This window comes from Panthera pardus, unplaced genomic scaffold (genome assembly GCF_024362965.1).
Source record: "Panthera pardus isolate Hobbes unplaced genomic scaffold, ASM2436296v1 HiC_scaffold_21, whole genome shotgun sequence".
NCBI classification, from domain to species: Eukaryota; Metazoa; Chordata; class Mammalia; order Carnivora; family Felidae; genus Panthera; species Panthera pardus.
In genome coordinates this window covers 25,679,206-25,749,176 of record NW_026526777.1, presented here as the reverse complement: position 1 = coordinate 25,749,176, position 69,971 = coordinate 25,679,206, and the positions used below count along the sequence as shown (strand labels likewise).

Genomic DNA, 69,971 nt, shown 5'->3' with positions numbered 1-69,971 from the left:
CCCCCATGCAACCTCTAAAAGACTCAGTAAAACACAAATGAAAATACAAAACGGAACGTTTAAACAAGATGGCTGATACTACTTCAAAGAAGCAGCAGCAGCGAGGTAGCAAATCAGTGTGTGAAATTTTGCCACATACAATCATTTCATTTTTTTTTTTTTAATGTTTCTTCACTTTTGAGAGACAGAGAATACGAGCAGGGGAGGGGCAGAGAGAGGGGGGCACAGAGAATCAAAAGCAGGTTCTGCACTGAGAGCAGTGAGCCCTATGCGGGGTTGAAACTCACATACTCTGAGATCATGACCTGAGCTGAAGTCAGACATTCAACGGGCTGGGCCACCCAGGCATTCCTCCACGCACAATAGTTTCTAACAAAGAGGATCAGATAAGAGAGTACTCGGGCTAGAGTTGTCCAGAAAGGGATTTGGGAATTAATAACTATCTTAAAGAAGTAACATTTGGAAAGGTGGAAGTCGTGAGGGAGAGCATTATGTTAGGTAAAGGCCATGGAGTTCATTCTTTAAAAAACTATTCATTAGTAGTTTATTTTATTTTTAAGTTTATTTATTATTTTGAGAGAGACAGAGACAGGGCAAATTGGGGAGGGGCAGAGAGGGGAAGAGAGAGAGAATCTCAAGCAGGCTCCATGCTGCCAGTACAGAGCCTGACTCGGGGCTTGAACCCACGAAACTGTGAGATCATGATCTAAGCCCAAACCAGGAGTCAGACGCTCAACCAACTGAGCCACCCAGGCGCCCCTGTCAGTACTTTATTTTTAAAAGAATGGGGCGCCTCAGTGGCTCAGTCGGTTAAACTTACGACTTCTGCTCAGGTCATGATCTCACACAGTGTGTGAGTTCGAGCCTTGCATCAGGCCCTGTTCTGACAGCTCAGAGCCTGGAGCCTGCTTCAGATTTTGTGTCTCCCTCTCTCTCTGCCCCTCCCCGACTCTCTCTCTCTCTCTCTCTCAAAAATAAACATTAAAATTTTTAAAAATAAGTAATATAAGCCTGTAGTATAAATTCAAATGCTACAAAGGTTATACAAGGGAAAACTAAGTCTTTCCTCTAGCCTGTCTCCTAGTCACTTAGTTCCTCTCCCAGGAGGTAGCCCTCTTGGAGGTGTAGGTATGTGTCTTTAAACTCAGATGGGGGCGCCTGGGTGGCTCAGTTGGTTGGGTGACCAACTTCATCTCAGGTCATGATCTCGCAGTTTGTGAGTTCGAGCCCCGCGTCGGGCTCTGCGCTGACAGCTCGGAGCCTGGAGCCTGCTTCGGATTCTGTGTCTCCCTCTCTCTCTGCCCCTCCCCTGCTCACATTCTGTGTCTCTCTGTCTCTCAATAATAAATAAACGTTAAAAAAAATTAAAAAAAAAAAAAAACCCAGATGATAGCACAGTATACTTACTCTATTCTGCCCTTCCAGGCCCTCCTGTACCAAAATATAAAGATCTGCCCCATTCTTTTTAACTGTATAAATATGCCACCATATGGATTGGTATGTTTTCTTTAACAAGTCCTCTATTGATAGGCCTTTAGGTTTTTGGCAGTCTTTTGGTATTACAAACAATACTGCCATCACAAAGCTTCTACATAATTTAACATACATAATTTCACAATTTGCATATGTGTATGTCTCATCTCTATTTTTGATCTGCTGAGGAAAGTGATCATTTTGTTTGTTTCCTGCTACTTAAAATCTTAAATATGAGGATAACATGAACTCTTCCTAAATCACAGTCAGCTACATGTGAAAGTACGTATTTTACTCAAACATCCAATTCTAAGGACAACTGGGAGAGAATGAAAGTTTAAATGGTGTCGAGAGAGGATTCAAGTTAGGATAGGAAAATGTTCCTTAAAACTGAGTTGGGGCGCCTGGGTGGCTTAGTCACTTAAGCATCCAACTGCTGCTCAGGTCATGATCTCATGGTTCATGGGTTCATGAGTTCATCAGTTCCTGGGTTTGAGCCTGCCCCTCCCTTGCTCACTCACACACCTCTCTCAAAAATAAAGATTTTAAAAAACAATTTTTAAAAAACTTTATTTATTTCTTAGAGAGCGACAGCGTGTGAGCAGGGGAGGAGCAGAGAGAGAGAGGGAGACGCAGAATCCGAAGCAGGCTCCAGGCTCCGAGCTGTCAGCACAGAGCCCGACGCGGGGCTCGAACTCAGGAACTGTGAGATGATGACCTGAGCCGAAGTCGGTCGCTCAACCGACTGAGCCACCCAGGCGCCCCGATAAACATTTTTTTTAAGTGATGAAAGTTAAACAGTTAATGAGGATGAACACATAGATCCGTTTTTGTTCTCTCCTAGAACACCACTAAAATGACAGGAATGGGGTTTTTTTTAATTTTTTTTTATTTTAATTTTTGTTATTTATTTTGACAGAGTGAGAGCAATCTGGGGAGGGTCAGAGAGGGAAAGAGGATCCCCAGCAGGCTCCACACTGTCAGCACAGAGCATGACACAGGACTCCAACCCACAAACTGTGAGAGCATGACCTGAGCTGAAACCAAGGGTCAAACCCTTAACTGACTGAGCCACCCAAGGTGCCCCAGTTATGGGATTTTTTTTTAAATTTTTTTTTAACGTTTATTCATTTTTGAGACAGAGAGAGACAGAGCATGAATGGGGGAAGGTCAGAGAGAGAAGGAGACACAGAATCTGAAACAGGCTCCAGGCTCTGAGCTGTCAGCACAGAGCCGAACGTGGGGCTCGAACTCACGGACCACGAGATCATGACCTGAGCTGAAGTCGGACGCCCAACCGACTGAGCCACCCAGGCTCCCCAGTGACGGGATTTTTAAAGCATGAACCCACAATAATGAGTGGAGTCAGTAGGACAAACAAAAACAAAAGTAGAAGCTGGAAAGCAGATGCACAAGCATTAACTAAGTTGCCAACCTGCAGAACCCGAATCCTAAATCCAAAATGGAACCAAACTGAGACCCCACCTGATTGATACTGCAGACTCCCTCAAGTCTCCACACTTGATCACTCACAGTAGGTCCCCGTGCCGCCCACTGTGGGGATATAGAAAAGCGGGCCGTCTACAGGGTGTACTCTGGGCATGGGTCAAAATAAGAATTTTTAAAGCTATTTAAGATCTCCAGGTTACTGCTCCCTTCTTCAACTGCTGCCCTCCTTCTTCTAAAAGGAGACTGAAGTATTTATTCTCCAGAGATGGTTGAATAGGAGTCTCCGTATAAATAAGGAGATTAAGTGGATTTATGGATATCGGATGCTAAGATTCCCAGCCCTCTTCTTCCATTCAATTCCTAGATCTCTGGCTACCGGACATTTACCTTCCAGAGAGGAAACGTGACTTGTGTTCTTCAAGGAATCTGACTATACCAAGAGGAAAAACCAAAAGATACTGACATCAGGACAGAGGTTTTTTTTTTAACTTTATTTACTTTGAGGGGTGGGGGAGAATCTCAAGCAGGCTCCACACTGTCAGCACAGCGCCTGATGCGGGGCTTGAACCCACAAACCGTGAGATCATGACCTGAGCCCAAACCAAGAGTTGGATGCTCAACCAACTGAACCATCCAGGCCCCCTGAGATTTTTTTTTTAATGTTTATTTATTTTTGAGTAACAGAGAGACAGAGCACAAGGAGGGGAGGGGAGGGGAAGAGAGAGAGGGAGGCACAAAATCCGAAGCAGGCTCCAGGCTCCAAGCTGTTAGCAAAGAGCCCGATGCAGGGCTCGAACTCACTAACCATGAGATCATGACCTGAGCCGAAGTCAGATGCTTAACCAACTGAGCCACCCAGGCGCCCCAAGATTTTTTCAATTGAAATTAACTGACATTGAAATTTATTAGTTACAGGTACACAACATAATGATTCAATATTTGTGTATATTGCAAAATGATCATCACTATAAGTCTGGTTAACATCCATCACCATACCTAGTTATGGAATTTTTTCTTGTGATGAGAAGTTTCAGGACTTACTCTCTTAGCAACTTTCAAATATGCAATACAGTACTTTTACCTCTAGTCAGCATGCTGTAGGTGACATCGCCATGACTTCTTTGTTTTACAATTGGAAGTTTATACCTTTTGACTCCCTTCACCTACATTGCCCCATCCCCCTGCCCTGCCTCTGGCCACCACCAATCTAGAACACAGATTTTTTTCTGGCTTATTCACTGCTCTATCTCCAGCACCTAGAACAGTGTCTGTCACTTAGTAGGTGTTCCTACTAAGTGATATTTGCTGAATGAATGCATGTTCACTCTAGATATTTTTAAATATTCGGGAAAGCACAAAGGAGAACATAAAACCACTCGTGTTTCTACTATCCAGTAAGAACAAGTTCCTCTTGGAACCAAGACAAGTTCCTCTCGGTTAGATGATTTGATTTCTAGAGAGATTCCAAAGTCTTTTTTTTTTTAAGTTTATGTATTTTTATATTATTTATTTATTTTGATTCTTTTTATTTCTTTTAAGTAGGCTCCATGCCCAATATGGGCTTAAATTCATGAGCCTGAGATCAAGAGCCGCATGCTCTCTCCTGACCGAGCCAGCCAGGTGCCCTGAGATTCCAGAGTCTAGATCCTTATGTTAATGTAGGTGGGAATCAGGCACTTTTGCAGAACACCAAAAGTAACATTTATTTCTGCAGCGTGAATGAGGAACGAGTTTACTAAGAGAAAGAATAACTGTTTTCTATTGTGCAACATAAAATCACAATCACAAATCCAAGAATTTTGGGGGTGCCCCCTGGCTCAGTCAGTAGAGCACGGGACTCTTGATCTTGGGGCTGTGAGTTCAAGCCTCGTGTTGGGTGTAGAGATTACTCACTGCTGCCAGCACCAAGCCCACTTCGGATGGATCCCCTGTTCCCCTCTCTCTCTCTGCCCCTCCCCCACGTGTGTGTGTGTGTGTGTGTGTGTGTGTGTGTGTGTGCGTGCGTGTGTGAGATGCTGGCAGTGCTGCAGAGCAGTGCTTCTCAAAGTTTAACAGGCACAAGAATCATGCAGGTATCTTGTTAAAATACATCTCTGATTCAGTAGGTCTGGGGCATGGCTTGGGGTGCCACCTTTATAACAAGTTCCCAGGGGATGCCAATGCTGCTGGTCCGGGGACCATACTTTGGGTAGCAAGGGTGTATAGAGACACAACAGGAGTGAGCAAAGTTTCATGGTTAAGGACATAGGTCTAAGAGTCAAAGAGACCTGCATTCAAATCCTAGCTCTACCCCTTCCCATTTGTATGCTTTGGAGACATTAACTTATTTTCTTTCGGTCTTCTTTCCTTATCTGAAAATGGTGAGCATTAAAAGAGCAATGCCAGGGGCACCTGGCTGGTTTAGTAGGTAGATCATGTGGCTCTCAGTCTCGGGGTTTTAAGTTCAAGTCCCACACTGGGTATAGAGATTACTTAAAAATATTTTTTTTAAAGGAGCAATGCCAATTGTAAATCTCAAAGCATGTAGGGTTAAAAAAAATTTCTAAGCAACATCTAACACAGGAGAAGAGCTCAATAAATGGCAACTGCTTTTATCAATTGTGTTATCATTATTACAAACCTAAATTCTTGTCCTGACTGGCTACTGTATAAACTTGGGCAAGAGATTGGCCCTTCTGAGTCTTGGTTTTCTCATCCATCAAATGGGATAATAATAGTGCCCACCTCAAAAGATTATGAAGATTAAAATGGGAAAAACTATTAAAAATGCTTAATACAGAGACCAGCACATAGAAGGCACTCAATAGAAATTCACTGAGGTTATGATTGCTGTAAGCCTTGGTTCTGACCCTGTCTCTGTGACTTTTGTTAAAAGAGAGAATCCTATGATTGTGTTCAACATCACTGTGTTGGTGGGAGGATGGAATGAGCCATGGTAAATGAAAGCGCTTTGGAAATGAACTCCTGTAAAAATTTAAGGAAAAACACGAGAGTCAGAATCTGACCTAAGTTCCAGCCCTGGATATGCTCATACATACTTTGTGATCTTAAGCAAATTACTTAACTGCTTGGAGCCTCAGTTATTTCATCTGTATAGCAGAGCTAATAATACCTATCTCACAGGGTCATGAAGATTAAATTAAATAATGTGTAAAGCACTTAGTACCTTGCCTGGCACATAAAAGTGCTTGATAAATGTTTTCTTTCCTATATACAGTAATTACGTTCAGTATTCTGTATTTTTCCAAGGAGGATAGCATTCCCAAAAATATTTTGGTCTTGTTTGTGAGATTCCTTCTGTGAAGATTTATTAACCTGAACATGAAAGGTCTATAAAACTGAACTGCTAAATGTATCCTATTTAATTATACATCAAATATCATTCCAATGCTGAATATTTCATCAGTGGCATCCCTGGCTGTTGGGAGGCAGAACATGGGGAGGAAAAACAATCAATTAAAAAGAATTTGGTATAACCCCGGGTAGAAATCATCTTTGTTTTACTGCCAAGTAGAGCAAAATTTCCAGAATTTTTTTAGAGTAACTGAAGTAACTGACCCAAAGCTTACTAGAAGCAGCCTCAGACATAGTTTTGCCACAATTCATTTCTCATCAGTAAGATTAGAAGATTGCTGTTGCTTTTTCAAGTCTAAATGGCTTTTCACCCTTTTTGCACCCCGTTGCCTGACATTTTCAGTGGAATCTATTTTTGGTTAGTTTCCTTACTTGGCCAGAATAAAACGTCGCCACAAGTTTTATTCTTGTGTCTCTCCGCTAATCTTGGATGAAGATGGATAGATGGAAATCCACATGAAATACCTTTTCTATGTCAACATTATCCTGATAGAGGTTTCCTAGAAGGTTTTCTGGGTTCTAGACATACTCCAACTGGCTTAGTAGGTATTTACATGTGCCAAACACAATGCCTCATACAAAGAGGGTCCTCAGTATATATTAGCCAAAAGAAAATATTTCTTTCATATCATCCTCCTGCTACCCCCTGGCTCATGAATCTAGCTCTGCAGGGAAAGTGGTTTAATGGAGGTGGGAAGTAGCATTCTGAAGCAAAGGTTGATGAAGGCATCTCGGTCACGAGAACCTTCTCCACCCCCAAATTGTAGAGACAGAGACCATTATCTATCAAGTGTCACATAAACCTCTAAGTGCTTGGAAAACAGGTCCTGGAACCTAGTTGAGCCACCTTTCTGTATGTCAGTGTTTAAGGTTCCTATCATTTTCCTAGAGCTGATTCCAGAGGAATCAGGACCCTTATCCAAATAGGACTTAGGAATCCACTTAGGCAAGTTTCCTGATGAGACGTACACACGCTTCCTACACAGGGCATATGCAGTTTTTTAAGGGCATGGGGGAAGAGGGTCGCCTGGGCGGCTCAGTCGGTTAAACGTCTGACTCTTGGTTTCAGTTCAGGTCATGATCTCACAGTTTGTGAGTTCAAGCCCCGAATCAGGCTCTGCACTGACAGCGTGGAGCCTGCTTGGGATTCTCTCTCTCTTTCTCTCTCTGCCCTTCTCCTGCTTGCTCGCTATCTCTCTCTCAAAATAAATAAATAAACTTTAAAAAAAAAAGGGTATGGAGGAAGAGAAGGGAAAAATTGTATTACATTTAAGACATAAAAATAAGTACATTTCTGATGAAATTTTCAATAGTCCACGATCCTAGCATAAAACTTACAATTCTTTCTTAGCACTCCCTTCCTATCTTTATCCGTGGTTTACCCAAATTTTATCCATATAGTTTATATCATCTTTAATTCTTATAATAAATCTGGAAGGATGGATTTTATTTATTTATTTATTTATTTATTTATTTATTTATTTATTTATTTATTTTTAAAGTTTTTGTTTATTTATTTTGAGAGAGAGAGAGAGTGCGTGCGCACATGAGCATGGGAGGGGCAAAGAGAGAGGGAATCCCAGGCAGGCTCCATGCTATCAGCATAGAGCCCAACTCAGGGCTGGAAACCACAAACTGTGAGGTCATGACCTGAGCCAAAATCATGAGCCGGATGTTTAACCGGCTAAGCCACTCAGGTGCCCTGAAAGACGGATACTTTAATCTTTATCTTTATATCTTTATATCTTTATAATCTTTAAATGTGGAAACTGAGACTCAGGTTAAGCAGTTTGTCTAAGTCCATATACCTAATAACACATGTTTGCCTGACTCCGGAGCTCTTATTCTAGCTCAAGACAATTTTTCATTCTAATGCTTTCATTTTAGGTTATTTCAAAAAGGCTTTTTGTGTTTCTATATACTTATCATACATATCTCTTTCAATAGCATCATAACATTCCATTACATTCTTACACCATTGTTATTCACCCACTTCCTAATCTTGGGCATGTAGGTCCTTTCAGGTTTTCCACTGCAATAAACAATGCTCCTTTATATATTTTCTGTTGTGTTGTTGCTTTGTTTTCTTCTTTTGAATTATTTTCCAGGAGGGTATTACTGGGTGAAAGGGTGCAGACATTTATATATTTTTAGCTATTTATATTACTGAATTGTACTAAGTCATTGCATCTTGAAAGAGAATATTATCTTCCTCCACCAGAACCCTGTGAGAGGCATAAGGCAAGCCCGGATGGATTCATCAATGAAAACAGCCCTTTGTCCCTCTGTCTGCTTGGGGATGCCCTGGGGCCATATGAAACTCCCTGAAAATGATCTATGACATAATCCAGAATAAGATCTCACATGGGGTAGTGTGATTCCCCCTCCCCAGGAAAGGCTTCCTTGATTAAGTTGTGTTTTTCTTTTTGCAGTCACAAGATCAGGTTTTTTCCAAGCAACTGACACTTCCCCCTTGATTCAGACTGTAGCTCTCCGTTCCTGTGCTGGGAAAAAGTGTGGGAGCTGTTAGAAAGAGAGCCTACACTTCAACTCTTGGTTTGCCATTCCAAACTAGCTGCAAAGGGTCAGGATATATTACACCAAGGAAAGGAAGTCCTGACAGAGCCAAAAACGATTTTACAAACAGTCAAGAGGAAGTGAACATGGGAAAAAGTCATACCAGAATAAGAAAGCCCTGTTTCAACGGGTGGGCAGTAATTTTGAGAGATATACTAATATCTCTGCGTCTTAGTCAACTTACTTGGCAAAGTACCATTTGAACTTACAGAAAGGTTTAAGCTGAAATTATATGGCACATGAAAGGCCCTCAAATGATAGCTGTTGCTGTTATTAATAAGTGTGGTGGCCATAGCATAGCCTAGGCAACAGTGCAGTGGGCATTGTGGGAGAGGGATAGTCACTGAAGGCAAGCGGAACCGGTTGGGCTAGCTCTAACTAGTCAGGTGACCTTGGCCAAGTTCTCATTCTCTTTGAGCCTCAGTTTCCCATCTGTGAAACGGAGGTTACGAACTCACCTACAAAGTTTGTCTTTAGCCTAAATGAGAGTTTTTGACAGGCAAATAGTAAGCGCTCAATAAACAGCAGATATTATGAATTCACAAATCTATCAAAAAATGTGATCAACTGCGCTCGCTTTGGCAGCACAGAGACTACAATTGAAACGATACAGGGAAGACTCACGCGGCCCCTGCGCAAGGATGACGCACAGATTCGTGAAGCGTTCCAGATTTTCCGATTTGAAATAGATCTACATGTTTATTGAATTAAAAATTATAATACATGTGACCCACCAAGTCTTGCCCTACATCAGTGGTTCTCAAACTTCAATGTGCGTAAGAATCACCCCAGAGCCTTGTTTCAAGTGCACGTTTCAAGCTCCACACCCCTGGAAATTTTGTCTCCGTCCATGTGGTGTAGGGCCTGGGGAGCTGCGTACATAACTAAATTCCGAGGTGTTTTCTGTCGCTGGTAATCCATGGACCATACTTTTTTTTTTTTTTTAAGATTTTTTTTTTTTAAATGTTTATTTATTTTAGAGAGAGAGAGAAACACGAGCAGGGGAGGGGCAGAACAGAGAGGATCTGATTGGCCTCTGTACTGACAGCTGAGACCAATGGGGGGCTGGAACCCTTAAACCGCGCGAGATCGCCAGATCATGACCTGAGCCGAAGTCCAACGCTCACCCAACTGAGCCACCCAGGCGCCCCAATGCACCATACTTTTTGGGAATCACTAGCCTATGGTCTCCGAGAATGAAAAGACAAAAATGTTTTTCCCATCACTACGATGCCATAAAAACTCTATAACATGCAGATGTAAAACTAAAGAGATCCAAATATTGAATGATTCTATTTTCAAGATGAGTTATATAGTTTTTACCTACTTCAAGATTTCCGAATGAATCATCATAAAGTAACATTGTATTCTTTAAAAAAATTTTTTTAATGTTTATTTTTGAGAGAGAACAGACAGAGCGCACGCAGGGGAGGGGCAGAGAGAGGAGACACAGAATCTAAAGCAGGCTCCAGGCTCTGAGCTGTCAGCATAGAGCCTGATGTGGGGCTTGAACCCACAAACTGTGAGATCATGACCTGAGCCGAAGTCGGACGCTTAACCGACTGAGCCACTCAGGTGCCCCTGTATTCTTTTAACACCCATGATATGGATAAATGTGTGTAAATACCTCTACCTCAGAGTTCTTTTCAATCCCTTGTAGAGACCTCTCTCTCCCCTTTGCTCAGGTACTTAATTAGTCATCTCCACCACCCCGGAATGCTGACAGACAGCACCATTTCAATCTTTTGTTGTTTCACGTTTTGTTTGTGCCTTTTATTTCCCCAACTGGACTTTAAGTCCAAAGGCCGAGGCCAGTGTCTTTTATTGTTCTCTATCTTCCATGAGCATCTTGTAAAGCCTTTGTACATGAAATGTGTTTCATAAATTTCTTTTTTTTTTTTTTTTTTTTATTTATTTTTGGGACAGAGAGAGACAGAGCATGAACGGGGAGGGGCAGAGAGAGAGGGAGACACAGAATCGGAAACAGGCTCCAGGCTCTGAGCCATCAGCCCAGAGCCTGACGCGGGGCTCGAACTCACGGACCGCGAGATCGTGACCTGGCTGAAGTCGGACGCTTAACCGACTGCGCCACCCAGGCGCCCCTCATAAATTTCTTTGAGTGAATGCAGATATATTTAACAGTGGACTGGTACTCACTGGTAAATTCTTTACCACAGGAGTGGCTCAGAAAATTAGGGCTGTGAAGGGTGAGCTATGACGCTTTTTTACGGTAAGAGTCGGACAGAGCAGGGGGCAGATTTCAGGCCTATGAAAGTGCGAGAATCTCCCTGAGCCTGTTTCCTTATCTGTACAGTGGGAATAACATTTACCTTGCAGAGCTGTTGTGGGGATTAAGACAGCGTTTGCAAGGTTCCTAGCAAAACGCCCAAACACCTGAGTTCTCTTTCAATGGTAACTCCTTGCTCTTATTATCATATCTAAAAGTACCACGTAGAATAATCGATGTAACTGCCATAGATATCTATCTTCAGGTGTAAAATAATAAACTGATTCTCTTTGACCAAAGCTGATATTTTCTCTTTTTCCCTTTTTTCTCTTCTATCATTTTTATCATTATTTTTTTTTTAAGGGCTGGCCTTTTCAGCTTTAAGTAACAGCTCGTGCAGAGGTTTGTATGGATTCCCTACAGAGATGGAAAGGGACACAAGGCAGCCATTTTACCAATCCCAGGCGTTCACCCAGAGCAGTACAATCAGGGTTTAAGTTTACACTTCACAAACCTCCTCTGTTCATAGTCATGATTATTGCGACTTTCCTCTCATTACTACAGAGCAACAAGCACCCAGAATGAAGAATATGCATCCTACCTGAAAATGAGATGTAGGAACTTCCACCTTTTTGTAACACAGATTAGGAGATTGACAAATCCAGGGAATGAGCTGAACATTGGGATCTCCCATGCAGGTTTTGGGGATGCTGTGAGAGACAGGGTCGCAGAGTGGCAATGTGTTTGGTTCTACTCTTTTAAAACAGCCAGTTAGGGACCAGAGACTCTATGCTATGGAGGAAAGAACATATACAATTTTGAATGAAAATAGTAATTACAGTTTTATCTCTAAAGGCAAAAAAAAAAAAAAAAAAAATGGAAACAACTAAGTATCCCAGAATAAGATAGATAGCAGTTAAGTAAACTACGATATAGTCACTTGATAGAATGGGAAGTAGTCACTTAAAATATTTGCTTAAGACATATTTCCATATGGAATAACACGGAGAATGTAACAATATGTAGATAATGATTCTGAGTACATTTTAAGAAAAAAAAAAACAATAAAATTTGGTATAGACTCAGAGCTCTCTCCAACTCACAAGAGATGCAGACAGAGCCTGCCCGGTCCGTCTGCCTCTTAGAACAGCCAATAAAAAGCCTGTATTTAGGTGGTGGGATTGTGACGTCTTCGGCGATCCAGCCAATCTCCCTGACGATTATTTGCATAGTTTACTTCTAACCCAACGGAACCCAATTTTTTTTCAAGGGAGCATTGAGTGGCAGTGGAAATCTCTAAAAGGAAGAGAGGAAAATTACATTAACAAAGGAATATTTATAATGATGTTGGTATCGAAATACAGTGATGAAAATTATTATATCTGGTCTCAGTAGAGAGTACTTTTACTTCCTAAGCTAAGCGCTCTTCTTATGTGTTAAAGCTTAAAACAGCTGACAAGTATTACCCATTTGATGTTTAAAATGTTTTTTAAAGAATTCCTATGGAGTAGGAAACAGAATTTTCTTGGATAATCTGCAAGCCCCTTGCTAATGGCAAAAAGAGTAGCCTTTTGGAAAAAGAAAAGAAAAACCTTACTCTATGCTTACCTGTTGATCTTGGCACCTTATCCTCTATAGTTAAAGCTTCATCAGTTTATCAAGATAATTGAGCTGGCTGTTGACATGGGAGCAGGGTTCCATAACCCTGATCTTTATCCTTCTTGTTTATATATTTACTGGTTTAGCCTATACGATACTACCAGGAGACCCCCCCCCCCTCATTAGCCTAACTGGGATTTCCTTTCACAAAAAGCATTAAGCTTAGTGAGATAATTCTTTTTTTCATGCGGCAGACTGGGGGCTTAGATAAATCTGTTAATTATTTTTGTTTTATTCAGGTTTACTGAGAACATCTATGTATTGAATGTTTTCACGTGCATTATCTATTTTTAATCCTTAGGATAACCAGGTGGGAATAGATCTTATTAGCGCCTGTTTATAGATGACAAAACCAAGGGTGAGAGAGGTTAAGTGAGTTGGTTGCCCAAGAATACACAGGGAGTAACAGAACTGGAATTCTCACATGGACAGTCTAACACCAAGACCCGCGTTCTTCCTGAGACACCATGTTATCTATTATTTGTAATTAAGCAGCGGTGTCAAAGAAAAATGGAAAATCTACTCTTGCATACCAAACATAATTTCCTACATCGCAAATCTGCACATTTTTGTCTTCTCTTGAACATCAAGACATCCTATGTGCCTATATTTTTCCAAAGAAGCCTAGAGCACAAGAATGATCCATCCTTTCAAAAGAATCTCAATCCAACTCCTTTCAAGTTCTGTTTATCTTAGGTACTCAAGAATTTACTCTGGCTACTGAAAATTCGCCATCGGCTTCAAACTGGCAGTTGTATGCAACACAGGTCTCTACACAGACCTCCCACCCACATTTCTTTGGCAGTAGTGTATTTGTTCTATGAGTATGAACACAGAGAAAGTTGGACTGGGTGAGAAACATTTGAACTCCCAAGGTTAGAACCATTGGAGTGGAATGTGTAACGCTTTGGAAACTGGATGACCTCTCTGATGATAGCCATGGCCCTCACTCTGCGCCAGGCAATGTCTAAATGCTTTACATTGACTACCCAACACCCTATAAGATAAGTACTGTCATTATCCTCACTTCCAAATCAGGAAACTGGGGCATAAAGGGGCTAGATAACTGGCCCCCAGTCACATGTGAGCGGAGAGCAGAGCCAGGATTTGCCTTCAACCAGTCTGGCCACAGAGTCTAAGCTCTTAACCACCATGCTACATTGCTTCTCCCAAATGGAACGTATGGCATTAGCTGATTTCATTAAACACAGGGCTCCTTTTTATTGACCTGCATTACACCTCGCTAAATATGGCCACAAATAGGAAATTTGACCATCGTGCTATGTGTGTCTGATAATTAAAAAAAAAAAAAAAAATCAAAGTTAAGGCCAACTTCGACCTAGGAGAGAAATGAGACACGATTCAATTGGTAGGGGTCCCTGCATTTCTCTAGGGCTAGCCAGGAGTCTGGTAGAGGGCAGTAGACTATTCTGCCTGACATTCGGCACCAGGGGAATCTGCTCCCACTGGTTCTGTCTGGTCCTGCCTCGTTCTTCACTGGCATTCTGTCTTTCCCTCACCATTGAAAATACTAACAGCAGAGTACCAGTAAAGCTTTGTTTTTCTGCGTTGTGCCTGATACCGTGTAGTGGATGTAGAGGGTGGTTCTGCATTCCCAGCCCATCCTAAATTCCTATCTTCTAAAAACGGAGCTGCCTAGTTTAGAAAGTAGCTGCCTGACTGAAGTAAATTCTTAACAACTTGGGCTCTTCCAGGATACACATGAAAATGAGTGGTTGGAATGGGAAAAAGGACAGAACAGAGTCAGGAAACTCATAGCCTGGTAGGACTGAAGTGAGGCTAGCATGGCGTGATAGGTGTAAAAGCGATTGGAAAACTGTAAAACACTTTAGGGATCATCACTGTGACTCACAGACTCAGTGACCCCTTCGCCACAATCTAAACCAATGAATGGGTCTCAGATGTTCGCTTGCGTTAGAATTACCTGGAGGGCTTATTAAAACCGACTTCTGGACTCACTATTTTTGATTCCGTAGGTCTTGCTGGGTTTCCAAGAATTTGCATTTCTGTCGAGTTTCCAGGTGCTGCTGGTGCTGCTGGTCCCAGGACCATCCCCTAACAACCATTGGTCTAGGCTGCTGGATGGGCAAAAAGCATCATATCCATAGTAAGCACACAGTAGACACTCGGATGGAGTTGTTATCACTCGGCTCCGTATCTTGGTAGCCCCAATATTTACTGTCTTCTGCCTCCAGATTAGTAGCGCACTTTGGCTGAGATTTATGGGAAAAAGCGATTGCGTTCTTTTTCTTCTCTTCCATATGTATCAACCTCCTGCCATTAACACGCCTTCTTATTTAAAAGCCTTTCCACAGTTTGCAAGGGCTCACACATATTATTGCGTTAAACAATGAAATACGTTCTAATTTCTGAGCATAAAGCTAAAACTCATATGAGATAGTCACTTCAAGTGGGAGAAGGGATGATGGGGCAGAAGATCACCCCCTCCCCTTCTGCATTTGCTGCTGGTAACATAGGCGTAAGGTTTGTGTTTCTGACCATGTGAGCTAGAGGGGATCACTGTCTTCCTCACCTACGAGATGTGTACACGTAATGTGCAAAGCTACAGCAAAATGCACTGATGATAAACATCCCTATCTCGCCCCCTCCCTGGCAAATAAAACGAGTGGGTGGGGGGAATCCCGGCAGAGTCTTTTCGGGGAGGGTCCCTCGGGCTCCGCTACAACCGCGTCTGGGTGGCGCGCCGCCCCGCCTCTACCCCGCAGCCCGCTCTCTGCAATGCCAAAGCGCAGCAGCACAGCCCTCCAGACCTCTCCTGGGGGACCGCGCGGTGCAACCAACCCTAAAGACGTGGCCGCGCGACGCCCCCTCGGCCCTCCGGGCTTCCCATTGGCCCGTTGCCGCTGTCACTCCCTCCTTGCCTCGCCTTCCCCCTCGCGGGCGGAGGCAGCGGGCGGGGTAGGTTGCGCGCTCGCCGCTGGCTCGGGCCGCGGCCGCGGCTTTGCAGCAAGCGGCGCGGCGGGCGGGGAGCGGGGCGCGCGGGCGGGGAGGGGGCCGGGCGCGCTGCGGGCTCCGCGGCGGGCCCGTGCGGGGCGGGGGCCGGCGGCAGGGCCGGGGGCCGCAGCCCGAGCCGAGGGCGGCAGCCAAAGACCTGCCCCGCCGGCTGCCCGGTGCCCTGCCTCGCCCAGCAGCCCGGCCCGCCGGGAGGGATGCGCGGTGCCGCCCGGCTCCCCTCCGCCCAGCCGGCGCCCGGGAGCAGAAAGTTTGGGGGGCCGGGGGCTGCCTTCCTCCTCCCGCTCCAATGACTGCCCAAGGACTCCTGCTGCCCAGCCTCGACTGTGACCTGCCTCCGCTCCCCAGGTCGTAATGAACTATTCCAGGCTGTAACCAAGGCTCCCTGTCCTCGCCCCTCCCTCATCCTGATTTATCTTTCAATTCAAGAAATTGTGACCCGCCGACCCCTCCCTCGTTACTAATTCAGACCCCGGGCCTCGTTTTCTGAGTGCAAGAAGGGGTGCGGTCTCCCCCAAGACGGCGCGTTTGGAAGGACAGATTCCCCTTGCCGACCCACATACACCATGAAGAGGTGCAAATCGGACGAGCTGCAGCAACAGCAGGGCGAGGAGGATGGAGCTGGGCTGGAAGATGCCGCTTGCCACCTGCCGGGCGCGGACCTCCGGCCCGGGGAGGCCACGGGTGCTAACTCTGCAGGCGGGCCAACTTCAGATGCGGGCGCTGCCGCGGCGCCGAACCCGGGGCCCCGAAGCAAGCCTCCTGATTTAAAGGTGAGCGCAGACCTTCCCCTGGCGAGCTCAGCCGGCGACTTAGCTCCCCCGCCCCACGCTGAAGTGCTTTCACAGGAGGAAAGTGATGGGGAAGCCAGGCAAAGGTCAGAGAGGATGTTCAGCCAGAACCCCGGGCTGGACGTCAGGTACCATTTGTGCCTCCTTCTTTCAGCCCCATTTCAGGCCTCTGTGTTTGTTCCTCATTATTCAGCAGACGTTCTAGTGACTCACCCACCCGAGATTGAATAATGTGTGTGAAGTACTGTTCGCAGACAAAGGGCTGGAGAATTCCAAGATGCTAACTAAAAAGTTGACATCACTTTCCCTCCTGTAAGATGGCAGGGGAAGAAAATTGCAGCGTGGGAGGCCAAGTAGAGGACCATTCGTTTCCTTTGCTGAATTAGTTTCCTCCTTTTGGGACCTTCCTGGATGAAGCTCAGTTTGCCCATCTGTGAAAGGGGAGTGTGGATTTCTTGCCGTTAGGTGGAGCCAGAGGTTAAGCTAGTGCTTGGAGATCCCTGCCTGCCTGCTGAACCAACCCCCAGGGTGGAGAACTGACAGGTGGCCAAGCGGTGCTTGGGCTGGCTCGGGGCACACATGCTGAGCCGGCAGTTAGAACCAGAATCCGAAACAGCCGATCACATGCAGCTGGGAGCCCTTTATTTTCCGGCCTGCGGTTGCCGACACAATTATCGAGCTATGTTGAATATGTCTCTATATTAATTAAAACAGAAGCGGGGATAAATAATGCGCCTTTGCTGGAGCTGCCACAGGGACTGCAGGCTCAGGATTTGCAAGCCGGCTCACCACGGGGCTGAGCGAGATGTCAGCCCAAGGAAGGAACTTAGATGCCTTGGAGATTGATGCCTCCGGAGAGATAGTCTCCAGAGGGGGTGCAAGGTCTGGGCTAGGGGAGCAAAAGGACTCCATTATGTTAAATAAAGCCCGTATCCTATGGCAGCAGCCACTAAGGAGCTTACCAGAATAAGCCAATGACATTCCTCGCTTGGCCTGAGCAGCTCAGAGTCAGGAAGTCAGAGCGCAGGTGAGTGTGCTCTTACCTGGGTGTGTTACCTGTCTGTGTGCCTCGGGGAGGGGTAGAAAGGGAGACAGCTAGCTCCTTGTGTGCACTTAAAAAAAAATTGTGGCAGTTATGGGAATGTGACCTCTTGCTCTGCAGGTGCCCTGTTCCGAGGTTTGGGGCAAGCCTTCTGTCTAAAGATGAGCTCCATTGGGTAGGCTGTGCACAGGAGGTTTGTTCTCTCGTCAGGCCCGAGGCATCCTTGGCGCCTGTCCCAGCTGTCACCTCTGAGCCCACCCTGTGTGGTCAGGAGGTGTGGTTCCTATTTTAAGTGAGATAATGAACAGAAATGGGTGCCCTTAATGTTGATGTGGGAAGGAGGTGAGCCTTCTGCTGCACACTTCAGCCTCATTCTGGGCCCATCCAGAGGAGTCTGGCCAGCAAAACCTGATTCTCTAACCAGATGGGACCCTTGCCCTGAGTTTATGAGAAGCAGCCTTGGAAACTCCCCCACTCTCCAGTGCAGGCCAGCAGTGGGAACTGCCAGCCCCATTCATATCCCCCACTTGCCTACGTGGGGGAAGGTGGGTGGGCTGGTTGTGGTGTGGGGGCTGCGGTGTCTTTGTCTCTGTCGATAACGCTGCCTTAAGAAAGCTCGTTCATCTCCACCCTCCTCTATCATCTCTCTTCTTTGTCTTTTTTATTTTTATTAGTGTGTGTGTGTGTGTGTGTGTGTGTGTGTGTGTGTGTGTGTGTGAGTGACGCCCTCGTTCTGGTCAGGCAGATGCAGCAACAACTCTACACCTGATATTAACCCCTGAACTTCCCTGAAGCAGAATTGAGATCAGATGTGAGAAAAGGAGCCTCACCGCCCCCTCCCCAAAACATATCACTGAGGTAGATTACAGCCATGTGGACCCAGGCTGGCAGCAAGGAGGAGAAAACATAGCTGCTGCTTGCTCAGTAGGAGGATGGGGAGACGAGCAGAGCCCTTTCCTGTTTATCTCTGTCTGCTTTATCAAAACATGTTTACGAGGTAGGGACTTCAGAACCAGATAAGGACTGGGCCATCGAAATTTGATTTGCTGTGTGCTCTCAGGCAAATCACTCAACTTTTCTGAGCCTTTTTCTCGGAAAAGGGAATAGGAAGACTGAAGTGTCCAAACTTGGTCTCCAATGCTGGAAAAAGTTGTTTACCAATGGTGGCACAGTTTTCCCAATGATGGAAAAATTCCATGACTGGCTCCAACACTGGCTAGAAGCAGACTTGTTTGGATTTGATGGTGATACCAGAAAGGGGCAAGTTTAACTTTTTTTGTAACACCTGTGTCTGGCCTAGAGCGACCAGTGGTTCTGGCTTGCTTTTGTTTTCATTTTAAACTTTGGAGATGGAGACTTTTGGTCCCTTAGTCCCACTTCTGGTTTCTTGTGACAGCTTCAGGCATTGTGATAGATTAAATGCATCAGAAGAAATCATCTTGAGAAAGGGGCAAAAAAAAAAAAAAAAGGAGGCTCTTTGTCTGAAGGACCTCCATGGAGGTTGGGGGGGGGTGGATTTTAGTCTTTGCCAAATAGATCTGAATGGTGCCCTAACTAGTGGCACCTACAGGTCTCAGGGGCTCCTTTGGCCTCCCTTCAGTGTTGTGCAGCATATGACTCTGTGCTGTAAGTTTCTGCTGCAGGGGCCTGGGACCTGTAATTACGGGGTTGAGGGCCAATGAAAAGAAGGAAAAATAGTGAAACAGCAATCGTAAAGGAGCAATTATGTAATTGTTACTGAAAAATCACCTGCAAATGGACATTGCCCCCCAGGAGGTTCATGCGGGTACTTTGGGGGCCTTCTTAGCTCCTCAGCACACTTGACGTGGCTTCCCTACAACAGGAGCCCAACAATCCAGAGTCCCGTGGCCCCCTCCCTCCACTCGTGGCTTGGATTCTTATTTAAGCACTTCAGTTCATGTCTCGAGTCATTTGTCATCATCATCAAGTCCTTTGCCACTACCAGATTCCCTGCTAGTCGGGAGGACAGGCCAGGATGGCCGGCAACAGAGAGAGTTAGCTGACCAAAAAGTACACTGGAATTCTCCGGGGAGGAAACCCAGCTCCAGTGAGAAAAGGGAGTGGGGAGGAGCTCAGAGGAAACTGCAGAAAGGGACACGGGGCACACATTCCTGTTAAAACTACAGTGGGTGGTAGCTGTTGCTGAGGCCTGGGATGAGTGGCGAAGCATAAGAGTCAGCTGGTTCTGTCCTGGGTTCCAGAAGCCTCAAGGCAAGGAGGAAATCACCAGCCTCACCACCTCTCCCTCCCCTTGTACAGCCAGAGCAATTGAGCCTTTCCTGAAAGGGAGACTGAAAGTGCGAGGCCAGAGGCCTTCCCTTGACGTTCTCTTCCCCTCACAAAAGCCCCTGTGGATAATTTCCCCAGGGATTTCTGGGCACTGTTAATACTTTTCCCAGAAGAAAAAAGGGGGTATGCTGGAATCCCATTATTACAGTCCTGGCTCGAAGTGCTTTTGACTTTAGATTCATTTGGGTTCCAGCTGATGGTCTCCCATTCACCCCATGCACTAGCCTCCCTGCCTGTTCAGAGTAAGATTTCTCGAAAAAGCGATTAGAAGCCACATAGCTGGCCGAAAGTCCCAGCCGAATCCTGTGTGGTTCCCCTTGCGGCCTCCCCACCTTTATTGGCGCTCACAGGTACTTGAGCCTCTCCCAAATGGCCCGGGTTCCTTCAACCCTCCCATAGAGAGTCCACTGGAGAAGGGATCATGGGTCAACAGATACCGAACCCCTTCAGTGGGAAAGGCGCTGTTCTAAAGTGTGAAATAAGACGTGTCTGGAAAAGTGTCTGAAAACTCATACGTATCGTTTACAACAGCAAAACAGACACCCCCTTTACCTACATCTGAGTCGAGAAAGAGAACGTTGACATTCCCAAGAAGCCCCTGCTTGTTTTTCTGTTCTTTTTTTTGTTTGACGTTTTGGTTTTTTTTTTTGCTTTTTTAAGTAAGCATTACATCCAACGTGGGGCTTGAACTCACGGCCCCAAGATCAAGAGTCGTGTACTCTACTGACTAAGCCAGCCAGCAGGCACCCCTTGTTTGTTTCCCCCACCCCCCTTTTTTTTTTAAGGCCATGGCTCTTGATCAGATTTCTGGGTTTCAGTTTCTCTACTGCATCAGTGGAGGAGAAGACAAGTTACTTCACAGGAAGGAACGTGTGTGCTCTGGGATTCTAGTGTAGGGTTCTGACGGTAGAGTATGGCTCTACATGCCTTCTCCTACTTCTGCTTTAGGAGTGATATGTTCAGGCATGAAGATTCCTTCAGTCTCACGCAGGGGCTGAACCCCTGGGATAGATTTCATCAGGGAAGTAGGATTGCAGTAGATGTAAGATCAAGGGAGGGGGAAATTAGGGGAAATTAGTTCTTTGGCAACAGGTAAGCCCCCAGCCAAACAGGATGAAATAATTGCAGGAAAATTACCCATCAAAGCACACATAAGTGTAAGAGTGCTTTGAGCATCATGCAGTGGAGTCAGAAACATATGGGGTCGATCGGAAGAGGTGGGCTTAGAGCAAGATATTAAAGAAAGGGTAGGGGGCACCTGGGTAGGCTCAGTGGGTTAAGCATCCGACTCTTGATTTCAGCTCAGGTTGTGATCCGAGGGTCGTGGGATCGAGCCACGTGTCGAGCTCCACACTGAGCGTGGAGCCCGCTTCCGATTCTTTCTCTCCCTCTGCCCCTCTCCCTCGCTTGTGCGTGCTTTCTCTCTCTCTAAAATAAAAATAAAAGATAAAAAAAATAATAAAGAGAGGGTAGAATGTTAATTACTAAAGAAGAGGAAAGGGGTTGGGGCACCTGAGTGGCTCGGTCGGTTAAGCATCTGACTTTGGCTCAGGTCATGACCTCACAGTCCGTGAGTTCGAGCCCCGCGTCGGGCTCTGTGCTGACCGCTCGGAGCCTGGAGCCTGCTTCCGATTCTGTGTCTCCCTCTTTCTCTGCCCCTCCCCTGCTCATGCTCTGTCTCTCTCTGTCTTAAGACTAAATAAAAACATAAAAAAAAAAAAAAAAGGAGAGGGGCTTTTTTTGGGGGAAAGTGGGGCCAGTGTCCTTTTTGACTAGAATACAATTGTTCTCCCAGCCCTATAAATAGTCAGGGATAGTGCAGGAGTATGAAAAATGCTGAGGTTCCCTGGTTTTCACCCCACCTGCACCTAAGGTACAGAGGGTGGAGGGTCCTGAGGCCCAGGACGGCCCCATCCCCACCCCTCTTTGCCTCCAGTAATATTTAGAGCAGCCCTGTATGTGGGCTCCGGAGGAATTGGTGACCGACGGGAAAGCACGTGGCAAAGGGAGCTCTCCGTTCTCCTGCCACGTATCGGGTTCTAGATAAATTCCCAGCTGCCCTCGTGGCTCTAGTGGGAACTGTCCCGCAGGCTCAGTGTTTGCTGAATGTACTTCTTTTTTTTTGTGGATCTAATTGTCCTTCGTTGCCAGTCATGCTAACAAGACTGTCTCCCTCAACAAGGAATTGAAACATCTCCTAAGACCTGGATTTTAGGTGGAAGTTTTAAGAAAAAGTGTGAGTGTTGGGAGCTGGGGGAAAAGCTCAGCTGGCTTCTCAGTGGTAGTTTTGGAGGCCAACTCAAAATTCTTCCCTGTTTTCGTCTCTCTTCTAAGAGATGGCCCCTGCCTTAGAAATCCTCAGAGACCAGGAGGGTGCATTCTTAGAACGCGGCCAGGACTGGACAAGGTCCACCGTTATCAGCCAAACACGTAAGCCTCTCTCCACGTTACGAAGTTAGAACGAAGCTGTTGAGGGAGAGCAGGTATGTTTTGTGATTGTGTGAGAATAATAGGTTACTTTTCAAATTGAATGGCTAAAGGCTTCCTTATTCCAGCCACGTTAACTGCGTCATGTCCACCCTGGAAAACAACACTGGCTGTGAGCACCTGAGCCCTGACCCCATGTGTGAAGACGGTAAACACGTTCAGGCTCCCGGGTCCCTGTTCATCTCCTTCCAGGCCAGTTCAGCCTTGGCCGTTACTGGGATGAGGTACCCTGAGATAAGACTTTGAACTGTAGCAGGAGGGATCTGGGTTAGACACAAGCTGCCTGGCTGAGCATTTTATGTCTTTGGAAAAGGTCATTGTCTAGGGATTAAGTCCTCTTTTAAGATGGTTTTGTAGGCTTGGATAGTTTCCACTCCGAAAATAAAGAATTACGCAGCAATTGTCAGGTAAAATTAGGGACGCAAAGATATAGATGATAGAACTCTTGCCCTCCGTTGAGGAGTCTGTCCATAAGCAGGTAAAAAGTTGGATAACAGTTTGAGAAAGCACTAGAAGCCGTGTCACCAGGCACACGATTAATTGCAAGGTGAGCGGTGCAGATAATGAGCTCTCTGGAATTCAGAGCAGGGCAGTGAGACCTGGTGGGGGATGGCTCGATGGAGGGGGCAGGCAGTGAAGGGTGGGTAGGAGGAGAGGAGGCGGAGAGAGGGCGCACCACACGGGCAACTTTTAAATCTTCCGGGCTGGTATATGTCGAGTCAGTTCTGCCTAAAGACCCAGGGGAGGCGGTCGCCTTCCCAGACTTGCATTGGCACCAGGCAGAATTCTCTAAGCAATAAAGGAAGGAGGAATTAAAATAAAATCGAGAATGGGGAAGTCATTTGCCCCTGTGTTGAGATCTGCCTTTTTTTAAGTGTCAGCTGTGATGCTGGGGGAGAAAAAAATGATTCCAAAAATCTTTCATCACTGTGTTTCTCACAGAAACCCCAGACAGGCCTGAACGCTGGCAACTACTCACTTCTCTCCGTCATTATCCTCGTCGGTGCCAGACCTGGGGCAAGGCTCCCTCTCCCAGCCCCAGGCCCCCCACCCAAGGCTTCTTAAGGGCAATTGGAGACTTCCTCAATCCACTTTGTATCCTGAGAGTAGGACTCTGTGGGTTTTCACAGCGATTAGCTCTCTAATGCTGGCCCTGTTTCCATAGAGACCCTATAAATAGAGAAACGTTGGCGACCTAGGCTTGCTAAGGCTCATGGTGACCCAGTCACCCCCCTGCACCCGAGGCTGTGGTGGGGCGGAGGGAGTTCTGAACCCAGGTGGGAGGAAGGGATGTGCATTCAGCTGCCAGGTTGGGATAATTTGCTATCGGTTATCATGACTTGTTAAGATCCAGCTTTTCTGGGAGTTAAGAACACAGGGACCTGTAGGAATCAGAGGCTGCTTTTGGCTATTTTTAAAAAGTGTTTATTTATTTTGAGAGGGAGAGAGGGAGCGCGCACGTGGGGCAGGGGAAGGGCAGAGAGAGAGAGAGGGGGCAGAGAGAATCCCAAGCAGGCCCCGCACTGTCAACACCGAGCCCAACTCGGGGCTCGAATCCATGAACTGTGAGATCGTGACCTGAGCCGAAAATCAAGAGTCCAGCGCTTAACTGACTGAGCCCCACAGGCGCCCCGCTTTGGGCTGTTTTTAACCAGATGGTGCCAAAGACGCTGTACCCTAAAGCATTTTACTTCTGATCTCATGCAGCTGTGTTTGCAGATTTTGGAGCAAACTTCCCCTTTGGGGGACCCACACCCAGGGAGGAAAACAGATGAAGCCTGTTGAGACACCACAAACTTCTCAGGAAGGATCTTACAAAAAATCATCCAGCTCATGCTTTCTTCCTGAGAGGATGACAGCACCCTAAGGAGAGGGGGTCCTTTCTGCCCTTAAAAATAGTTCCAGGGGGAGGAGACAGCAAGTGTCCTCTCCTCCCCCTCCCCAGGTGTCAGCCCCCGGCCTGGAAGCTCTCCTTTCTGGCTAACTGCTGGCCTCCGGGCTGTTCTGGGACAGTTCTCGCTCATTCTACTAGGTCCGGAGAGCTCTGTTTATGCCTCACCCCTGACTCTGAAACATCTCGGCTCTCTCCTCCTAATCCGTGGCTTCGTTTGGCCACCACAATGGTTCCTGGCAGCTGGGGAAAAGCAAAAGTCAATGTGGAAAAGCAAGTGACATTTAGGAGCTGGAACCTGTTAGTCAGAACAGGTGGCGCTTTCTGCTGCGTTGGTGGCCAAGTTCTCTCAAGCTAGTCACCATGGTTTTCCTCATTTCCAAAACTTGTGGCTGGTTATGTGTATGTGCTGAGCTGTGTTTTTTGTTTTTTGTTTTTTTTTTTAAATACTTACCACGTTATGTCAAAACTTCTCAACCACCTCCTCTTGGACGCCTATATGCAGAAGCACCCCAGCTCACGGGTCACCCAGCTCTCTTGTCTTGCACTTTGTTAGTGAGCAACACCCCCGTCTCATTATTCTTTGGCTGCTTTTTTGTTCTTTCCCCTCACGCCTACCATAGACTTTAGCAGACTCCTCGGTACTACGAAAGCAAAGGTCCTGTGGTCAGCCAGTCACCATCCTGGGCTTTCCTTCACCTTCAGAACAGATGGGGAAGAGGGGAAATGAAGGCCCACTGTGGTTAAAGCCCTTACCCAAGTCCTACAATGTGGCATGGGCACATCGGCCATTACGGTTCAGGGGACCCGACTCCCCCTGGCCCAGGCCTTTTTAGGTTTGTTGTAATCCTGCCTCTGATACTGTTCTGGGATGCATGTAAATACCACATCTGCTTTAGTCTTAGAATCAGTGTGTGAGCCAGCGAGGGTAAATTAGACTAGAAGTTGGGGGACTTGCCCATGTAACTTGGATGAACCACTTAACTGTGCTGTGCCTCAGTTTTTTTAATCTGCAAAATGGAGACAATTGATCTATACCTGTCCCGTTCTCCCTCCTAAGGTTAGGATGACAGCATAGATTGGAGAGCACTTTAAAAAATGCTGCATGATTTTAAAATAAATTGACCAAGGATCTTAGGATTCAAGGCAATATAGCAGACAGTGTGGCCGCTGTCCACAGCACCTCTGCCTGTTTCCCAGGGCTCAGAGCTCTGGGACCCGGTGAAGTCTTTTGAAGGGAACTCTTTTTACCTGAGCAGATACAGAAGATGGGCCTCTGAGTTGGAGAAGCTGGGTCAGGAGTGGTAGGGAGAGGACAGAGAGACCTGGAATGGGAAGCTGGGAGGACAGTTTGTAATATGTAATGACTGTTTGACAGGAGCAGCTCGGCAAATGCCAGAGCCAGCTGGCCCCATCCATGATGCCTGGAGGGAGGTCTGGTATAGCTTGGGCCTCAGGAGGAAGGAGTGTCCTGGCCGTCCCTGGTCTGGAGGCCACAGGATCTGGCCCCTTCCAAGTTGATGGCAGAGTGCGCTCCCCTGTCCGTCTGCCCTGGACATGTTGGCTCTGCCCGGAGCAGATTCAGGGGGGCCTCCTGGCCCTGCCTCAGGCTGGCCCTGCGGGGACAGTAACTCCCGTGGGAGAGCCTCACACTGTGTAACCTAATGTCTCCGGGGCTGCCCCAGAATTAAATTCTTGAGAAGCAATGGTGGTAGCCTTCATTTCCTCATCTACAAGTGGGGATGTTGCTACTGTTGCTTTTATTAGTGTCCGGGAAAATCAAGTGAGATCATGTAGAAGAAAAAAAAAACCCCTTGAAAACTGTAAACCGTGAGCCCTTAGTGACTTGTGCCGAGGTAACATATCTGGTCTGTAAAATGGGTGATGGAAGGTTGCCTGGCTGCCTACTTTGAGGATGGTGGGGAGACTCAAATGAGGCCACAACTGAAAGCCCTGAACTTTTACACAAATTTACGATAGCTTAGCTACTGACACCCAGAGGTCAGTGCAGCTGTCTCCACATACAATCCTGAGGTAGAAAAAACCAAGAGCCAGGTCAGCTAATTCACATCTAACATGGGCTTTTTTTTTTTCTTGGTTTCTGCATGGTCTAAGGTTTTCTGTCTGTGAGTTGATTTCAAGAAGAAAAGAAAACTCAGGGGCACCTGGGTGGCTCAGTCGGTTGAGCGTCTGACTTCGGCTCACGTCACGATCTCACGGATCGTGGGTTCGAGCCCCGCCTTGGGCCCTGTGCTGACGCCGAGGAGCCTGCTTGGGATTCTCTTTCTGCCTCTTTTTCTGCCCCTCCCCCGCTCATGCTCACACTCTCCCAAAATAAATATTTAAAAATAGATAAAAATGAGGCTGGCTCATGAGATTATGGGTTCTTCCTCCCAAGTGAGGACCTGCTGGGGCTCACTGAGCCCCAAATGGCCAGGTTCCGAATTTTCCTTCTTAGGAGTTCCAGAGTGTGGCTTCTCACCTGGTCCCGCACGACCCAGCCCTCCCTTTGGCTCTGAAGCTCTCTGCCTAGGGCTCTGCCTGGCCAAAGAAGCCAGCCCCCTGACAGGCACGCTGTCCGTCTCTGGCCTGAACAGTCCTGCCTGGGGAGCAGCAGAGCTGAGAGGGAAGGCTGGGGCCAGGGCAGCACTGGGCTCCAGGGCCCCTTTGGTCCGTTCCAATCTGAGGGGAAAGACGCTGACTTAGATACCTCATTCCGACAGGGATGCTGAAGAAGTGGTCACGTTACTGACTGCACTGTGAGGCATGCCCACAGAAGTAATATTTATTATTTATTTTTTGTTTACCAGTTCGTTACGAAGGGTATTACAAAGGATACAGATGAATAGCCAGATGGAGAAATATACATGGGACGAGGTCCAGAAGGGTCCCGAGTGCAGGAGCTTCTGTCCCGGTAGAACTGGGGTACACCATCCTCCTGGCATGGATGTATCCACCAACCTGGAAACTCCAGTAAAACTTCTTTTATTGCCAACTACATCAGGAATGAGACTGGCTGCAAATAACAGAAGAGCGTGCTAAGATAGGTACGGTGTTGTAGACAAAGACAGGTTTATTTATCTCATGTGGCCAGAATCCCAAGATGGGCATTCAGAACTGCTTTGGCATCAAGTTCCCAAACCTGTCGCTTGCGGCTCTGCCGTGTGTGTGTGTGTGTGTGTGTGTGTGTGTGTGTGTGTGTGTAGCCCTTCGCCATCATGCCAGTCATCTTGTGGTTGCAAGACAGCAGCTATGTGTCCAGGAATTACCGCTACATTCCAGACCTGAAGAAGTAGGAAGGGCCAGGAGCTTTAGCAGGAAAGCAAAAGTGCTGCTAGAAACTCTCACCTTGCTTTTCATTGGCTAGAGCTGTCACGTGTCACTCCTAGCTGCAAGGGAGTCTGATGAAGTATAAGAATTTTTAGCAAGGGGCGTGAAGGCCAGGCCGTTTGGTTGGTAAGGAAGGGGAACACGTGTTGGGTAAGCACTCAGCAACGTCTTCTACAACAGTACAACCTGATGGTCTGACCCTGATCTTCTCAGAGAGCACCGCAAGGAGGCATCTTTGGAAATGGGTGCCTGGTGGTCTAAAAGAGCCAGCGCAGCTCGAAAGAGGACTGAACTTAGAAGGAGGGACAGACCGGAGGGCAGGGGTGGCGGGAATCGATCCAGAAGGATACAACCCCGTGAGCCTCAGACTAGTCACAAGATCGCATGACCAGTAACCCTGAACCGTGTGTTGATCGCGAATGTCCTGTGGAGGGCTGTGGGGGTACATTTCTTGGGGAATAGAGACTGGGTCAGGGTTGCTTGCTGCCTTCCTGCAAGATGCCCTTTTAGGCATGACAGGCCATTCGCAGGGATCTTCCAGGTTCAGACAGCTGTAGTAGCTCTAGTGATCTCCCAAGAGCACACCCCCCCCCCACCTCTGTCCCCAACAACTGGGCATTCCAGAGCTTTCCATTCACGAGGGTTCTTCATCTCTCCCCGTTAAGAAAATCCAGCAGCTCTCAGAGGGCTCCATGTTTGGCCACGGCCTGAAGCACCTGTTCCACAGCCGGCGCCGGTCTCGGGAGAGGGAGCATCAGACGTCTCAGGATTCCCAGCAGCAGCAGCAGCAGCAGGGCATGTCCGACCATGACTCCCCGGACGAGAAGGAGCGCTCCCCGGAGATGCACCGCGTCTCCTACGCCATGTCCCTGCACGACCTGCCCGCGCGGCCCACCGCCTTCAACCGCGTGCTGCAGCAGATCCGCTCCCGGCCCTCGATCAAGCGGGGCGCCAGCCTGCACGGCAGCGGCGGGGGCGGCGGCGGGGGGTGGCAGCCGGCGCACCAAGAGCAGCTCCCTGGAGCCCCAGCGCGGTAGCCCCCACCTGCTGCGCAAGGCCCCCCAGGACAGCAGCCTGGCCGCCATCCTGCACCAGCACCAGTGCCGCCCCCGCTCCTCCTCCACCACCGACACCGCCCTGCTGCTGGCTGACGGCGGCAACGTGTACCTCCTGGCCGAGGAGGCCGAGGGCGGCGATAAGGTGAGGTGGGGCATGAGGGGGCGTGGCCTCGGTGTGGTGGGGAGGCACTCGGGCGCGAGAACCATCCGCCGAGGGGCCTCTGGACCTGCGGGGGGCTGAGCTGGGGGCCCTGCCGGGTGGGTACCCACACCCTGCTGCCCACAGAACTGTCCGCGGGGTTGGACCAAACCCAAGGCAAGAGATGATCCCCAAAGGGTTCGTTTCTCTTTGTCTCAGGGGTTTTCAAAAATGAGGTTTTGCTCAGGCCGATGTTAATTCCGGCTTGTTTACCTTAAACAGGCCATCAAGGAGCAGTACCGGCAGTTGGTTCAGAGCCTAGGCTGGCGCCAGCCCTGGCTCTGCACTTAGTAAGCTGCGTCAGTCACTTAACGTCTGTGTGCCTCAGTTTCCCCAGCTGAAAGCGAGGATAATAGTAGAGTTGCTCTAGGTTCGAATGGGTTCATGTATGTATGAATGTCTGGGATGGAGCCTGGCACAGTATCGTTTTTTATTATTATTACCAACCAAAGAAGGTAGGAGAGGAAGCCATGAGGGGTAAGGAGAGGGTAAGGGTAAGGAGAAAAGCTAGTTTGGCACTTCCTGAAGTTCTGTCCTCACTCCTTTGTTCATATGACAAGTGCTCACTGAATGCTTGCTAATGCCATAAGAATGAACAAGCCGAGGTACTGTGTTCACGAGCTTACTGAATGGGGGGGGCAGACGGGCAACGGACAGAATAAGGTGGTAAGGCTGTGATAGAGGCTGTGAGGCCTTTGGGAGCAGGGGGAGGGAATTGGAGTTGGTAAAGACCTTCTGGAGGAAGCCATTGACTTGAGCCTTGAAGGAGTACAGGTTAGCCCAGGAAAGAACCAGGGGAAGAGGGGGGAGAGGGAGTAGCATGTACAGAAGTCCGCGAGCTGGCGCAGGGGTCCTCCTGGCCTTCGCTGTGGTCACAGCATCCAGCTGTGTTGGGGACCGATGGGTAGGCAGAGGCCAGACTACACAGGTAGTGTGAAGGTGTCCATGGGTGTTAGGCAGGAAGCTGGAAGGAAGTGGTCCCTCTGGATCTCAGTGTAGACAATAGACCGGGAAGGGGGTTAGGAGTGGAGTCAAGGAAACCGGTTTTGGAGCTGCTTCAGGAGTCTGGGCCGCAGCAGTGAGGATGGAAAGGAGGAGACAAATCCGGAAGACATTTGGAAGTTGGAATCAGCACCGCCAGGTGAGAAAGTGGATAGGAAGACAAAAGGAAAGAGGAGAGGATGATTCCAGGGTTTCTGGCTTACCAACCTCGCGGATGGGGCATCTTCTAGTTGAGGAAACACGGAAGTAGGAGCAGGTTGTGGAAGGAGAGTGATGAGTTCACTTTTGGACGCGTTGAGTTGCAGGTGCCTTTGGGAGCCGTCTGACTAAAGAGCTCCAGCAGGCGGTCGGGTTCATGGGCGAGAGGTCTGGACTCGGGCTGGCACTCTGGAAGTCAGCACTGAGCTTGAAATCATGGGTATAGAAGAGACCCCTGAAGGGCACGTGTCGAGTGAGCGCGAAGCCGAGGACAGATGTGACATAAAAGGGACAGAACAGCCAGACACAGAGGAGTCACCATGGAGAGAGAGAATCCTGAAGCAGGAGGAGGGAGTAGTCAAAAGAGTGAAACGGGGCAGGAGTGACAGGTCCTATCTGGGTATGGAAGTGTGTGCAGGCAGCACACGTAGAGGGGGTCATTGGTAACCAGCAAGAAACCCGTTTCAGTGGATTGCAGAGCTGGTGGAAGTGGGGGCAGCCATGTGTTGCCCGTGCGGGGAGACAGGACAGCAGATAGTGGGTTGAGGCACTTTGGGTTTTATTGGGGTTTTAAAGATGGGTGGGGAGAGTTGTGGGTCACCTAGGGCCTCATGGGCCAGGAAAGGGGCTTCTGACTTTTTTCCCCAAGTGAGATGGGAGGTCATTAGAAGGTTTTTGTGCAGATGAGTGATACCTTTTCAGAAGACCACGCTGGCTGCTGTGTGAACAGGCTACGAGCCGGGGTGTAAACACGGAGTCCAGCCCGGAAGCTGTCGAAATACTCCAGGCACGGGGCGGTGGTGGCTTGCAGCTGGGTGGGAGTGGTAAGGGTGGGGAGAAGTGGCTGGATTCTGGATTTGCTTCGGAGATCGGGCCACGTCCACCTCTGACGGTTGTGGAGCGTGAAAGCAGGCAAAGACGGCACACGGCTTTTTGGCCTGGCAGCTGGAAAGACGAAATCGTCATTCACGGAGTTGGGAAAAAAGGCAAATGGAACAGCTATCTGGCAGGGGCCGTGGCCGGGGGGGGGGGGGGGGGGGGGCGGCGCGGGTGGGCAGAAAGCGGAGCTGGGTTTTGGACCTGTTATGTTTGAGACGGCTATTAAACATCCACATGGAAATGCCAAGTAGGCAGTCAGATGTATGAGTCTGGAGTCCTGGGGAGAGATCCAGGCTGGAGGCATACAGTTGGGAGTTGTCGGCGTGAAGATAGGATTCAGATGGATGGCACCGGACCATCTGCAAGCCCTAGTTTCAACTGTGGAGAGCGCGTTCCCAGAGTGAGATCTGCATGTGTTGGCTGAAAGGGCTTGTGGAATGGAGACCCCAGAGGGGCCGGCAGAATGAAGCAGCTTACCAGGCCACAGTGAACAGGTGCTCTGCGTGCAGCCGGACCCACCTCTCAGCGCCGAGTCAGTGAAGACACTTGAAAAACAAAAATAGAACCGTCCTGCCAGGCCAGGGTCCCCAGTACCACAGCTCCTTTATGAAGAGGAGCATGTGAACCTTGTGTTCTCTGGCTGCCTGAGCAGACGGAGCGGGTGGGTGGCTGGCCCCGTGAGAAGCTGGTGAAGGGTTGTTGATGTTTGCTGACCTCGAATGCAGGGGGCTGGGGGGCGCGGGGGTGGGCGTGTCAGCCGGGAAGCTTCTCCCCAGGCTTTTGCACGTGGCTCGTGCGGACACCGGCCCCGAGACAGCCGGGGTTCTTCTCTCGCTGCCGGTGAAAGACCGGGGCCGGACGCTCTTGGGCGAGCTGCCAGGCAGGACGGTGCCCTGGGGGACATGATTGTTCCTACGACTGTCTTATATCCTTATTTAGAACTTTCAGCTCTCCCCAACTCTGTCATATGTATTGCCCAGTTAATCTGAACAACCTCCCTGTGAAGTTGCCAGAGCAGGTGTTCTTATCCCCATTTTCCGGATGAATAGACCGAGTCCTAGAGGAATCAAGAGACTGCTTGCCTGAGGACACCCAGCTACTTTCATGGCAGAGAGGAGACTAGAGCCCACATTCGAGCGTGTTCGCGAGACCAAACAGATGTGAGGTCACTGAAAGCACCAGGGGTCACGTGATGCAGTATCCATAGGGAGCAGACCTGCCTCGGCCCAAGAGGGTGACTTTATTGCTGGGGTACCGTTCCCCCTTCCGTGACACAGCTTTCCAGCCCTGTAGCTGTTCCTCCAGAGATAGGCGAGGCCTGGGGAGCTCCTGAGGAGCAAGGGGGTCTTCCAGCCAACCCGGCTCTGTCAGCTGACTCCCTCAGACCCAGAGGCCATTGGTTGGTGTGAGAAGCTGTGGTGGTTCCACCCCGGTCTGGGCATGAATAGAAGGTATTCTTCTCTCTAGTAAACACTGCTCCGCATGCTCTCTGCAAGCTCCCTGGTGATTACTAGCATCTATTTTTAATTCATAAGCCTCCCCCACTACCCACACCCCTTGCCATTGTTTGGAACTCACCAGCTGGCTTTCGGACCAGAGCAGCCCCGGAGGGGGTTGAGTTACTGGAACAGCCTGGAGGCAGCTATAGTTCCTCAGCTGTCATGGAGAGGCTCCCCCAGCCCCCACCCGAAGAGAGCAGGGGACCTGGAGCCCCAAGGACAGCAGGGGAACAGATAGGGGCTCATGGTCCTGGGAGGCAGCTCAGCCTTGGTGACATTGTTGGCTATCATTTGTTCCCTCCAGTTAGCTGTTTTCGACGTTGTGCCTCAAATGATTTCCCCTAAAAGCAAAATCGGGGGCACCTGGGTGGCTCAGTTGGTTAAGCGTCGGGCTCTCGATTTTGGCTCAGGTCCTGATCTCATGGTTCGTGAGATCAAGCCCCACGTCAGGCTCTGTGCGGAAAGCACGAAGCCTGCTTGGAACTCTCTCTCTCCTCCTCTCTCTGCCCCTCCCCTGCTTATGCGCACATGCGTTCTCTCTCTCTCTCCAGAATAAATAAATGAACTTTTTTCTTTTTTAAAAAGAAGCAAAAACAAATGCCCATCTCCGCCCCACCATCCTGCTCTCTACTATTTGTATAGCACTGAGCAAGTTAGCTACTCTCTCTGCCTGACATCTATAAAGCGAAAACAATTGTCATCATTTGTTGGGGCACTGGGGCCCTAGGTGCCCAGAGAATGCAGGTGACATCTGGGTTCTCCATCTGTATGTAACGTAGCCTTAACCTCTGGGAAACTCGGGCTGCAGGGGCTGCAGCAGGAACCACTGGTTACATGGGCAGCAACAGTGGAGTTGAGTGTCCCCCAGAAGATGAGTGTTTATTCTCTCTCTCTCTCTCTCTCTCTCTCATTCTCTCTCTCTCTCTCTCCTGAGCAGCAGTTCTGAGAAAATGTGTACTCTCAGAGAAACCTAGTAACTCTTCCCATCCTGCCTTTGTGTCCTGCTCCCAGCGTTTCAGGGACCAGATTAGCCCCTGCAGGGATCAGAGGCGTATATTCCCTTTTTCTCATTTGTTGCACATCTGATTGGCTCATTGCTTCCCTCTTGGTCTTATTCAAAATTTTCCCTAAGCTGCTGCCACGTTCCTCTCCCCACTTCTAGGCTTGTGCAAGGTGCACCCAGCTGGAGGGTCTCGGGAGGGGGATAATGCAGGAGCACTGGGTTTATGGCCAGCCCTGCCAGGCTGGCTCCTGGCCTTGCTCTGGTTGCCCTTCCCCCTCTGTGTGGTGTGGTTGGTGGCCTCTGAGGACGAGGAACAGTGTGTGGGTGGGAGCCTAGAGCTCGCAGAAGGTGTCTAGACAGCCTTCGGAGACCAGCACAGAGGTGCTCAGTGGCAGGACTTTTACTGACAGGCCAGCCTGCTGCCCCTGCTGAACCAGGGCAGGCAGGGTGGGAGAGAGGGCCGGGTGCACACGGTGAGGTTCAGAGAGTGGAGAGATCGTGTCACGCTTGGATGCTTCCTGTGGCCTCAGGAGGTCTTATCTCCAGGCTCCAGGCAGGGAAACCAGTGGTGTTCAGCTCATCACCTAAACCAGAGCAGACTCTGGACATCCTGTTCTTCCATATACTGCTCCACCAGACTTACTCGACAACAAGATTTTTTCTTCTCTGCCCCGGCATAAATAAGCACCCCTGTTTACTCCGAGGGATGGCAAGCGAGGGGCCACCCTTAGCCCTAGGCTCTTGCCAAGAAGACAGATCTTGGCAGGTGCCAAAGGAGCCTGGTTTATTTACGTCTGAGATCCTGCTGGGTCAGAGGTGGGTGGGGCTGCCCTGCCGACCCCTCAGCAGCTGGGGGAGGCCAGACCATGCATCTGGGGGGCTTCCTTGTGTGTCTGAGCTTGCAGGCCAGACTACACGAGAGGCCGAAGGGGCCCTGCTCTAGGGTCCCGCTGCGTTCCTCGGCCTGTCCACACAAATACGTCCACCTTCAGAGCCACATAACACCCTGCCCATTCAGTCATTCATGTATACACTCGGGTCTGTGCCAGCCGGAACTCCTACCCAATTGCTGGGGAGGACAGCTGCCTTCTCTGTTCCGTCTCGTCCCCTCGTCTTTTCTCTTCCTCTCCGCATGCAAAGGCTCCTTAGGTGGACAGAGAACCAGAGGCAGCCAGCCGCTCGCCAGGCCAAGACGGGGCAGCTCTGTGATTTGTCGTGAACCGTTGTTTCCTGTCTCAATGATTAAAGACATGGGGCGCCTGGGTGGCCCAGTTGGTTTAGCGTCCAACTTTGGCTCAGGTCATGATCTCGAGGTTCGTGAGTTCGAGCCCCGTGTTGTGCTCTGTGCTGTGTCAGCGGGCTCTGACCCAGAAGCAGCCTCGACCGCTTGGAGCCTGGAGCCTGCTTTGGATTCTGGGTCTCCCTCTCTCTGCCCCTCCCCTGCTCGGGTCTGTCTCTCTCTGTCTCTCAAAAATGAATAAATGTAAAAAAAAAAAAAAGACTATTTTCCTGGGTTCTTCGGGCCCCACCACAGCAGTATATCTTGTAGCACCTGGCAAATCAAATTCTTCTTTTAGTCTGATTTGCGGTCCTCATATGCAGGAGAAGCACCTTGCCTTTTAGGGGCCCTGTCCAATCAGGAGAGGGGCTAAACAGTGAGGACTCTGCCCCTTACCTAAAGCTTGGGCCCCAGAGATCATGAGCTACAGCCTTCTCTTTTAGAGCAGGATCCTGGGCTCAGTTAGTTGTCCCAGGAAGGACCTGGCTTTTCTAGAATTAGCCTTTATTCATCTTCCCCACTGACACCCATGACTTTCTTTCTAGATAGAAAATTCCCCCTGTTCTCCAGAGTAGCCCTGGCTTCTGGAAGTACAGAATTCCCCCGGGGGGGGGGGGGGAGGGGGCGGGGTGGTGAAGTTAGATCATGTCCAAGTTACCTCGCAAGACCCAGTTTCTTGCATTTTCAGCCCCCTTGTGGCCTAGCTCAGGCTAAAACCTTATGGGAGCCCCTGTGGCTCTCTGCAGCCCCTGGAGTGAGGACTCCAGCCCAGATGCAGGTGGGAGACTTTCAAGTCCCCAGCCTTTCCCCTTGGGACCCTGAGCCCATAAGATGCACCCCAGGGGAAGGTGTGCTCCGGGTTTGGTTACCAGCCCCACGCCGGAGCCGGCAAGAGCAGCAGGAGGAGCTCTCTGTCATCCCGCTCCAGACGGCGAGGAGCCAGTGCTGGTGGTGTGGGCATGGGTCAAGGGAGCTGGCACAGGGCTCCCCAGCCACCGTGCACATTCCTCCCTGTATCCACCACATCCCTGAGTTGGGACACACGATCTCGGTTCCCTCTGGTGCCAGATGAGGCAATGGATATCTAGTATCGCTAACCTGATCCCCGCTTCTGCCTCTTTCTTCTCCCGGGCAGTCTGAGCTTTCTCTGTTTATACGCCACAGGGCACAGGGCTCTGACACAGAAGCAGTGATGAATACATACACCCGGCCGCATTCCTGCTGGGCTCCAGGAGCCAAGGGCTGTCATGCCCTGCAGTGTGGGGGCTGGAGGCAATGAGTGATGTTTCTGGAAACCGTAGCCCTCTCCGACCACCCTTCTCTCCCCAGTGACAGGCGCTGGGGCGTCTGACTGTTCTTGGCCCCTGCCAGCCCCTGTTTCCCACATCCTGCAGAGGCCAACTCTCATGTCTCTACTTCTTTGACCTTCTTTTGGTCAAAGAAGGTCTTTTGTCTTTTGTCCTCTTTGACCTTCACCCAAGTCTGGATAGGGGAGTTCTCACTGCATCCTTTTCCACCTCTGCAGAAACCCTGCTACTGGGACCCCAAAGCTGGGCCAGTATCCATAGCTAGTGAATAATTAAGCATGCCCAGCAGATGCTCAACAGATCCAAAGTGATACTGTGACCTCCTTCTGGTGGCCGGAAAGGTGAAGCCTGCCCTGGAAAAGCTCTGTAATATTAACTTCATTATATAAGGTTTCTTCACGGCCTGAGCAGGCGGCTTCAGAGCCAACTATGAGCTGGGCCCCATGCCTGTCTACTGACTTCTCAGGGGCCCGGTGGCATGGCGGGCATGTGCCTCGGACTTGCGGGTCGTGTCCCTTTGAGCCTTGCTGGCTTTGGCACTCAATCGAACAGCATTTTGCAGCTTGCGTTCCTCGTTTAATCAGGGCAGCTCATGTAAGTGAGGAGCCCTGGAGTCAGCAGGAACCCCCAAGAGTTCTGCATGTCAACCCTCTGCTTTTAGAAAGGAATCATTCTAAATTCTTCTTGGCAGGGGCGCCTGGATGGCTCAGTCAGTTAAGCGTCCGACTTCGGCTCGGGTCCTGATCTCACGATTCGTGAGTTCAAGCCCCACATCGGGCTCTGTGCTAACAGCTCAGAGCCTGGAGCCTGCTTCGGGTACTGCGCCTCCCTCTCTCTCTGCCCCTCCCCTGCTCGCACTCTGTCTGTCCCTCTCTCTTAAAAATAAATAAATGTAAAAAAATTTAAAAAATAAATTCTTCTCGGCAAAGAGTATCGAGTGGGGGTGCTCTCTTCCTAAAAACCACCCAAAAAGAAGCTGCTTCCTCTCTGGGTCACTTTCTCCTACACCTGTCCCCAGCGCCCCCACCACCAAGGAAACAGTGGCTATGAAAGGCTTGAAATCATCTTTTTCTATCCACCTGTCACCCATTTTGATTTTCCTAAAAGAGACCAAAGATGAGCGGTTCTCTCCACTGCCCAGCATCTGGCTCATGACTTTGCCCGCAGGGGGCTTCCTGTAGGAGTGTCCACGGCATCAGCCGGGTGGAAAAGCACCAGGTGGGAGACATGGCCTTCTCCCTCCCTGGAAGCAGCTGGAGGGCGGCCTGGTGTGTGCGTGCTGGTCACCCCCCAGCTCTCTCCATTCTGGCCTTTTCTGTCTGCCTTTTCTATCCGCTCGTGGGGCCAAGCCTCTCCACCTGCTCCTATGAAACATGCCCACTCGGTTCCTGTAGTTCACCCCGCAGACTATGAATCTTCCTCCCCTCCTGCCTTTCGTGGCGGGGGTGGTGCAGGGAGGACGAAGAAGCTCTCTGCTGAGAAATGTGAGTTTCTAAGAAGATGCATCTTCTGGTCGGGTCAACAAATGAGTGTTGGAGGAAGGACTCTGAGTGCCGACCGCTTCCCAAAGCCCTATTTGCAAGAGGTGAGCATTAGCGAGGCAGCAGCCTGCCACGGAGGGATGCTAACTGGGAGATTTTCACAGCGCACCTGGAGCGTGAGATTTTGAAGGCCTCACCTTCTATTCTGAGCTGCTAAATTTAGCTGTCTTTAGCTTCTAAAGCCGATGGCTTCTCAGGTTTCCCCTCCTTCAGAATATGTGGTTTGTGCCTTTTTTTTTTTTCCCCCTAAGAGAAAGAAGAGTAAGTAGGAAGATTAAAAAAGGGAGGAGCTGAAGAACGATAACCAGAGGAGAAGAAGAAAAGAGAAAATGTGAAACTGACAGTATTAGGGGAAGAAGGGGCCTGTCCTGAAACCTCAACGAAGAGGAAGGGGAGACTGAACTGAGCGGAGCCCAGCGACTATCCGGGCTTCCCTCCAGCGTCCTCTTCCATCTGTCACCCCTGGGCTCAGGCTAACCGGGAGGGTGGGGGCAGTGTGACCACAGACCCCTGGCCCAGCCCAGCTGCCCGCACTCGTGGGCCCGAGCCACGGGGGCCGCCCCACCTTGGCTGACATGGGGCCTGCGTCTCCGCCAGGCCAGAGGGGGTGACGGCAGGGGAGCGGGACGGCCAGGACTTAACAGCAGGTACACGCGATGGCATCCTCTCAGGGGCACCCTCTTCTTCGCAGAAGGAGGTTGCCTTGTGGCTCGTGTGCTGCCTAAGCCCCCAGCCTTACTGCTCACCGTAGCCCTTCCGCATCCACCTGCCACCCTCTCGGCAGCCACTTTTGTGGCTTCCTCTGTCCCAGGCAAAGTCTCCCAAGTAGCGTGTGGTGTGTGTGTGCGTGTATGTGCACATACACGTGTGGCGAGGGGGCCTCGGCGCTGGTCGTCTTGTTCGGTAAAACCGACAATGTGTCAGGCATGTTCCCAGTTTATCTTCACCGCAGCCCTGGGAGTTCATGAGCATGCGTGCCATTTTGCAGCCAGGAAAACTGAGGCTCGGCTACGGAGAGTCTCTCACCTTCCCCTCCTACCTCCTGATGCCGAGGGTCTGATTCCTTAAGGCCTCTTCCTCCAGGCTGCTGCTTTGTAGGCCCTGGTGCCTCCTCCGGCAGCTGTGACGGAGCACCCGCAGGGCCTGCCGAGGCCAGCGAGTGGCAGGGTGCGGGTCTGCGGCAGGCCGCTGACCGCAGGCCCTCTGCCGTGCCACTGAGAGGGGTAGCCCTCCCCCACAGAGCCTGGCCTAGGTGAGTCTTCCTGTGATACATCCCCCTTCAGCCAGGGCTTTTCAGCCCCACCCCCCCCCCCACCCCCACCCCCCCCCCACCCCCCCCCCACCCCCCCCCCACCCCCCCCCCCCGCCGCCCTCCACTCCCGCCTCCCATTGCACTTGGGGACATTGAGCCTCAGGGCGTGTGGGAGCTTGAGGTCCCAGAGCAACTGTGGAACTGAGACCCAAATCCAGGGCTCACATAACCTTTCCCCACCCCAAATCACGGCGCCTTGGGCTCCCTGCTTCCCACCCGCAGGACAGGAAGCTCCGTGGCCTTGGCAGGTCTGGGAACATTTCATGCGCGTAAAGACAAGAGCAGACTCTGGAGGGAAAGGGATCTCTCTCCCCCTGGCCTGCCTGGCACACCTCCCCCTGGTTCCTGTTTGTTCCTTTTCTCTTAGCAGACTACCGGCTCACCCCTAGCTCCTCCCCTCTTTTTCCTGCTGTTTAGTTATTGTGCTGATGGGTGGTTGTCCCTGGAGGAGAGGAGCCGAACCCTCCCATCGGGGAGACCCCCAGCTGCCTGTGTCCTGGGGGCTCTCCTCAGGGTTATCTTGGTGGTGCAGTGTGCTCTTGCAGGAACCTCTTTCTGGTGCTTCTGAGCCTTCATGATCGGGAAGTCCAGGGAGGGAGAGAGCTCAGGAGAGAGCCCCAGGGCTCTCCCCACCTCTGGTCTCCTGCTCACTGCCACCTTCTGTTCTGCTTGGAAGGAAAGGTTACACATCTTAGCTTGGTGGAGCCTAGAAAGGAGGGAGGCGGGGGGAGGGGGGTCTGTTTGTTTGTTTCATTTATTCCACCAACATTTCTTGAAGTGCTTCTACACGTTATGCTGAATTTGACTTGACACGTTTTAAAAAATAAGGGCTTTAAAATGACCGCCTTTTTGGGGGGGCACCTGCGTGGCTCTGTCGGTTGAGGCTCTAACTCCAGTTCAGGTCATGATCTCACTGTTCGTGAATTCGAGCCCCACAGCGGGCTGTCTACTATCAGCCTGTCAGCGCAGGGTCCGCTTCGGATCCTCTGTCCCCCTCACTCTCTGCCCCTGCCCCACTTACTCTCTCTCAAAAAAGAAAACATTAAGACTATGTGTATATACTTAGGGCTTGTTTGATTTGTTGTGGATGTGTTCCAAGTAAAATTTCTTAAGTAGTTCAAAACACTTGCAGGGACACCTGGCTGTCCCAGTCAGTAGAGCGTATGGCTCTTGATCTTGGGGTGGTGAGTTCAAGTCTCACACTGGGTGTAGAGATTATTTAAAAATAAAATCTTTAGGGATGCCTGGATAGCTCAGTCGGTTAAGCATCTGCCTCTTGCTTTTGGCTCAAGCCATGGTCTCACAGTTCATGAGTTCAGGCCCTGCGACAGGCTGCGTGCTGACAATCCAGAGCCTGCTTGGGACTCTCGCTCCCTCTCTCTCTGCACCTCCCCCACTCTTGCTCTCTCTCAAAAATAAATCAACATTAGAAACATATTTCTAAAAACCCGAAAACTTTTACAATGAGAAATACGGGAGGAAAAAATCAGTAAGAGCTGCCGTGGATTTAGAAAAAGGTAAAGTCTGGGGCGCCTGGGTTGCTCAGTTAGTTAAGCATCCGACTTCGGCTCAGGTCATGATCTCATGGTTTGTGGGTTGGAGCCCCCACGTCAAGCTCTGTGCTGACAACTCAGACCCTAGAGCCTGCTTCGGATTCTGTGTCTCCCTCTCTCTGCCCCTCCCCACCTCACACTCTGTCTCTCTCCCTCTCCCTCTCTCAAAAATAAACATTTAAAAACATTAAAAAGGAAAAAAAAAAGTCTTTGGATGATCATTTTAAAGTAACCAAAATGTTATCATCTAGGCTGCGTTAAGAATGAGTGCAAAAACATGCTTTTAAAAATTTTGGTCCCAATATACTTTGTCTTAGATATTATTTTACAGGCTTGTCATTAGTTCTGGAAGAGGAGGGATGTCTTAGTATGAGAAGACCAGGCTGTGGTTTGGATGCCTAGGACAAAGCTGCAATAGACAGACTGTCTGTTACAGTCCCATGAGATAGGTCATTCAATCATTCTGAAAGCCCAGGGAGGGTCATTCTAATGCTAGGCCCAGCGAAGGGCTCGGACGTGTTTAAGATGTGATTCCTGCCTTCCTCGGGAAAGTAAGACCGAAGACCTGTTTGCACATAACCACTGTGCGAGAGGAACAAATGTTGGGACGTGCTGGAAGTAGTCTCTGACCCTCGTGTCCCGGGCTGCACATGGCTGAGCTGGCCCCCAGAAATCGGGACCTGTTGATGTGCTTTTGCTAGGTTCCTGTCCTCACAAACCCCAAGTCATCGGCCACCATTAATGTTTGTAAGGTTTCCCCAAGCCCAGGGTGTGGGGACTCCTACTCTTGGTTTTGGCTGCACGCCCTGGCCTTGGGCCCCACAGATACGGCTGGGACCTTCTTATCTCTTCGCACCTTCTTGGGACCACCCTACCACGTGTGGAGCCTGAGTATTTAAAACCCGAGTCCTTCGCCTGGCTCACGTAGGTGCAGGAGCCGTGTCTTTGGTGATTCCGCCTCGGAAGCCTCCCTGAGAGACTGAGCTGGGCCCTCAACTCCGCTGGCCCTCCTGTACCCCTGCTCAGAGCTTGCTCGCCTCAATTGTGGCCCTCTGGCCCCCTCTGCTGGCCACTCACAGGATTTCTTGCTGGAACTGTCCAGATGAAGTCCAAGGAGGAAAGGACTGCTGTGAGTTTGCCATCTGTGTTTGATCCGGGGTGTTTATGCCTGGGCCATGCTGGGGGGAGGCGGGGGGTGGGGGGGTGGGGCATGGAGGAGAGCAGGGAATAGGGAGCAGAAGCCAGCGGAGAAGGAGCTGTAGTGGTGTCTGAGCAGAGAGTGGATTTCTGGAAGAATATCTCAGAGCTGCGGGGGTCCCCCAGGTGATGCTGGCTGAATTCTGATCCCTCCAGGGAGTTCTTGGCTAGGGAGCATGGCTTGGGAGTGATGGAGGCTTTAGCGGGGCAGAAGGGAGAGAGGTAGGGTACTCCAGGCTGAGCTGGCTATGTTAGGATCCAACAAGAAGTCCCCTCCAGGCTCCAGAGACCTCCTTTTCATCCTGGCCGGGAGCCCTACTTCCTTTAGGAGGTGAAGAAGGGAGCCAGTGGACTGTGCCTCTGTTTGTCAGGGGGGCTTCTGATGGTGGGAGGCATTTCTGGGCTTGCACTAGGTGGGTGAGTGATGCAGGTGTATGTCTCCATGTGCTGCACCCCCCACGGGGGCTGGAGGTGCTGCCTGTCACACCTGGGTGTCCTCATGCACACTGAACTCCTGGTGGCGACAGCTGGGCTTGGGGATGGGCAGAGTGGTGGTGGCGGGGGCACCTCTTTAGAGCTGGGTCTCCCCGCTCAGTGATCCTGCCTGTCTCCTCCCAGATGGGAAGGAGCAGCCTGTGAGCCCCAGGGCAGGGGAAATCTCCCAGAGCAATCCGTCCCTAATCCCCAGGCTGGTTCTCAGGCTGGAGATGGCAGCTGCAGAGCCTGGGAGCTTGGGCACACCTGCTCGCAGACCCCGGCTTCCCTTGGCAAGCCCCGTGCTGCCCAGGGACTGCGACCCCGGGGGCCTGGCCCAGCCCCTGGAAAGCTGGAGCCTCAAAGCCTCTGGCGCCCCGTCACCGGCACGGCTTCGGGAAACGGGACCCGCACAGGTGAGGCCCCTGGTGGGTGGAAGGGGAGAAGGTTACTGGGCGGGGATGGGAGAAAGCCATTTGTGCTGCTTGCCAGGTGGCCTGTGCTCACCGTCTGGTCTCTCAAGGTGTAGCCCCCGCTCCATTACAGAGAACTCTTTGTGGGAGGGTGGAGGGGGCGAACACCAGGCCTTCAGGTCTAGGCTGAGGAGTGCCCAGAGGGCCCCTGGGGTGGGGGTGGGGGCAGGAGTCTTATGCAGAAGCACGGGTGAACCCTGGCTCAGAAGCCTCTAGAAACCAGTACGCCGTACGTCACTCTTCTTGGGGCCAGAGGAGCTGGTGTGCAATTAAGTGGAAGGGGTGTGCATGGATGTGGTCCCTTCTGTCTACAGAAAGACTTGGACAGGGAGAGCGGGGTGTGAGGGTCCCGTGAGCACTGACCCCAGGTGGACGGTGGGGAGTCCAGAAGGAACCAAGTGCTTGGGCGCCTGGAGCTTTTGGAGAATTTGCAGGGTGGAGAACGGAGGAGGCCCCGAGGCAGGAGCCTGTGGGGGTGAGGAGGCAGAGTGTGCAGGACATTTGTGTGGAAAAGGGCATCGTTCTGAGCAGGGCAGGGAATGTGGTAGCTGAGCAAAAGGTGTAGACTGGGCAAGAACCTATGGGTGGGCCTGTCAGCAGGGTCGGGAAGCTGAGGGCTGGGGGAGAGAGAGGAGAGGGTAGCCCTGAGGCCCGAGTCTGGGCAGGGGTGGGTGCCTGCTGGCTGCAGGCAGAGGCTGACGGAAGCCTCCACCCGGTGCCCAGCTGCCTGGAGATCGCAGGTGCTGTCTGAAAGGGCGAGCGAGTGCATTCCTCGGGTGTCTGTGCCCTGCACTCTGAAATCCCAGGTGGCAGCATGGGACTCTCTGTAAAGCCGCTGAGGGCCTATGCCTTGCCACAAGGGATGGGGTGCTGCAGGGAGGAGCCAGGCCCTCAGGCTCCTGCCTCTCGAATCCCCCTTTTAGGGGCTGGGGTCTTGCTGCAGGAGTTTTTCACCCCACTGGACCCCCCGTGAATAGACCCGGGTATACATACTGCCCCACGTGTACTTCATTAAGTGCCTAAGCATTTGCCTCCCTGCCCTCCGGAGAAAAGCCGCTTAGGCTCCCTGGCACTGGAGGAACCGCTGGGTGGGCTGGTACCTTCCCCTTCTCCCCTCCCCTGCGCCTTTCCCACATGGGGGTGGGGGGGGGCATGGGTCAGCTGTGATGGGGTGTCCAGAGCTGGGACCGAGCAAGAAACCGCAAACTGCCCCCACCTCCTCACCAGGAAGAGAAAGAGCCAGCAGCCCGGCAGGCTGTGCCTGCTGATTTGGAGGAATGGGGGCAGTCCCTGCCTCCAGCACCGGGGCTTCGGGTCATTTTTCTGGCTCTGGCTGGAATATCTAGTTGGTGTGGGAGACGTCAGGTCCCTTCCTCCCAGCTTCCCTGCAAGGTCAAACTGCCTCTTTAGGCAGAAGGATTTGAGCTGGCCATGAATATTCCTTTCCATCTTGGCCCTGGCCTTTCCCTCTGGGGATGATTAGAAAAAGTGAATGAGTGTTCTCTATCCCTAGAGGGGTGCTCAAATCAGAGTCACGGGGCCAGAAGTCAGCAGATAGAAGCACCTCTGCTGAGTCACGCGGGCCCAACAGCCTCCATCACACTTGGCCTTCTGGGCTCTTAGCGTCTGGAAGCCCAGGCCCTGCTCAAGAGCAACATCCCATGTGGATCTCAACCTGCTTGGCCAGACCCCAGACCCTCTTGTTCCCCGCCCTGGGAGGGAGCCTGAAGGCCACCTGTCCCAGGATGACAGGGACTGCCCTGCTCTCCCAAAGGGAAGCAAAGAAGCTCCAAAACTCTTTGTTTCCTCCCCTCCCCTCTCCTTGCGTGTGTGTGTGTGTGTGTGTGTATCTGTCTGTCTAAGAGTGACCTTCGTGTTGGCTTTCCTGAGCAGAGACCTAGGACAGGAAGTCCTCATCTTCTGTGTCAGCCTGCCCTGGGGACCCTAACAGGAGTACTTTGTAAGTTCAGGAAGGGGCTGCTTGTCCCCTGGGGAGGGACGTCAGGCTGGGAGCCCTCTGCAGTCTTGTGGGAACCTGGGAGCACAGGTGGAATTTATTCCATTGCCGAGAAATAGCACCACGCTCCACATTTCACAGCAGCTAGTACCTTCTCCTCCCTGCACAGAGCTTCATGAAAGCCTGGATGCTTTCTGTCCCTACAGAGTATACTGTGTGCTCCCGGCCTCAGGGATCTGGGCGGCTGGGCTGGTGTGCAAGACGGGGAGCCATTGCCCCTATGGCAGGGCCCCGGGTTAACAGAGGACATGAGCTCAGGCCTGGGAGGAGGTGGGAGCCCTGGGAGGCCCCCAGGAGCCAGGGCTCCTGTAATCTGGCAGCATGCCTAATCCGGCTTCGTGCGGAATTGCCGGATGGGGACAGGGAAGGGAGTCCACGGCTCTGCGAGCCCACGTGGAGGGGGTGCTTCTGGGTGCAGGAAGCAGGGAGGGGAAGTGGGAAGGTTGGACCCTGGACACTTAAGACAACGTCCCATCTCTGGCTCTTCCAGAACATTCACCAGGACTTCTTGGACCTCAGTCACTGTTTAGAACAAGGTCTGTGACCTCAGCCCCGGCTGGTAGGTACCATGAGCGGAGAGCATGACATGGCCTCCCTGGTTGCCCGGCATGGAAGGGCATCATGGAAGGAAGCATGGCCCTCCCTCCACCATTCTCCTTGTAAGAACTTGCCTGGCCCACGGGCGGGGATCAATCTTGGGGTCAGGTACCTAGGAGAGTGGCGTGGGAAGGCCATGATGCTGGGGCCGCAGCTCCAGGTGTGGTGCTGGCTGCTGGGCACGGACAGAGGGCTGAGTGGCCTGGGCCAAGTGAAACTCTGTGACAATTTGGAGAGAGGAGCAATGGTGCCTCTGTTGCCCACTCGCTGCCGTGCTCCAGCTGGGAGACCCAGGGAGTTTTCACCCACCACTGACCGGGGGTTGAGTGATCTGTACCCGGCCTCAGGACACGGGATTGGGAGAGAGTTAGAAAGAGCTCTGGCTCTGTTGAAAATGAGACAGTGATTTGAAGGACCAGGAGACCCTCCCACAGACCAACCCTGTAATAGGACATTGGTTGGAGCGGTGGCCGGAACCAGCAGGTGGGAGGACCCCTGGCCTTCTACATCCAGCTTTTTGTAATCACCACCTCTGTCTGGCTCCAGAAGATTGCCATCACCCCCAAAAGAAACCCAGACCCATTAAGCAGCCACTCCCCACTCCCCACTCCTCCCCTGCCCCCCAGCCCCTGGCCACCACTAATCTGCCTTCTGTCTCTATGGCTTTAACCTTTCCGGACGTTTCATATAAAAGGAATCCTTCAGCACATGACCTTTTGCATCTGGCTTCTTTTGCTTAGCGTGATGTTCTCAAAGTTCATCCACGTTGTTGTGTGTATCAGTGGGACTTCATTCCTTTTATGGCCCAATGATGTTCCACTGTATGGATGTACCAACTTCGTTTACCCATTCTTTGGTTGATGGACAAATGAGTTGTGTCCACCCTTTGGCTATTGTGAAAAGTGCTGTTATGAATACATTTGTACACGTACTTGTTTGAATACCCATTCAAAAAATTTTTTTTCTTTAAATGTTTGTTTTTGAGAGGGAGATAGAGCGTGAGTGGGGGAGGGGCAGAGAGAGAGGGAGACACAGAATCCGAAGCAGGCTCCAGGCTCTGAGATGTCAGCACAGAGCCCGATGCGGGGCCCGAACCCATGAACTGTGAGATATGACTTGAGCCAAAGTCGGACACTTAACCGACTGAGCCACCCAGGTGCCTGAATACCCGTTTTTAATTCCTTTGGCTATATACCCGGGAGTGGAATTGCGAGATCATGTGGCAAATCTACGGCAAATCCCCCAAACTAAGGGACCCCCCAAACTGTTTTCCGCAGGGACTTCCCCTTTACATTCCCACCAGCACGGTATGAATACCTGTGGTAGTTTTTCTACATCCTTGCCAACACTTGTTATTTTCCTTTTATAATTTTTTTTAAATGTTTTTATTTTATTTCTGAGACAGAGAGACAGAGCAGGAGTGGAGGAGGGGCAGAGAGGAAGACACAGAATCGGAAGCAGGCTGCAGGCTCCAGGCTCCGAGCTGTCAGCACAGAGCCAGACACGGGGCTCGAACTCACGAGCTGTGAGATCGTGACCTGAGCTGAAGTCGGACGCTTAACCGACGGAGCCACCCAGGCACCCCCTGTTATTTTCCTTTTAAAAATTATGGCCACACTAGTGAATATGAAGTGTCACTTAATTTTGTTTTTGAGCACCTGCTGTATGCCCTGAGACTGTACCGATTCTTGCCTTCACTTACTGTTTCATTTTATTCTCCTGACAACCCTTTGGGGGTAGGTCGAATCCCCTCCCGTTTCCGGGTGAGAAAATAGAGTAAAGTTAATGACATACCCAACGGCACGTGGCCAGTGAGGGACAGAGCTAGGGTTCTAAATTGGTGTCTGACTCCAAATTTGGTGCTCTTTCCATTGCCTTGCATGGGCTCTCTGTCCTGTCTCCGTGCTGTTTTTTTTTTTTTTTTTTTTAATAGAAGTATAATTAACACACAGTGTTATGTTAGTTTCAGGTGTACAGGGTAATGACTCAACAATTCTATGCATGATACAGTGCTCATCATAAGTGTACTCTTTTTTTAAAGTTTATTTGTTTATTTTTAGAGAGGGAGAGAAAATGTATGCTAGGAGGGGAGGGGCAGAGGGAGAGAGAGAATCCCAAGCAGGCTCCGTGCTGTCAGCACATGGGGCTCGATCCCATGAACTGCGAGATCTTAACCTGAGCCGAAATCCAGAGTCGGGCTCTTACCTGACCGAGCCACCCAGGCGCCCCACGATAAGTGTCCCCTTAGTCCCCTTCACCTGTTCCACCCCTCCCCCACCTCCCCTCTGACAACCACCAGCTTGTTCTTTGTATTTAGGAGTCTGTGTTTTTTGTCTTTTTTGCTTTGTTTGTTCTGTTTCTTAAATTTCACGTATGAGTGAAATCATGCCGTGTTTACCTTTCTCTGACTTGTTTCACTTGGCTTTATACTCTCTAGTTCCATCCCCGTAGTTGCAAATGGCAAGATTTCACTCTTTTTTATGGCTGAGTATTATTCCCCTATGCACGTACTCTGCCTCTTCTGTATCCATTTGTCTATGGACGGACATTGGGCCAGCTTCCACATCTTGGCTATTGTAAACAATGCCACAGGCTCATTGCTTTTCCTTGTGGTTTTTTTTTGTTTGTTATTTTGTGTGCATGCTTTTTTTTTTTCCAGATCTCTTTCCCCTCTTCTGCTTTTTCCATCCTTCATAGTTTTGTCATCTTATGCTTGAACTCTCCTTCCTTTGTTAAAGTATTCTCCTTCTTGGTGCCTCTGCCTGCTGCCTGCCACCTCCTTGGCTTTCTTTCCTTTAGCCACTCTGTCGTGGTTCAGTCCTGAAGGGCCACTGGTGCAATGGGGAGAGGGGGGGTGTCCTGGGGTGGGAGGTGTGAAGAACCCCCCGCCTTCCTCCGTGGGGGAGGACAGGGAGGGGGTGTTCTGTGACTGGAGGCGCCCAGTGGGGTCCAGGTGTGGCAGATGCCAGTGGAGGGGCAGCAAGGAGCTGGCGTCCTGCTGAGGGACCCCCGGGCTCGAGTCTGGGCCCCAGGGCAGGAAAGAGGGGCAGGTGAGGGGGCCAGGAGCCCAGCCCCAGGCCACTCCAGCCCACCGTTAGGCCCCAGCTTGTTTTCCCAGGAATGTCTGTTCTCTCGTTCCCGGGGATTTCGCAGCCAGCTTCCACTCGGCTTTTCCATCTGTAAGCTAGACAGACTCTAAATCAAGGGAGGAGAGACACTAAGCTGCAGGAGTAAAGCCAAGGTAGGGGGAGAGTTGCTATTTTACAGTCCCTCGGAGTCCCAAAGCACTTCTACTTTTCACGGCATCCCTGTCTCATTAGCTGCTCGCATCCCCCTCCTAGTCCTTGCGGCAGGTTCTCTGCTCATTATAGAGACAGCCGAGCACCACCGAGGGCCGAGCATCAAGCCATGTTTCAGACCCAAAACTCACCTTCTGGACGTTTTTTCTCCCCCAAAGAGGGAGAAAGAGAATTGAGCCTCTTTGGAAGCACAGCAGCCTTAGAGGAGGACCAGATTGCTTAATCTTAAAAATGGTGTTCCTAGAGAATTTAATTTTTTGTAGTTCAATATTTATGCTATAGTATCAATATTGACTGCACTGGTAGGGGGATAATCTCTTTTTTTTTGTGAATGAATTTTCAATCTTGGACCCTAGGTCTACACTGCTTGTTTTGTTTTGTTTTAATGTTTGTTTACTTTTGAGAGAGAGAGACCGAGAGACAGAGCGTGAGCTGGGGATGGTCAGAGAAAGAGGGAGACACAAAATCCGAAGCAGACTCCGGGCTCCGAGCTGTCAGCACAGACCCGACGTGGGGCTCGAACTCCCAAACTGTGAGATCATGACCCGACCAAAGTCGGAGGCTTAACTGTCTGCGCCACCCAGGTGCCCCTGGTTGGTGTAATTTCTTAATTAAACTGCATTCCCCTGCCCCCCTGAATTGTGCTGCCTGGATCCAGACAGCATTTATGAGTGCCTTCTGTATGCCCCACACTGGGCTAAGTGCTTGCTAGGCATCATCTTGTGTAACCCTCACAGAGACCTGAGAGTAGATAGCATTATCCCCCTTCTCAGGTGGGGATACTGAGGGTCAGGGAGAGACAGGTTTCATCACTGCAGGACATAGCACAGGAGGAAGGGGTTTAACTGCAGGACGGGGTTTTAAGTCGCACTGGCGTGACAGACCTTGGGACAGATCATTTAAGGGAGGCTGTGGAATTGGCTCTTCTGGTACGCGAGTTCAGAAATTCAGAGGTGCAGGGTTCTGAAGACATGTGCCCCTGGAGGGAGGGCCAGGGGACACAAAGGGAGACCCAAAGCCAATGTAAGGGGCAAGTCCTGACTTTAGGAGAGATTGGAGAAGGGATCGGCATTGTCCCCAGCATCCCCAGCAGAACTGTGACCTGGAAAGGCCCCAGAGGAAGCCCACAGAGGAGCCACCCGCCCCCGTCCCCTCCCCGGCTCCTGATTTTGGCAGGACTGTTGTTTTCACTAGTGTTTTCCAATAACTTTGCACCTCGGCAGAAACCGGGTCCAGTGACTTCTGCCTGTAATTGGCACAGGCTGCTTCCAGTTCTGGTGTGGGTAAGCGGGCCACTTGCTTTGCGCTTATAACCCCTTCCCCCACCTGTACCTCATCCCGCCCCACACACATGAAGAGCGAAGGATCTGACCCGGCCGTCCTGGGGTGTGCTGTGTGTAAAAATACATGGGGTTGAGCCATTTCCTGCTGCTTCCGTTCTTGCATGGCGATAAGACACAGGGGACTCAGCTGTGGACAGAGAGGTTCTCCAGCAGCTGGGGTGGGGGGGGCGGCCCTGGGAGAGCAGGACTCCAGGCCCGCCTGCTTTCTTCTGACCCCGCGGTTTCTCATCTTTCCTATCTCCTGGGACCTTTCCTTCCTTTCACCCCGACCCCCCAACCTTTCTCAGCTTCTCTTCTCCTTTGTGCCACCCTCATGCGCTTGGGAAGCCTGCCTGCTGCTTGGAAAGGGACCGTCTGCTCCGTCCTGCACATTTGCCCCCTCCTGAGCTAGGCCCTGGTACCTTCAGGCCCCCAGACTGGTCTCTGCTGCCCTTGGCCCCCAGGGGTTGCTCCTGGGACTTGAGTCCTCAGGACCTGGCCAGCACGGTGGGTGGGGCTGTGCTCCTCTCCCGCATCTGAGAGAGCGTCTGGGAGAGCGGGCAGGGCTGGGTGCTCCTGCCGTCATGAAGCGGAAGAGGTTGCTGACGACTCAAGAGAGCTGGAAGGTGATGGAGGGGCTGGAAGGGGTATCCACAGAGGCAGGAGACCTGCTGAACTGCATTAGGAAAGCCGGGGTGGGACGGGTGGGGAGGCTTCCTGTGCCTACGTAGGGCCAAAGTGTAGGCTTTGGCCAGCTCTGGGGGAGAGGCCTGTTTGAGGCAGGAGCCTTTGGGGGAGGTGGAGTCCAGAGGGACAGCTTGTCTTGTCTCTGAGAAGTCAGTCCTGTGACTCTCCTCAGGCATACTTGGTCCGTATGATGGAGCAAGAAGAGCTCTGGGCTGGAAGTTCTGTGTTTTCGTGGCTGCGTGTCCCGGAGCAACTTGCTTGAACTCTCTGGGCCAAAGGAGGGGCAGATCTGCCTAGACTGCATTTTAGGGATGTTATGAGGATTACGTGGATCGCAGCTGGGACAGCCCTTCAAAACTGGCCATGGGTAGGGGCACTTGGCTGGCTCGGTCAGTGGAGGGTGTAACTCTTGATCTCGGAGCTGGGTGTTTGAGGCCCACGTTGGGTATAGACATTACTTAGAAAAAAAATCTTCTTTTTAAAATTTTTTTTTCAACGTTTATTTATTTTTGAGAGACAGAGAGAGACAGAGCACGAGCAGGGGAGGGGCAGAGAGAGAGGGAGACACAGAACCTGAAGCAGGCTCCAGGCTCCGAGCTGTCGGCACAGAGCCCGACGCGGGGCTCGAACTCACAAACCGTGAGATCATGACCCGAGCTGAAGTCGGACGCTTAACAGACTGAGCCACCCAGGCGCCCCAGAAGTAAAATCTTTTAACACGAAATGGCCACCATAAAGGAATACTGCTACGGTTGTGGTTATTTGGGGTCTTGCCCTGAAGCTTCCTATTCCTCCTGCATCCATCTCCCAGGCAGAGAAACCAAGGCCAGAGGTGTCCACGGACGTAGGAGAGTATCCTCCCACAGTGTCACGATTTACCGACGCTTGCTTTTCTTGCCTCCTTCCCCAGGTTGACAAGGGAGACCTTGTGGCCCTGAGCCTCCCCGGCGGCCCCGGCCACGGTGACGCCGACGGTCCCGTCAGCCTGGACGTGCCGGACGGGGCGCCCGACCCCCAGCGGACCAAGGCTGCCATCGACCACCTGCACCAGAAGATCCTGAAGATCACCGAGCAGATCAAGATCGAGCAGGAGGCGCGGGACGACAACGTGGCCGAGTACCTGAAGCTGGCCAACAATGCGGACAAGCAGCAGGTGTCGCGCATCAAGCAGGTGTTCGAGAAGAAGAACCAGAAGTCGGCCCAGACCATCGCCCAGCTACACAAGAAGCTGGAGCACTACCGCCGGCGCCTGAAGGAGATAGAGCAGAACGGGCCCTCGCGGCAGCCCAAGGACGTGCTGCGGGACATGCAGCAGGGCCTGAAGGACGTGGGCGCCAACGTGCGCGCCGGCATCAGTGGCTTCGGGGGCGGCGTGGTCGAGGGCGTCAAGGGCAGCCTCTCGGGCCTCTCGCAGGCCACCCACACCGCGGTGGTGTCCAAGCCCCGGGAGTTCGCCAGCCTCATCCGCAACAAGTTTGGCAGCGCCGACAACATCGCCCACCTGAAGGACCCTCTGGAGGACGGGCCCCCCGAGGAGGCGGCCCGGGCGCTGAGCGGCAGCGCCACCCTCGTGTCCAGCCCCAAGTACGGCAGCGATGACGAGTGCTCCAGTGCCAGCGCCAGCTCGGCCGGGGCGGGCAGCAACTCCGGGGCTGGGCCGGCGGGGGCGCTAGGGAGCCCCAAGTCGAACACGCTGTACGGGGCCCCCGGAAGCCTGGACGCTCTGCTGGAGGAGCTGCGGGAGATTAAGGAGGGACAGTCCCACCTGGAGGACTCGATGGAGGACCTCAAGTCTCAGTTGCAGAGGGACTACACCTACATGACCCAGTGTCTGCAGGAGGAGCGCTACAGGTAGGCGCCACCCCTCCCGCACCGCCGCCGCCCGGCCGGGCCTCGGCCGGAGCGGCCGGGCGCTGGCTTTCAGACTCCGGCTCGCGGAGGCAGGTGGAGGTGCACATAGAAGGGTCCGAGGCTGCCGGAAGGAGCCAGAAGAGGCCCCGGGAGGCCTTCCTCCAGACTGGTCAGAGCGGCTGGGAGATAGGGTTAGGGGGCCTGGCCTGCCGATGGAGAGAAGGCTCTGCCTGTCTCAGGAGCTCTGAACATCCCTGCTTGATGGTTATGTGGTCCGTGTACAGAAGGGGGAAACTGAGGCAGGGACACGGCCAGCTACGTGGCCTCTCCTCCGGAAGGACTAACGGCACTGACTCTCGAGCCAGGTTCCCTGGGTTCAAAGCCCAGCTCTGCTCTTTCCTGTTTACCTTGAACAAAGCACTTAGTGCTCCCCACAGCTGCTCTCCGGGTCTGTGCCGCGGCAATAACACGGATCCCTACTCCTAGGGTTCGTGAAGGTTCGACGAGTCCAAACCTCTAAAGTCAAACTGTGTAAACCTCTGGCACCATCAGGTTAAACATTTGGCAGAAGCTGGAGTCTCCAGCCCCTCCCCGCCTGCTCTGCGCCCTCTTGCTCAGTGCCCCTCCTGTGTCATTTGGTTGTCACTTGCTCTCTGGGATTCTCGGCGAGCTTTTCCTTAATTAGCTCTTTTCCTTTTTCTTCATATATATGAAGAAGGGTTAGAAAATTGGGGGGGGGGGGTCCCTGCCTGAAAACTAACTACCCCTACATGAGAGTCACCTTTTGATACTTTGTGCCGGCAGAGCAGGGATCGTGTCGCTGTGTCGCTGTGTCCCTGGTGACCAGGAGAGCATCTCAGTCCAGGGCTTACAGGCTCGCGCCGAAGGCGTTTAATCCCTGAGTCCTCCGTTCATGAGCTGTGGGACCTTAGGCAGGTTCCTTAACCTCTCTCTGTCCCAGTCTTCTCATCTGTGAAATGGGATGATGCTAGTGCTTGTCTCGTGGGGTTGAGGGGGGTGAGGATCCTGGGAGATAACGTGGGTAAAGCCTGGGCACAATGCCTACTTGGAAGCAGAGCCGTATAAAGAGTAGCTTTCGTTGTCGTTGCTGTTCAAATTGGAAGGGGACTGAACGCGTTGCGTGTTTTGAGGAACGAAATCGATCCTGGGGAGAGAAGGGAGGTCAGGGGGCCAGGACTGAAGTCACCCCTTCTCCCTCTGCCAGGTACGAGCGGCTGGAAGAACAGCTCAATGACCTGACCGAGCTTCACCAGAATGAGATGACCAACCTGAAGCAGGAGCTGGCCAGCATGGAGGAGAAGGTGGCCTACCAATCCTACGAAAGGGCTCGGGACATCCAGGTACGACCAGAGACTGGCCCTGGGGAGGCCCCAGACGTGCCGAGAGAGCTGTCGGCGGCCGGAGGGTGAGGGCTTTACCAAGTGGGGGGTGATGGGCACAGGCGGGTCCACTGGCGGCGCAGATGGGCGCGTGGCTGGAGAGGGCAGTGTGGGGCGGAGATAGGAGCCGGGCAGGCCCGAGGCTGGATTTGTGCGAGCCGACGGGCGAGGGCCGCCCATGCCCCCAGCTCTGTGATGGCAGCCTTGCCAGTGAATAATCGGGATCTGCGGGCTCCAGGCTGCCTGGAGAGGAAGCTCCAGGGGATTGGGCCAGCTGTGTGTCCCCTCTCCACTCCCCGCACACACACGAGTCAACCACATCCGTCTCCTACCGTCTTCCCTAAAACGTCGTAAAGCACTGCCCCCAGCTGCAGCCGATCAGCCTGTACCCACCCCCCCCCCCACCTGGCCTTTGCAGGGGGCGCCCTGTGCACGGGCCCCTTCTCTGAGGGGCGGGGAGGGTTCAGCCCACCCTGAGCTCCCACGCGCCCCTCCCCCCCCCAGGAGGCCGTGGAGTCCTGCCTGACCCGCGTCACCAAGCTGGAGTTGCAGCAGCAGCAGCAGCAGGTCGTGCAGCTGGAGGGCGTGGAGAACGCCAACGCGCGGGCTCTGCTGGGCAAGTTCATCAACGTGATCCTGGCGCTCATGGCCGTGCTGCTGGTGTTCGTGTCCACCATCGCCAGCTTCATCACGCCCCTCATGAAGACACGCCTGCGCATCACCAGCACCGCCCTCCTGGTCCTCGTCCTCTTCCTCCTCTGGAAGCACTGGGACTCCCTCACCTACCTCCTGGAGCACGTGCTGCTGCCCAGCTGAGCGGCCAGCCCACCCCTGCCCCGTGCTCCCCCCGGCCCCGAGATGGCCACGCTTCTCCAGGAGGGACCCGGGGACCCCCGAGTCCCTTGAACTTGTTCGTGTGTCTGGTTTGGCCTCTTGCCCAAACTGTCCATTCCAGCAGCTCCTGCCCCCTTCTCTGTTCGTGCTTCTGTCTGACGCCTTCTCCCTGTTGGCCTGAAGGGAGCCTCGAGCGCAGCCCTGGCCGGGCACAGTGAGGACATCCGTGGCCAAATGGAGCAGAGGAGGACACCGGGATGGACCGTTCTGATTATTTACAGTCACACAAGGACTTCTCCCAGCGGACTCAGGATGCAGCAAGTCAGGAGGGTCAAGAAGAGGAGCGGGAGAGGGCCACGCCCCATCCTTCCAGGGAAGAGCCCAACCTGGAGGCATCCACAGTTCCTTCCTGCGGAGATGGTCAGGGTGAAGGCCAGACGGCAAGCGGGGGGTGGGGCTCTGCTGGCCTCAGAGAATGCCAGGGAGAGAGGGCAGGTCCCCCCAGCCTCTGGGCACCTGCCGGGCCAGAGGGCAGGCTCGGTCCACCCCTGGTTCCTCCAGAGCTGGTTTGAGGCTCACTTCTGGGCTGGGCCCTTCCCGGGATATGAAGGACGCAGGCTCTGGAGGCCAGGTGGAGTACAGCTTTTGGACTTGTGTTTTCCCTGTTGTTCTTTCTGCCTGTCACTGGATCTGCTCTTTTCAGGGAAACAGGCCCCAGGGGCCCCCCCGAGCCTCAGCCTAAGCCCTTAGGCCTCTGGGAGCATGTTGGGTTCTATTTATTTATTTATTTATTTGTTCCTTTGTACCTTGTCCCCCCTGAGCTCCAGGGAGAGGGAGAGGCCCTGCCCCTGTCCTCTCTCGGAAGCCAGGGCCTTCTCCTTGGCTGTTGGGCACTTCCATACCATTTCGCCTCTGGATAATCCTGGCTAGGGGAAGGGGGGCGAAGCCACCCAGCCCCACTCTCCCAAAGCACCCCTCAGCCAGGACGGGAGGAGCATAGCCTCTCTTTTATACATCTGTTTATTTTGTATGTGTGTATTTGTGTGGAGGAGGTTGTTTGTTGCTTTATTTTTTTAAGGCTCTGGAGTGTTGTGTATGGTTTCTCTTCACATCCCAGCCTTCCCACGGGCACTTCCAAGAAAAGAGGGCATTTCTCGCAAAACAAAAGAGAAATCCCTTAGAGCGGAGGAGGGTAGTGCCTGTCAGCTGTGGTGGACCTTCCTGAAAAATAAATATCCTCTAAATTTTCAAAGCATCCTGTCTAGTGTTAGTTGATGAGGCCATTCCCGTGGAAACCACCGGGTCTCTCCCCACACCCAGGCATGCTGGGTAACACTCTGGGCCTCCCCTGTTGGCCTGAGCCCTTCTTCCTTCAGGATCCATCCCTGAACAAGCCATCGTGCACCCTTCCCGTCCTACTTTACGCAGCCAAAGCTCTGGCCTCCGTGATAGGGAAGTGAGGTGATACCACCCCCTCTGGCTGCCCAGAGCACTTTCTAGGGGGAGGGGATTGGGAGATTGCTTTCTAGGGCTTGAAGAAGACAAACGGCCCCAAACCCAGACAGCAGCGGCCAGGCCTGGTGTGGCCACGAGAGGGCAGCAGAGTCCTTACTCACCCTTTTCTCGGGGTTCAGTTCCAAAGAGAGGCATCTGCTGGACTTACCGGGGCCTGATCATGCTGTGCAGCCAGACCACAGATCACCTGCTCACCAGAAGCCTTGAGCGTGGAGGCCAGGCCCTCGGCCTCTGCCCCTGTGGCTGCAGCTCCCAACCCTGGCAGTTAAGGGCACTCACAGAAGGCACCGGATTCCCAGCAGGAACCCTGTAAGACCTTGGGGGGGGGGGGGTGAGTACCACCTGAATCTTCCTAGTGAGAGGAGGAAGCTGGGTGCAGGGGGTGTGTGGGAAAGGCACCCACCCCAGGGTCCTGGCCCGTAGTTAGAGCACCTGTGGCCAATTCCCGTAGCCTCTCTGGCCTCGGTTTCCACATCTGTAACGGGGGATGGACGCAGTAGCTGCTGATTTCGAAGGGCTCTGACATTCTGTGGTTCTGCGGGTCTGAGAAGTCACAAGTTGCAGTTGTGCCTGTGGCCTTGGGCTCGAGGGGGCTCTAGGAGTCAGGGAGCACTCCCTAAGGGGATCAGAGAGAGGACCATGGTGGCCTCAAGGAGAGCAGGCTTTAGTTTCATCTTCACCCTCTGTGACCATGTAGGAGTTTCAGCAGGTGACCTTATGGGGCCCTCCAACACTTTAGCACTCTGGGCCCTGCACCCCACCCGCGCACACACACACACACCTCCCGTGGGGGCCACATTCCTGGGCCCCAGGTGTGTGTGTGGGGGGGTGGCTGCTCCAGGCTGCAGACATTTCCCACATTCCTCCCCAAGGTCAGGTGCCTTCCCTGCATTGGCTCTCAAATGTCGCTGCCAGCCCCAGTCCCCACTGAAAGGGAGGAGGGAAGAGGGAGGGAGGGCAGGGGATGATTCTCTGCTGATACTGAAGCAGCAAGTCCAAGAAGAGGGGGCAGATCGCCCCGGCCAGAGGCATCTGCAGAAAGGATGGAACTACACCGGCCTCCTATTGACAGGGAGGTGGCTAGTAAAGCCCTGCCTTGTCCCGGCTGGGAGTTGGGTTTTGTTCCTCTGATGGTCACCGACACTCCCTTGTTTGTGTCTAGCCTCTCTTCCCTCTGTAAAAAGGGAGGGAATCGCTCCCACCGTGGACCTGCCTCCTTCTCCCACCAGGGTTCACAGGGCTGCCCACCCTGCAGGGGACTGGCCTCCTTCAGACAGCAGGGCCTGTCGGGCGGGTGGGGGGGGGACAGTGCTGGGGAGCAGGCTCCTTCCTGGAGGATCTGGCCTGCAGGCCCCAGCCCCGCATCTCGGCCTGGAGTCGGTGCTTTCGCCCTCCAGCTGCGCCTGCCAGGCTGGCCGGGAGCTAGCGTGTTCGCAGTGCCCGCGCGCAGCTGGCTTTCCGGGCCAGCCTGTGGAAAGGGCGCCGCTGGAGCAGGTGCAGGCCTGGCAAGCACCAAGCCCTACGACAGCAAGATGGCGGCACCACCGGCAGAGGGAGTTGACTTAACCCTCGCTGCTCCAGTTTTCTTGGGCTGATTCTGAGGTGGGAAGGGAGGGGGGAGAAGGGGACAACTGGGGTCACAGAGCGGGAGAGTATGAAACTGTAGCTGGGGCACCTGGAAGGTCCTCGCGGCAGGCTTCATTTCCCCATCAGTGGCCGGGCCATTAAGTGCGGTCCAGATCCCGGTATTAAGAGCCTGACAACCTGGGTTCAAATCCCAGCACCGCCGCTCACCTCAGACAAGCCTCCGGCTGCCCTCGGAGCACCTCGTGCACGTAGGAGTGCAAGTGACCTCTGGCTCACGGGTCTGGGGTGTGAGAGAGAAGGCATTCTGCACATCCAAGACTTTGGTACAGTACCTGGAAGGTGATCGGAGACTAACTCAGGGCAGTTGTGATTACTCTTCATCCCGGACCCCAAGGGGTGTTCGGGTGTGGAAGAAGCTGCTCGGGAAGTGTAAGGCAGAGCCTGCGGAAACTTTCCAGGCTGAGGGTGACTAGGGAGTCAGCCTCTGATCCCTGACAGCCCAAGAGAGGCCCTCACGGCTCCCCTTTCCCGGGAGCAGAGAACCTTCTTCATTCCAGAGGCCTTTCACCTAAGTCTTACAGACAAAGCCGGCTCAGGCCCAAGGGGTCAGGCCCCAGCTTGAGGGAGAACAGGATGAGGCCTGCCTGCCCGGCCCAGGCCTGCTGCCACCATCCTGGGCCTATAAGTGTATGAGCACGTGGGGCCCTCCCTCCTCCGGCCCGTGGGCCAGGTATGGGCTCGGGAGTCAGCATCAGGAGGCCCAGGTTTGAGGCCTGTGAGGTCGTGGGCCTCAGTTTCCTTATCTGAAATGCGGTGGTGTTCGTGCTGCCCAAGTGGCAGGACTTTCACGAGGCTCAGAGGAGATGTTGGATGTGGGCGCCTGCCACAGGCCACCCCCAGGTCTCCCCAAGGGGAGATAACCTGCAAGGCTGCCACTGGACCATCTGGGGGCGGCAGGGAGGGTTCTGACCTCCTTGTGGGCAGGGCTGGGCAGGGCTGGGCAGGGCTGGGCAGGGCTTGTAAAGGTGGCTGACAGTGACCCCTCAGCCTGAAGGGCTGTAGCCAACCTCCAAATAAAAATGGAGAAAGCTCTCGGCCCCCACCCAGTGTGCTGGGATGGCATTTGGGGAGGGAGTGGAGGCTGGGACTTGCCCCAGCACATCCAGACCTGCAGGCAGGACCTGACTCAGCCAGAAGGGCAGCCCAGGTAGGTGACGCAGCGCGGCCTCCCACACTCGGCTCCTCCGGGGAACGCTGTCCCTCCCCCGGCAGCCCATCCCTGCCTTTGACTCCCCCCTCCCCAGGCCAACTGTCCAGATGAGGTCTCCTGGGGCCCGGGGGTAATGGAGAGGCCACCTCCACCATGACCCTGCCTCCGGGCAGCCATCTGCCAAGTTAGCTGTTTCCAAAGGTCCCTGGAAGGGATTCCACAAACTGGTGCCTAGGCTTTGCTGTTCATCCACCTCCCAGCTAAAGACTCCCGTTGCCTTACTTTGGTTGTTCTTACGGCAATTCCAGATCACTGGAGACGAGCCCGAAGTTAATGCTTTGGACGGATCTGGGTCTCTCTGGCCGGTCTGGGGGCTCTGTTCTTTGGTCTCCCGCAGGAAGGCTGAGTTTGCTCGGTACCACCCTCTTGGGTCCCTAGCTCCATGTGAGAAAGCACCCACTTTACCTGGAATTGGGTCTTCTTGCCCATTTTCTGGCTGAGGTCAGCCCCAAGCACCCAGAGTCGGGGTGGAGGTGAGGAGGAGAGGGTTTCCCACGCAACTGGGCATTGTGTGAACTCACGCAAGAGATAAGTCACCAACACAGACCTGTTATGTGTCTCCGACTGGACCTTGGTCCTCATCTTCTCAGCCGGGGGGGGGGGCGGGGGGGGGGCAGGGCAGGCCGAGGATGGGTAGAGCTGACAGGTGCAACATGGCTGCTTAGGAGAAAGGGCCTGAGGACAGGTCCCATCCCTCTCCTTCGTTGGGTCTCAGAGCTCTCGTCATAGATTAGCAGCCCGAGGCTCAGGTGTGTGGCCTCCAAACCAACCCCACTTTGGCTCTGCTGAATTCAAGAAGCACGGTTCAGAGCAGTAAGTAAAGACAGACACGGTCCATGCCCTGATGGAGCTCAGACTACTGGGGACGCACGTGCGCGCACACTCATGCACAGATGTGCACGCACGCACGCTCACATATGTGGACACACCCTCACACACCGTCGGGCGCACACCCTCACACACATGTGCACTCACACTCGCGCACACACACGTCTGAAACACAGCAGGCAGAGATAAACACTGCAGTGGGGGCCGGGGTTGGGAGGTCCAGGGAGGGAGAGCGTCAGTCTGATGGAGAGCTTCGGGAGGGTTCTCAGAGCACTGCAGTGTGGGTCAGAGGCAAGAAGGGCGAGTCTCCTCCAGCACGGTGCTTTGGGCCAGGTCCTGGGCTTGCAGGTGGGACAGAAGACATCGTTCCATGGTGTAAAGGGATATGTGGCTCAGGCATCAGTCCTGCCCAGCCCACACCTCAGAGGGCGGGATACTGGGGAAGGGGCTTCTGAGTCCACTCACTTCACTGGGAAGGAGCAGGGATGAGGGCATCTTTCAGAGAGGAAAGGGACCCCTCACCCCTGAACTTCTGACGCGACGCGTGGGGGCTAACACTCAGCTGTGCTCTGTGACCCCAAGCAGGTCACGTAACCTCTCTGGGGCCTCAGTGACCCCACAGCCACACGAACGGAGAACTGAGGATGGAGAGGTCCATGTGGCTCCTGAGTTTCTGGGAAGATCCAGAAAGGTGTCTCTGCGTGAGCCTGACTCAAGGGCAGGCTCCCTGCTTGGCTCGGGTGAGTTCTGTGAGCGGGAACATGTGCTGACAGAGGGTCGGAGGGAGCAACGAGAGGTCTGGGACCCATGTTCTTTTCTTTCTTTCTTTCTTTCTTTCTTTCTTTCTTTCTTTCTTTCTTTCTTTCTAAGTAGGCTCCACACCCAGCCTGGGGCTTGAACTCATGACCGTGAGATCAAAAGTGGCTTGTGTCTACCGATTGAGCCGGCCAGGCCCATGCTCTAACCACCACAGGGGTCCAGGGGTCCAGGGGTGGGGGGGGATCCCAAGTGTCTGGAGGGCAGTGAGAGGAGCCTGGCTCCATGGGGCATCCTTCCTCCTGCAGGGGTGGGGCTACAGACGAAAGAGATACCAGGGTTCTCTTCTCTGCTTGGCAGCTGTACGATTAAAAAGGACGTGGCTTCCGTGCACAGCCATGGTCTATTCGGGTATGATTTGAGGGTGGGGCTTGTGGGAGAAAGCCCCACCCTGGCCCAAAGTCATGGCCATTTGACTGAAATTGCCTTTTTCTGTCTAGGACCTTGACAGCTAGCAAATGCTTTTTGTGTGCACCGATTCATTTTCTCTTCACCTCAACCCTAGAGTGTGGCAAACCCTAGAGATGAGCACACTGAGCCTCAGGATGAGGGGAACTTACTCATGGACACAGCTGGTGAATGGCAGACCCAGGACAGACCTGGGCTTGCCGAAGCCTGACACCCACCGTTGGGTGAAGCATTGCTTCTTCGTGTGCAAAAGTAGGCAGGTAACCTGAGGAAGAACAAAGACTTGAGCCATTCACATCTTAGTATGAATTAGGTTATCCCCTCGGACGCTTTCTTTACTCTGCCAGATAAAGATAAATTTAGGGGTGGGGGCGGGGTGGGGGGAGTTGAGGGGGAAAAAAAACACTTTCAAAGAGCTAGAAATGGAAGACAAAACTTAAAACAAATTTCATTGCCTTTCTATGTTTTTCTATGCTTTCCCAAAGCCGGGTTGTTTAAGCCCCAGAATGTGATGGAATGTTCAGCCTCAGAGGGGACAGGCTAGGGGGGGTCTAAAGGAACCATCCATTCCCCTGTTCATCAAACCCGTATGAATATCTGCTTTGTGCGACAGATGGAGAATGCTGGGGAGAGCCGCGCAGACTTTTTCTCTTGGAGCATCTCGAAATCTATCCCAAAAGAATGACAAAAACAGACAAGTGACAATACAGCTTGGTGACTGCTGAAATGGAATTAGGGGCTAAGGAAGAGCAGGTAACCCGGAGAGGAGGTGGATTGGCAAAGCTCTCTTCACTCGATGACACATCCTTCGTCACATGTTTTTCACCCAACCCAGAACCTCATAAGCCTTCCGGCCAGCAAGTCCTTCTGGCTGACTTACTTGAGTCCCTCTTGCCAGTGCACCCGGCCCTGCCCGTGATCCTAGCCCGTGACCTCAGCAGCTAGGTGAAGGGCCGTGGGCCTTTGTGGAATGTCCGGCCAATACTTCCATTATACAGATAAGGGGACTGAGGCCCAGAAACAGCAGGTGACGGCTCAAGGTCGCCACAGGGAGGCGGTGCTGAGCCTAGGCTCTCACCTGCAGGTGCCCACCCACCATGACACACACATCCGACTGCTCTGTACGCGATCAAAGACGGAAAGTCGCAGAGGGGGCCCCTACTACGGCCTGAGTAGAGGAAGCTCTGAAGCCAGGCAGGAGAGAGAGGGTTGGGGAGAAATCTCCCCGCCCGCCCCAGGCGTGCTTGGGTGATGACAGAGCTTACTCCTCAGACCCAGCGTCGCCATTCGGTCTCATTGGACCCTCACAAGCCAGGGCTGCTTAGAACTCAATTTAAATTCGTCAAAATTCAACAAAATCAGAAATTCATTTCCTCGGCGGCCCATTTCAAGCGCTGAGCGGTCACGTGTGGCCGGTGTCTGCCGTGTTGCACGGCCCAGATAGAGAACATTTCCATCGTGGCAGGAGTTTGTATTTGGACCGTGCAACTTGCGACTTGAGACATGTTACAGATGTCATTTCACGTCAAACTTTTTTTCTTAGAGGCGCCTGGGTGGCTCAGTCGGCTAAGTGTCCGACTTCGGCTCAGGGCACGATCTCGCGGTTCATGGCTTTGAGCCCCGCGTCGAGCTCTGCCCTGACAGTGCTTGGGATTCTCTCTCTCTCCCTCTCTCTCTGCCCCTCGCCCTCTCCCACTCTCCCTCTCAAAATAAATAAATAAACCTAAAAAAAATTTTGGTGGCTCAGTCGGATGAGCATCCGACTTCGGCTCAGGTCATGATCTCAGGGTCTGTGGGTTCGAGCCCCAGCTCGGAGCCTGGAGCCTGCTTCGGATTCTGTGTCTCCCTCTCTGCCCCTCCCCTGCTCGCCGTCTCATTCTCTCTCTCTCTCTCTCTCTCTCTCTTTTTCTCTCTAAAAAATAAATAAAAACATTAATACATGTTTGTTGTAGAAAATTTAACAAGGAAACTCCAACCACAGGTGGTCCCTTCCACTATTAGCATTTGGCATATGGTCTCCCTGTCTTTTTTTTTTTTTAATTTTTTTTTTTAATGCTTATTTATTGAGACAGAGCATGAACGGGGGGGGGGGGGGGTCAGAGAGAGAGGGAGACACAGAATCTGAAACAGGCTCCAGGCTCTGAGCTGTCAGCACAGAGCCCGACGAGGGGCTCGAACTCACAGACCTCGAGATCATGACCTGAGTCGAAGTTGGACGCTCAACCGACTGAGCCACCCGGGCGCCCCTGGTCTCCCAGTCTTATGCTTCCTTTATAAGACACTTCAAATCATGCACGGTCATTGTAAACACTGCAAACAATAGAGGGGCGTAGAGAGTAAAAATATCCCTCAAGACCCTCTGTCTGGCAGAAAGCATGGTCAGCAGCTTGGCATGCATTTGTCCTCAGGCCCACCATCTCATGGACACCAAGAGGCCACCGTGAGCACACAATCCCCAGCTCACTCTCTCTTGCCCTCATGTGCTTCGAGACTTCTAGTCCTTCCCCTTCCACTCACCCAGGGCCACAGGCAGAGGTGAGGGTCCTCAGGGTGGGTCCCTGGCCTCAGAGCAGCCCCCCTCAGCTGCCTCTGTTTTGGACCCTCCTGGCGCCTCAGCCGGAGAAGCCCCTCGTCCTCTATCTTCCCCCTCCCAGGAATGGGGCTCTGCTCCCTGCTCCCGGCAGGGTCCACTCCCCCACGACATTTCTCCCAGCCATCCCTGGAGACAGCAGAGTGCGGCAGAGTGGTCAAGAGCGTGGCCCTGGGAGCAGTTGCGGGTCTACTGCCTGCCAGGATCCCCGGGCCCCTGCCGGGTGTGGCGAGGCACCCCATTGGTTCTCATGTTGCTCATCTGCGGGAGAGAACAGCGCCTCCCTCAAAGTGCTGCTCTGAGAGTTAATGAGACGAAAGATGTGGAACGTTTTGCGTCGCGAGACAGATATTTCCTGTCGTCTCACCGCCCAGAAAACTGAGGCTCAGTGAGATCCAGGCATCTCTCAGGGTCCTGCTGGCGGGAGGGGGCAGGAACCGGGGTTCTGACCCATGTCTGTCTGGCTCCAAAGTCCTTGCTGCTGTCCCCGCGGGGAACTCCTTTCTTAGCCCTGCCCCTGCACTCCAGAGCACCTTGACTTGGGTCCGGGGCCCACGGGGAAGCCAGGAGGCACGCCACCTCCCCACTGCCACATGTGTCTGCCTCCGTGGACCTCAGTTTCCCCATATGTATAACAACCCTGTCTGTCATCTGTGCTTCGGTGACCTCCAAAGCCAGGAGACGTCGGGGGCCCAGACTTGGGCTGGGAGGCCAGCCCTGCTCCTCAGACCAGACCGGGCACTGGAGAGGGGCAGGGGTGGCCGCTGCGGACACCGACCTCGAGTTAGCCTCGCTCTCCCAGGCTCCCCTGGGGCCCTGAGGTAGGGTGGGGTGCTCGACAGGCCTGCTAGGTGAGAGCAGGTTTGGAAGGAGTTTAGGAAGGGTGCGGCAGGGAGGGAGCGCCTCTCCGGCTCAGGTGCGATCACCAGACAGGGACAAACCTGCCAGCTTCCTCTGCTGTGCCAGGCAGGGCAGGGCGGCCTCTTCCACAGGCCGTGCCTCTGGCTCCGCTGCGTGACCACCCCGAGCCCTTAGCAAGGAGCTGGACATCCTCCTCCCAACATGCATCCGATGCCAGCTCAGCAGCCCTGCCTTCCTGGGGGAGGAGGGCCAGGGAGCCAAGCTCTGATTGCCCCCAGAGCTGTGAAGACAGGAGTAGGGAGCCTGTCCTCACAGGCCTAGCTGGCCAGAGGCTTTGTCTCCCCCAGCCACCCTCCCCCAGAGGGAACAGGAGCAGACAATGGCCATGGGTGACTCACCCATGAGCCATCTTCCCAGCCCCACCCCTTGGCCCAGCCCTTGACAGCCCAGGTTGTCCTCCAAGGGGGCTGGAGACCAGCCTTCCTCAGTTGCCAGCTTCCTCTCTCCTTATCCAGCCTGCTCCGCGCGCGCCCTACATCAGGGTCCTCGGATGGAAGGGTTTGACCACAGCAGAGTCCTTTGTCAAAGCCAGCAGAGGCCACGGGACCTGCTCTCTTCTGCTCTCCCGCCCCCTGCCTCCCCAGGGCATCACCCACTGTCCCTGAGTGTCTGAGTGGTCATTGTTATTTTTCCATCTCCTTCTGGGGTAGAGCTTACCCTCTACCTGCAATTTATTCCCTTCCAGCAGGCCAAATATGTGGGGCAGTGAGGAATCCCAGTCCATCCGCTTCGTGAAAGACAGCTCACTATTAGAAAGCATTTCCTTTTGCTGAATTGCAATCTGCCCCCCTGTAGCATCCACTAGGCAGCACTTCAGGAATTTAATGTTCACTTCCAATCCCCATCTATTCTCGAATTCTTTGTTCTGAGCCAAATACCCTCAGTTTTCAGTTATTCCTCCTAAGATTCGTTTTAAAACCTTTTGACGGTTTGGCCTGTGTCCTCTGGAAATATTTCCATTTATTTGAGTTCTTGGAACACGGTGTCTAGAATGGGGCATGGGGCTCCGGCCAAGGCCAGGTCAGCATAGAGAGGTACTGAAACGTCACCGCACAGACTGGCACAATGGAAATCTCAGGAGCTCTGTTGTCTGGCTGGCCTGCATTGAACTTGGAGTCCTCGTTGACACTTTTTGGAAACATACGGCTGTTTAGCCACGTTCGTGTTGGATGAGTACGCATAGGTCACCCCGACCTGCATGACTGCTGCCTCTAAGGGTGTGACAGCCTCTCTGTCTGCCTGGTTGTGAGGGGTTCCCTGGCAGATAACCCCCAAGGCACAGGCAGTGGCTCTTAACAGGTTTTTACTCAGGGACCCCCTTGAGGGCCTGATGGAAAACTGCTTTCTCTACCCGGAAAAATGTACCTACTCCTAAATTCTGCAAATCATCACCAGGTCTTTCTATAGACCATTGCCGGACTCCAGGTCAGGGATCTCCGTCTGGAAGCTGATGTCTGAAAAACAAACTCTGAGTTTCCCTGTACAGACTGTGGGGCCTAGGGCACATTCCAAGAGCTGTGCCTGACAGCTCACAGAGCAGGTTCCCATCCTTTGCCTGAGACAAACCCAGGGTAAGGATTATGACCGAACAAATAGGAGGTCGAGGCCCACAGAGATCCATTGACTTGCTCAAGGTCACACAGCCAGTCTGGGCAGAGCCGTACTGGACTTTCCTACCAACATGGCGTCTCAGAGAAACCCAGCGAAGTCTGCCCGCCAGTGGGGAAGACACAACAGAGAAACAGCCACACTTGGCTACTGGGGAGACGGGTCCTGAACGTGGCCAGAGGGCTCCTGCTACTGCTCTGCAGAGGCACACCTCGTCCCAGCCTCTGTGATGAGCTGTGGTTCTAGAAGGCCTCCCTCCTGGCAAAGGCAGAGAAGGGTCAGGCCGCCAGGCTGTGACTTGTAGGAGGGGAGGGACAAGGGCAGAAACCAGGCCTGGAATCTAAACCTTAGGAACCCAAGGGGCAGAGAAAGAGGCCCTGGTCCCCTCCTCTCCCTCCAGGTGAATGCAGACACCCCACTTGGCAGGGAGCACACACCCCAGAGAATAAAATGTGCCGGCAGGTGGGGGGGCTAAGTGGGGCTCAGGCTAGAGTGCATCTGAGTGCATGAGGTTTACATACAGACACCAGACTTGACTATTTGACGTCAGTGTTAAATTGCCAAGAAATTCTTGCCTCCTAAAACCCCCTTACATGACCCAGACAACTCCTCAGCCTGCAAGGCCCAGCTCACACCCTTCAAGAAGCTTCCCCGAGTGGCCCTTGGCAGAGGGCCTTGCTCCCTCTACCCGGCCCTGTGTTTAGAACCACTCAGGCACTGCCTGGTCACTATCTGATGCCCTTAAGGACCGTGTTCCTAGCAGGTGGGAGCACTGGAATCAATATTTCACCTGGGCCCCCGGCAGTAGGGGCTCAGTCCATGTTGGTTCAATAAGCTCTAGATACCAGAAACGAAAAGTATCTTCTGCCTCCATTCTGAGATTTCAAGCTGGGTCCCAAACCCCCAAGGTCAAAGAAGGCCAGCCCCACTCCCCCACGCACTTCTCTCTTAATGAGAAGCCAATGATAGTCTTTTCAAACCCTCTGAAAAAGCATCTAACTGCTTTTCCTAGGCTGTGATGGGTGAGGGAGAAGGCTCCAGGGAGAATGTCATTTTTATGTTCTTTCCCAAACCGAGTTATTTCTCTTTGCTCCAAACAAACAATTGGCAAAGCTGCCTGGGCCGAGAAGGGGTCTGGAGCCTGCAGTATTGTCCTGAAGGCAGCCGGGTAGTTCTCTGTCCTCCCTAGGTCTACGGCCTGAGCCAGGGCTGGGGAGCTGCTGAGGGAGGGGCTCAGGTTTGCTTGGGCCTTCGGTTATGAACTCATCACAGTGAATTCATGAATTTGTATTGGTTTTCTGCTTTTGTCCCCTCCACTGGACTTCCAGGCTCGCTCTGGAGGGCAGGAACCACGTCTTCTTCAATCCAGGATGCTCAGGGCTGGGCAGAATGTCAAGGACACACAGTAGATGACTACTACGTGTTAAAGAAAACTTAAAAGACCCGGAACCTCCCCGCCAGTCTTCTATCTGGGGCACACCTGCCTCCCTTAAGGGAAAGGGCTTCTTAGAGCTCCCCCAGGCTGACGGGCGGAGGGACTCGTCACTGGCCCATCCTCCCTCCATTCTCTTAGCGTTGGAGGGAAGGGGCCTTCTCTGGGCTGCTCCTGAGGCCAGCTCTTTGTCTCTGTTTATTTCCAGCCCCAAATATGCTTCTTAGGTCTTCTAGCCACCTGGCCTGAAGCCCCAGCCACTCCAGCCTCAACTCCGCACAGCCCCACCCAGTTCACCTCCCCCCAGCCACCTGACCGCCCTTGACTCTACCTCATGCTCAACTATTTTTAGCAGAGCTCCGGGGGAGAGGAGAGGTGAATGACCTCACTGCCTCTTGTTTTTGACATCCTCTCCTGCCCCCACCCACCCGTCACCCTCCCCCCCCCCCCCCCCCCCCCCCCACCGCATGGCATGTCACTTCCCCCTTCAAATAACAACAACCTAAGAGACGTTTCACTTTCTACTGATTTTGCGCTTCAGCTGCCTGGGTCTCCGGGAGGGTGGGTGAGTCTTGGGGCCCCGCTTCAGGCAGATCCTTTGTTCCCTCAGGCTGTAACCCTTGGCCCCGTGCATCCACAAGCCAGGGACACATTCACTTTTCGTAAAGCTGTCCAGAATAGGGAATTCTTCCCGCTTTCCTGGGTCAGAATCCCAGTATCTGGCCCAAATTCTTCTCAACCTAACCTAAATTTTCCCTGCCATCAGGGTTGCTGGATCTAGCAGATAAAAATGCAGAGGGCTCATTTAAACTTGAATTTCAGGTAAACAAATAACTTTTTAGTTCAGCATGTTCCAGGCAGTATCTCACGAAGAAATTATTTGTTGTTTATCTGAAATTCAAATGCAACCGGGCGTCCTGTAGTTTCTGTGGCAGCCCTAGCCGCTGTCTGCCTTCTTCTGAAAGCAGCAGTTTTCAAGTGTTCTGGCCTCAGGATCACTTTATATTTATAAAAATTATTGAGGACACTCGAAGAGCCTTTACGTGGGTGAGTTGATGTTTACCAGATTAGAAATTAAAACAGAAATTCTAAAAACAGTTGTTAATTTATTTTTCAGGTAACGGTTAAAAAGTAACAGTAAAAACTCATTACGTGTTTATATAAATGAAACATGTTTATAAAAATAAACTCTAGTTTTCAAAACAAACAGAAAAAAGTGAGAAGAGAGGCATTGTTCTACATTTTTGGTGTTTTTTTTCTAAGAAAACGATCTTTAAAAATTTTTTTAATGTTTATTTATTTTTCACACACACACACACACACACACACACACACACACACAGTATGAATGGGGGAGGGGCAGAGGGAGAATGAGATGTAGAATCCAAATCAGGCTCCAGGCTCCAAGCTGTCAGCACAGAGCCCCAACGCAGGCCCGAACCCACGAACCGGAGATCTTGACCTGAGCCGAACTCGGATGCTCAACTGACTGAGCCACCAGGCTCCCAACAAGTGTTTTTTTTGTTTTTTGTTTTTGAAATTAAATGTTTATTTATTTATTTTGACAAAGAGCCCACAGGTGAGCCAGGGAGGGGCAGAGAGAAAAGCAGAGAATCCCAACCAGGTTCTGAGCTGTCAGTGCAGAGCCTCTGATGCGGGGCTTGAACCCACAAACCGTGAGATTATGACCTGAGCCAAAATCAAGAGTCGGATGCTTGACTGAGCCACCCAGGTGCCCCTTTGCAAATGTTTTTTTAATGTTTGGCTTAATGAAAGTGAGCTAGGTTCTTTTCTTAAAAATTAAAAAAAAATTAAGTTGCGGTAAAAAATACATAACCAAAACTTTTCCATTTTAACCATTAAAAAAAATTTTTTTTTTTTTAACATTCATTTATTTTTGAGAGAGAAAGCGACAGAGCACGAGCAGGGGTAGGGGCAGAGAGAGAGACAGGGAGACACGGAATCCGAAACAGGCTCCATGCTCTGAGCTGTCAGCACAGAGCCCGATGCGGGGCTCGAACTTGTGAACCATGAGATCATGACCAGAGCTGAAGTCGGATGCTTAACCGGAGCCACTCAGGCGCCCCTCCATTTTAACCATTTTTAAGTGTGCAGTTCACAGTGTTAAGTACATTCACATTGTTGTACAAAATCAGATTTTTCTATCTCTTTCAGCATTCAGTCTGTTATGATATCATATACCCTGAAGCCCCCGGAAAATTCCACTGTATACTTACTAGAGAAGAGAATGAAAAGGTAAACGGCGTTGTCGTATTATTAGTAAAACCGCTTAACCTTCTGTATCCTCTGGAAGGGATTTGGGGAACACCCCCAGGGGTCTCCCAGGACCACACTGTGAGAACTGGGGCTCTAGAACAACACCAGAGATCTTAGTGATGATCAGTACCAGCTCTTTTGCCCCTTAAATTAA

At 52.2% G+C, this 69,971-nt stretch overlaps 1 protein-coding gene and 1 non-coding gene across 2 annotated transcripts; both read left to right on the top strand.

The window, feature by feature from the left end:
• Positions 1–9,422: 9,422 nt before the first annotated feature.
• On the top strand, positions 9,423–9,529 carry LOC128778973 (U6 spliceosomal RNA). Its single transcript, XR_008424824.1, has one exon. It is a non-coding gene; the product is annotated as a U6 spliceosomal RNA (small nuclear RNA).
• A 6,183-nt stretch (positions 9,530–15,712) lies between these two features.
• Positions 15,713–55,820, top strand: TMCC2 (transmembrane and coiled-coil domain family 2). Its single transcript, XM_019433222.2, is given in 6 exon segments — positions 15,713–16,506; positions 28,250–28,567; positions 28,569–28,784; positions 51,391–52,331; positions 53,557–53,692; positions 54,236–55,820. Coding segments are annotated over 6 exon segments (2,130 nt in total). The 5' UTR covers positions 15,713–16,299; the 3' UTR covers positions 54,548–55,820.
• Positions 55,821–69,971: the final 14,151 nt, after the last annotated feature.